The 72,089-nt window shown below is 39.1% G+C and overlaps 2 protein-coding genes across 2 annotated transcripts; both read right to left on the bottom strand.

Annotated features, from left to right (window-relative positions):
• Window positions 1-9,882: 9,882 nt before the first annotated feature.
• On the bottom strand, window positions 9,883-14,601 carry LOC145999983 (uncharacterized). The gene is made up of 2 exons (XM_083137282.1): window positions 14,478-14,601; window positions 9,883-10,317 (listed from the first exon to the last, which is right to left on the bottom strand). Exons 1-2 carry the CDS (start codon window positions 14,541-14,543, stop codon window positions 9,955-9,957), a joined length of 429 nt encoding a protein of 142 aa, XP_082993408.1. The 5' UTR covers window positions 14,544-14,601; the 3' UTR covers window positions 9,883-9,954.
• Window positions 14,602-18,617: 4,016 nt separating this feature from the next.
• LOC145999984 (uncharacterized) lies at window positions 18,618-21,758 on the bottom strand. Its single transcript, XM_083137283.1, has 2 exons — window positions 21,631-21,758; window positions 18,618-19,509 (listed from the first exon to the last, which is right to left on the bottom strand). Exons 1-2 carry the CDS (start codon window positions 21,727-21,729, stop codon window positions 18,694-18,696), a joined length of 915 nt encoding a protein of 304 aa, XP_082993409.1. The 5' UTR covers window positions 21,730-21,758; the 3' UTR covers window positions 18,618-18,693.
• Between the last annotated feature and the right edge of the window lie 50,331 nt (window positions 21,759-72,089).

Consider the following 72,089-nt stretch of genomic DNA (forward strand, 5'->3'; position numbering starts at 1 on the left):
AAATTACTGAATCTCTGACAACTTACGTATTATCTCCGCAGATCTTCATCTATCACCACAGGATATCTTAAAGTCTCACAGTGAGTGACTGATGTATGGGGATCGTTTCGACTTTACAATCTCCGCTCTCGACCCACTTCCGAGCTAGGAGAATGCTTCGGACTCCTCACGTTGCTCACATCATCGCCAGGGTTGCCAGTCCCATAGTACGCAGGGTTGGCAGTGTTGGAGAAAAACCAGTTCTGTTTTTTAAGTACTAATGAGAAAATCTGGGAAAATGTCTGTCACCAATCTCAAGTTGTGAATAGGTGAACTGACACAATGGATTAATAGAGAGAGAAAACAAAATTAGTCGCTTTAACGGAATACGGAAAAATATTTTCGCTTTTCATATGATGCGAACAGTCGCCGCGATTAAAGGGGCAGTCGCCCCCCACTTTTTGTCACTTCCCCCGGTACTTTAACCTCTTAATGTCTACCTTGTCTACCAAAAAAGTAACCCCCCCCAGTTTTGGCACCCAATCGTCGCTGCTGGATACGAATGATGTAAATAGTTATGAATACAATGGATGTAAGTTACGAAATTTGAAAAGTTAAAAAACAAATAAAGATTGAAACCACGTGTTAGGCAATAATCAAATCTACTGACTTATCTATCTAAACGACTTTCCAAATTCAACTATTCTAGCAAATGAAAATCGTATTAAAGAAGAAGGGGAAATCGGCCTTTATGTTACCGGTAAAGATAAAAACGTAAAGCTGTGTGTGCCTTGTGCATTTTGCCGTGCCACCGTAGTGTATTCCGAGATATCCCAGGAGTCCCGGTTTCGAACCCCGTCCTGGGCATGGGTGTTACTTGTGAGTGTTCCTTCATCAATTTCATCGTATGATCACTCATCCTCATCTTCGCGATTAGCCAAACGGGCCAGAAATGCGAAGTGAAATAAACCAAAAATGACAAATCCTTGCTAGCCATGGTGAAGATGCCCGGTTGGTTGGTTTGGTGTTTTAAGTTCACTTTATGCACAGTAAGGCTAATTGGGACTGGACCTACAGTTTAAAGTGGGATCCGAAGCCGAACCACTATGTGCCTCCGCCGGATATCGAACCCGGGACCCCTTGACGGCGACGACGCTACGACTGCGCCATCGGGGAGGCCCTGAAGGTGCCCGGGCCCGGTGACTTAATATATATTGTTATTAGTGTTAAAAAAAAGTTTTGTGACAAATTTCAGCTGGTTATGAATTAGTTCCTTTATTTTGAGAAAATTCGTCTAAGCCGCGCGTCAGGCTAAGTTTGCAGCAGGTTTTATGTATCAATCCGCGCGGGAACTGAGCACAGAATCTTCCGTGCCAGTCTTGCCTCAACCGCCGAGCTGCTTACATCGCAGACACTGAGAAAATCCACAGTATTGCCAACCGCACAACACATCAAAACCCGCATGCATGTCAAGCGGAATATATTTGTGTTTCTTTTTGTAACATTTTAGAAGTACTTTCGGCGCATAAATTATTTAAAAAAATGTGTCATTACTTAATATAAATGCGAAATATCTTCGAAACATGAGAGCATTTTTCCCAGGGCGGCAAACAAGTCACATTTCCCCCAAAAGAGTGTAGTTCCCTAATAACATTGCTTAAATTTGAATTTATTGTGTTAATGCAATAATTAACACATATTATTGTGGCTAAAATGAAATTATATGTGTGAAATACATAATTTTTGGTTGACTTTCATTTTCCAGGGAGGGAACGGCCCCCTTGCCCCCCCTTCCGGACGCCCATGAGCATGTGTGTATATTTCGAGCACGCAAAAATAAAAATAAACAAAGATATAAGTAAACAACGACAGGCCCTCTTGAATTTAATGACAAATTATTGTTTTTGGTTTATAAAAAAATACGTTTATGAAAACCTTTGTTACTGTAAGACACACGCACTTCAAGTTATACCAGCAAAAAAAAAAGTATGATTTGTTATGTGGATATATACAATCAGGTGCATTGTCTGCTGCTATTATTCTGGTTACAATTTATGAATCACTTCACTAAACCAGGATTCAAATCTTGGTCTGTCCATTTCTTGCTAATCATCCATCCCTTTCCTTGCACGGAACAGTAAATATATGCGCCTTCAACAAAGACGTCATTGCCGTCAGTGGGTGAAACAATAAGCCTCCCCCTTCCCCTCTCCCTTTCTCGTCGGTTTCTTCAGCCCTGGCGGTGGTTTTGCATGGTGATATATATATATAAAAAAAATCAATATAACGCCCACGCCCCTCCCAGAGTTAAAGCACGTCTGGTCCAAATAATAAACATGTTTCTTCTCACGGGGATATATTTTAATACCGGGGACATTCTTTTGTAGTCAACAACAAACAATCGTTTCCTCTTCCTAAACTCGAACCGCAAATCATTCAACACCCGGGATACAGTTCGTGCGCCCATTGACGGCAAATCACCTCACGCCCTGTTTTACTTTGATCTTGTTTCCTTAAGGAGGATTATGCATTTTAAACAACTTGCTTGATTTGAAGAGCTTTTCCCTTCGGATGAAGCCCACAATAACACTCGCTGAACAGGAGACCTTGCTTGATTCAGCCATTCTCGCCGCTGTATAGCACGATTATTAATCACAATAAACATAGGGTTAAAATAGTGGGATGTGCAACACTGGTATCACGGATTCCACGCGCTCTGCAACGTATTCAGTCTTGCTCGACTCGCACTTGGGCTTCAGGGATTCCTCAGCTCAATACAAACTCCAGTTGGCGAATCTGCGGATCCAAGTTCGTCTGCACAGTGATTGCAACCGATCAAGTCCTCACCTGCTAATGGATGTATTATTTTGTCTGTATTTTACAAATTAAATAACTGTTTTCTTGCAAGTATGCAGTTGTGTCGGAATAGAACCCGTCTCAGTGGAGCTATATTCTTGCGCGCACGTTTGGATCTACATATGCGAAAACCTGCTGCAAGGTTAACCTGACGCTTGGCTTAATGTGACTGCACTATTCAGTTGTTTCAGTGTATACACAGTAGAAATTTGCCGTTATTTTGAATTGATATGATATGATTTATTTTACTCCATGTTTCTGTCACTTTTGGCTAATTGTGAAGATGAGGATGAATGGTACACACAACAAAGTCCCATAGAGGATTGTACTGACCATTGGTCCATACACCTGAGCCTCGTTAGTCAGCAAAATGCAGTCCAGGGTGTACTACGTTGAAGTGAGGTTGACATGTGGGTATCTTCTTAAATAGTCACTCCTTACACACCGTTATTTTAAAGTAAGCATACTTTTATTATTTCTAACCTCCAAAAATTTAGTTACGCCTAGCGATAATTCCAGTTTATACGTAGAATCAGAGTCAGCTAATTTTGCTAAAGGAAGTTAGAATCACTGCCATATCTATATTCAATCACTGACGAAAGATTACTCAACATTATCAATGTGTTCCTTCTATAAATATAATTATCAGGAAATTTTCTGAAACACAATAAGTAAAACTCACTACTATCTACTTACCTACCTAAGACAGGCCACAGGACTTACACTTTAAAAGCACACGTAACGCTTCGTGTCGCTGCAACGTCTTCAGCAGTACATGCATTATACCTTAACCACACAATACAAGCTACTCTGTACTCCATCTGTACAAACACATGTCACGTCTGTTCGGCTTGTTACGAGTTATCTTATCTCAGAGAACAGGAAAGAATATGAACTGAAACAGAGTTATATGTTGCAAGCGATGGAAAGGCAGTCGCGATTTTGTTTGAGAGCTCCGACACGCAATCGACGTTCCCGACCATTTCGTGTCAAACCACAAGTATGGGGGACTTTAACATCTGATTGTGGCAACTCAGTTGAATATTTCTAGAGTGAAAAAAGGTAAAGTGCTCCCCTGTGCTTAGGCACCACGCCATTAAGGGCGTATAGGGGTGTGGGGGTAACGCCCCTCTAGAGTATATGAATAAAGTGGGAAAGCTAAGAATATAGTTCTTCCACTTTTCTAAGTTTTTCAGAGAAAGAACAGTTTAAGCTTGTTTAAAATTTATCGTTTCTCGCAGCTACAGCGGGATTGCGCACACTTTTCCGGTTTTATCAGTGGTATCTGATAAGCCGTTGACAAGCTGTCACAATGTACAGGATTGCGCACAAAACAATGAGGCGATGTTGTCAGATGTAAAATCTTCTCACGCCGTTCTCACTTCTGTTGTGTTTAACCTAACCTAACCTAACCTAACCTAACCTAACCTAATTGATCTCTCTCTTCTTGTCTAAATAAAATGACAGCTTTTTTTCAGTGACAACGTTGGATCAAAAGCTATGCGCAAAACAGGTCAGTGAGATTTGTGCGCTATTCTGGATCTAAAGTGTGCGCAATTCGGTTGCGGCGTTTCTCGCATGCACACAAACACAATAGTAGTTCTGTCATCTTACAAAAACATCCAGTTCTCGTTTCACAGTCTTGAGAAATATGTAACTCCACCTTTCATGGGAACCGGTTCAGTGAGAGAACACAATTAACACAGTGAAAGTAAATAGATGTTTACCTTAACATAGCAGAAATCAGAATTTTTTTTAAAAAAAAATCAACGTAAAGTAAGCATCAGTTAATCCGAAGCACGTTCTCAGGAAGCACAAAGTCGATTTCTGTATTCGAAAATAACAATTGTTTTCGTGATAACATTAAGCCTTACATTTACACATTGTCATCCACATCTTCACAAAACACTATTGTGAAAAGAGCAATTTTATATTTTTTGCATGTTTGTTATTTAACGTCGCTTTTCTGCCGATTTTGGCTAATAGCGACGATGAGGATGAGTGATCATATGATGAAATTGATAAAGGGACACTCACACAGATCGCCCATGCCAAAGTCGGAATTCGAATCCTTTAACATCGATGGTGAAATTGAAAGTCGAGTAATTGAACATCGAACCCTTAAAATCATCGGAATTCGTATTCAGGAGAGTTGAAATACACTTTTGTATGAGTAGGTAAGTAAAGGAGCAAGCTCACGTAAGAGCCTCAACATGTCTCAGAAAAACTCGAGAAGAGTGGACCAGCACTGTCATGCTGAAAACGGCCCTTTACAGGGGTACAATAAAGAAATATTTCGTCAGTTATTAAATATTTAGAACTTAACAAGAACGTAAATTTCAACAGTTCGTAATGTATTCGATATTCAGAAATCAATGTGTGTGTGTGTGGTCCTTGTATGTGAACGTTCTTAACAACTCTAAAAGTATTTGAAGATTTGTATTTTATTATTTGTATTAACACCAAAAGGAGTGTCCCTTTGCCACCATTTCTGGCGGAAACTCAGTTGTATATTTTTCTAGACAACAGAACTTTAAAAAATATAATTTTAGTGTACTGATCTCTAAAACTACAAAATAAACAGACTTCGGTGGTTCAGAACAAAACTGACGTGCCCATTTCGATGTATTTGTAACTGAAACATCTCAAAAAATAATAAAGCTTTTAGAATAAGATTTATCAACATGAAAGACGTACTAAAAGCATATGTTGCACGTTATCAACTTCAAGCTCAGAAAGACCATATCAGATTGCAGTTCGGTTCGAAGTTCAGATTTATTTGTAAGTTTCTGATGGCAGCACTGTAAGCGGAAGCTGATACATCATCTTGTTGCACTGCGCAGGCGCCAGAATTCTGGCTTTGCCACATTGGATGTAAGTGAGCACCACTGTAGTTACTTAGCTGTTTGATGTGTATAATGTTTTTTTATAGTGACAGACTTGCCCAACTATTCAAAAAAGGTCTTGCTCGTCGTCGCCTTGAAATTAAGGGTTCCCGGATTAAATATCCTGTGGAGGCACACTATACTGGTTGTGAGTCCAGATGCTAGATCCTCATTAGTAGGGAGCGGAAGTTGATGAAATGTCATCTTTTTTCCGACATCTCGGACACGATGCCCATTAAATATACACAATATTACACTTAGTCCAGAAGCCAAAAAGGTTATTTTAAAGTGCATTTTTTTTTTTTGCAATTTTTGCCAATTTTCAGGTTTTAGATCATTTTCCCCGATTTTCGGCATTTTTCGCAATATTCGGTGTATGTTTCGTCATATTTTGTCACTTCTTTCATTTTGGTAATATTCTTGAGTCTTTTCACCAAGGTGAACATAGACCTATATATATCTCGCAGGATTGCAATTTATATTTAGAATGTGCTTGTATGTGAGATATTTCATACAATTTCTGATGTTAAAAATTACTTTTCCGACGTACTTTTTCCTGGGGGAAACCCTGAACCCTTTCCCGGATGCGTCCCTGATTTTGGTTTCCCTATTTTTTTATACAATTTGTTAAATTTCTAAACAAAAATTGTCTTCCGTGGATCGTGATCATTTATTTTCTTTACAGTGCCACAGAAACGCACCACACTACATCACCAGGCAAAGATGCAGGAAATTAATGCATTTTACACCAATTCATTCAGTGTATACGGCTTTTTCATTAAATTGTTTTAAAATTATTCGGTTGTTTCCATTGGAAATCCTCGTTGCATATTTTAATTGAATGTGCATGTGGTATCATTTAGTGCCTTTTTTTAAAAGCAAGATTGCATTTTCTTTAATTTCCTTTTCATTTCAATTTTTAACCTGAAACTATCATATTTAATGGTCATTTTTTTCATTTTTTTACGTAATTTTTTTCCCATTTTTTTAGGACATTCTGTAGGTCATATACCAAAATTTTGTAAGTCATCAACTTCCGCTCCCTACTCCTTAGTGTGCACATGGTACAGTGGGATCCATGAGTATTACCGTGCAAATTGTCCATGACTATTTTCATTAACTTTTCTTCTACATCCTATGTGTTTTTAACCGATTGATATTTATGTGTGCTGGTGCAGAAGTTGTCAACAGCTTGTTTTGAGTTTTATTTTATTTCTTGAAGCTCTTATTGGGTCAAATAAAGTGCACGAACATGGTGATGGACAATTTGCACGGTAATACTCATGGATCCCACTGTACTACGTGGAAGAGAAGTTGACATTTGGGGGTCCTCAACACTGTGTCAATTAAGTTTTTTTCTTTGGGGGGGGTTACTCAGTGGCGTATTTGTGATTTTATTTTGGGGGGTAGGTTTTTTGGGTATGCAAATTTGTTAGTAAACTAATGAGGTTCTAAGTATTTAGAACATTGGTTCTAACCTAGGTGATTAAATGTTATGATAACATTTACACATAATCTAGAAACACTTACTATAGAAAACCTAAACTCATACACAAAAGGACATAGTGGTTCGGATCTCACTTGAAACTGTAGGTGCAGTCCCAATTAGCCTTTCTGTGCATAAAGTGAAGTGCATGACTTTCGTCTTGCTAACATTGATTTCCATCTTTCGTTCTTTGAATGCTCGGCCCCACTCTAGGACAGCATTTTGTAGGCTGTTGCTATCTAACCTGCGGACGGGAAAATGGACTCTGAAATTAATCACAGAATTCAGAAAGCAAATAATCTGTACTATAATATTAGTAACACCATTATAGGTAAAAAGGAGATTAGTAAAGAAACAAAAATGAAAATATATAAAACAGTCTATCTCCCCACGCTATTATATGGATCAGAAAGCTGGATAATGCAAACTAGATTGGAGAGCAGACTTACCGCTACTGAAATGAAATTCTTAAGAAAACCTGTAGGAAAGACAAGGAGAGATATGATACGAAACACAACAATAAGAAGAGAATGCCTGAATCAGGAACCACTGATTGAAATCATCGAGAAGAGGGAATTAGGCTGGCTGGGGCATCTTATTAGGATGGAGGAAGAGCGTAAACCGAAACAAATATTTGAGGCCCGACCAGAAGGAAAGAGAGGAACGGGACGACCCAGGTTGAACTGGAGCCAGTACATTTATGGACTGTGGCTGAAAGGACCCGACGCCTAAGTGGGCATAAGGGAAAAGAAGAAGAAGTGCATAAAGTGGACTTAAGACGAGGAGATACAGTTACGCACCATGTGTGCATTTGTTTGAATGTCGTCGGAATGGGCAATGCTCCTGAAGAATAACGTGGGGGTACAAGAGAGTATGAATTTCTCCACATGTGGCAGGTCGAAGCGTCTCTCAAAGTTGATTATTAAGCTAGATACGACTTGTAAAAAATATGGCGAAAAAGAATTTTCGTAATCCCATGTATTCCTTATGGGGAATCAGCTTCAACATCAAGTTACGGCTAATCAAATGGGAGTTTCGACTTTTCTGCTTGACAATCGCTTCTTCAAACTGCTCTCTTCCCGTTGATATCATTTGCTATTTCATCGGAAGTTTGATATTCCCAAGATAACAAATCAAAAAATACTCCCATATGACCAATGCATTTCTCCTTGCCTCCTGGCAGTGTTGCCAAACCTGGTGCGCATAAAATAGCTAAATTTCACCTTAAATGGAGTTGAAACTGACTTTTAAGGAGCTATATTTACGAAGTGCTTCCTAGAGTAACTCTAAATTGATTACAATTTATTCTTAGTTATCACCATCTAGATCCGGCGGCATCACCCATCTCATGGTCGTACGAAAACGAAAATAAAGGATTCCCTGATAACAATATTATGCCCATTTCACGTCAACACGGCGCTATAAAAAAAAGTAGCTGGGGATATAAGTGAGTCATGCCGCCCCAGTTCGCAGGAAAGCGAGTGCACGAAAGAGCCAGATCTGGGTCCAAGAGAGCTAAGTTGGCAACACTGACTCGGAGGTAAAAGCTGGTGGGAGACTGTCTCGCATGCCCTTAAAACAACAACAACAACAACAACAACATACACAAAAGGAGCTATCGAACTAATAACACAGAAAACTTGACAGAATTTCTATTGCCAAGTTCAAACTTAACGTCCATCTAACCTATATACCTACACATACGTATCTTGGGAACACATAGTTATGAAATGGTATACTATATGCTACTAATTCCATTTTCTTTAAGGGGGATAAGCACATCCCTGGCAGGGATAAAAATTATTTTCTTTTGCCAGCAATCATTTTTTTAACGGGGGGAAATCCCCGACATCCCCCCGTTAATTCGCTCACTTGTCTTCAGAAACGGTCAGCCTTTACAGCCAGTGTTGCCACATGAAGGGAAATTTCCCTCTTGCAGGGAAATTCGGACCGAAATTTTAGCCAAAAGGGAAAAGGGAATTTCGATGAAAAATACCACAATTGTAGGGAAATTTTGAGGTCATACAACATTTTTACAGTTTATGTTAATTTCGAATTTCATATTCACATTTTTATTATTTTCTGATCCTTCTTGTTTCTGCTTCCTTGAATATAAGCCTGTATCTATTTATACATGTATTTCTCTTAAGATTATTGTACGTTGCTTTTCTGAATCTTCGGATAATTGTAACGATTATAATTAACGATTTAATGGATTCCTGACCATGATTTAAACTTGGGACATCTGACCAGAAAGCGATGAAGCTTACATCTATGTGAAAAAATTGTGTAACATTTTTTTATTCATACGATCATGGACCAACGGAAATTTTACTACTACTACTACTACTTCTGCTGCTGCCGCTACTATTACTACCACTGCTAATAATAATGATAATTATTATTATTATATTTGTTTAGGTGAAAGGAAAAAATGGTCCAAAAAGGGAAATTTAGCCCCTTGGAAAGGGAAATTGTGCTCTCAGATTGTGGCAACACTGTTTGCAGCCCGCTTATCTTTCACCACCTGCGTAATGTGTGTTTGAACGTCTCTTTCTTTTATCCCTCTCTTTTACCCCCCCCCCCCTTTTCCTCCCATATTGGACGTGAACAAAAATAAACAACGTTTTAAACTTTTAATAAGATATTGTTGATTAAGAGTCTCCAAATAGCGGATTGAGACAAATTTATTAATACCATAAATCAATGACAACAGTATGGTAGGTTTTGGTTCCAACGTCACCGCCTTCAGCAGGTGCATCGACTTGGTCTCTTCATCCTGGGCTTGGATTTTGGCTTGGGCTTGGATCTGAGCTTGTGTGTCGCCTTCAGGCACTCAGGAACATTGGGGAGCATTTTACAGAGGCGGGCGAGAGGCATAGTGGTCTTGAAGCCACGTGCCGTCGAGTCGGAATCGTTGTCAAGTTGCCTCTGCCGCTTCCCACCTTCCCTTTTGCCCATTCGCTTTGTTTCCACGCTCTCCATGTCTTCTTCGGTGGATTCTCCTTGGGCATTGTCAGTGGACGGACTTCGGCGGTATCTGTCAAGGACTTTCTCCTCATCCATATCTTCAATCCCAGGAGCTGGGGCAGGTAGAGGATTTGCCTCAAGCTGAAAAGGGAATGCGTGTGTTTTATTTTAACGTTCAGCAATTACACTCCTCCCAAATAGTTTGGAATATTATTACCTTAAACAATAGGTGATAGACACGGCCTTGGAATGCAACAACATATGGCATCTGTATGGTGGACGTTCTCGTCTTGTCGCTGACCTTGTAATCAAGGGGTCCCGGGTTCGATACCCGGTGGAGGCTCATAGTGGTTCGGATCCCACTTTAAACTGTAGGTCCAGTCCCGATTAGCCTTACTGTGCATAAAGTGGACTTAAAACACCAACTCAATCAATCAATCAATCAATCGTCTTGTCGCTGACATATGCCACCATCCCTATCACCTATTGCGCTATTCCAATTTTTTTTCGAGAAGTGTAATTATCTGACCTCACAAAAGTATCACCCACCGAAATTGTACCGAAGAACCGGAACAAAAACGGTACGGTATCAAAATAAATGTTGTTGTCGAGTTGGTGTTTTAAGTCCACTTTATGCACAGTAAGGCTAATCGGGACTGGAACTACAGTTTAAAGTGGGATCCGAACCACAGTATCAAAATATATGTATGTACAAACATATTCAGTTAATATAAACATGACCGATTAGTTAATTAACTAAGCTCACATAAGTATCACTCACTGTCATATATCATAGCTGCCACAGTGCTTAGTATAATGTATTTTATCCTAAATATGCATCACTAAACTCAATGACTACACAGTTCTGTAGTATATTTGCAGTGGGGGAAATATGACTATTTTAAGGCAAAATTGCTAATAATTAAAAGATTTATTGAAATAAAAATATGTTTCATGTTGCAAAATGGAGATCAGTCCTTGCACTGTGCTGTGCTAATTTTTTCCCGAATTGCAACTTTTTATGTAAGTTGGTACTACTGCGTTAGACGAGCCGCAACACCATGATGCAATTCATAGTACGTGATCCACTGTTCTAGCTTTGTTGTTACTATATCCATATATCATTATCTCAAGTAATATTCAGCTCAGATCTTAACTTTCAGTAGTCAAAAATAACACCAGCTGTCATTTTTAGTACAATTTCGAGAAGTACTTCACTTTAAACAGGCCCTGAACGTATATTTTCGCCAGCTCAGATGTGAACGCAGTTACACAAGACAATCAAGACTCCGCCGATGTCGTCAACCTACCTACAATTTACTTTTTTTCATCGTACACATCTTACACTGTGACGCAATAACCTTAATTGTGTCCATATTCCCCTCGTGCCCATTTTCCCCATAGTTCCTCTATATCGTGTTGCAAATCACGTTTTGAAATTATAATAGCACACGTATTATTAATCAAACCAGAGTCTCCCGCGTGATAGACGCCCTATCGTCTGGCCCTATTTTTTGTGTGCGTGTGTGTGTGTGTGTGTGCAATGAAGTGGCGGCATACTGGTTTCATTACTTTCCGTTTGTAGGTAACTTTCTTTACTTGATTTTACATATATATATAATCTAACAGGTGAAGGTAATACAGGGAAATCATATATTTTATTTTCATAAACATTAATCACGTACTGTTACTCGCATTACATCGATTAATTAATTAAATAATAATGTAATAAAACAGAAAGTTCTTATAATTGAGTCATTTACTTTTTCCAAATTACGTTAAGTGATTTAATCTCATACTTGGAGCAAACTCCAATTATTTCAACACCGATTCTACCAGTCTAAAATAGTTAAACTTAATATGATATCAGGCTTGATTTTCTTTGATATGACCCCGGGTAGTGAGACGGGCGTGATAGGATGCCATATTTATTTTAATTATACGTTATCTTATTTTTGGCATTTCAAAACGAATTCGATGCAGGAAATATAACGCACGGCCCTTAGAATGTTGTGGAGATGCAAAGACAACAAAACATCGTTCTTCACATGGGCATTGCTCCTTGCCCCTTGACCCCTCCGTGGAATGCAGACGCTGCACTCTTCTACCTGCGTGTGCCAGATAAGCAGCTATGCACGCGGCGGCAACGACCATAAAAACAAGCGAGAAGGAACCAATATTCAAATACAAATCTCACTCCAAATTTTATTTTATGTCTCCTTCCTTACTGAATGAATGGCAATCAATGTGGGCTCAGGATGCGGCCTTTTGGGGGCACCCTGCTCTGGTATGCCAGAATGGGGTTCAGGACTTGTGAGTTGGGTTCTGTGAATTGATGATGAAAATAATTTGTATATCAGAACCGCTCTAGAAAGCCAGTCCACTGTGACTGCGAGATTATGCATGCCTGTCTCACTGTCCGGGGAACGTTATTAAAAATGTTATTAATACTGTCCTACCATGTAAACATAAGAGTCGAAATCAGAAACCGTACAAATGGAAAATGTTATATTCACGCTATTCACAAATGGTTTAAAAAAAGAAAAAAAGAAAATTTACATGTAATGTAATGTCACTCACGAGTTTCATGTCCTCTGTTCTGGATCCCAGAACAGATATCACATAATGTATTGTACACACCAATTATGTCATGTATATATTCCTATGTATAGTATTGCAATTTATTATTATACCTATTATAAAATGCAATCAAATTGTAATAAATAGAGAGAATAAAATCTGGGGCACCGTCAAATTCGGAGCAACTGACGTCCTGGTATATTTTTAGGCACCAGGACAATAAGAGCATACCCTCGAATGTATGCGGGAGGAGGCGGGCTTACTTCGGGGTTTCCCCCCCTTATTACATGTATTACTTGATTTTACACGCAGAAAAATCTAATGAGAATTTATCTGAGAATTTAACGTCCAGAACGGCACCACTAATATGCAAGGAAAAAAGGAATAAATTAAATACGTTTTTGTACTTAATGTAAAACCTTTTTTTAGGACTCTACCTCGAGTATACATCTCCATATGTCAAGGATGTAACCAGTGGCGAGGCGTAGTGTCGCTGGATCGGTAGGCACAGGCGTGTGAACGGGAGGGGAGGGGTCTGTGATCGGGTAATGGCTGTGATCTTTTTAGAAACAGCAATGTTTTGTGTGTTAAAATATGAAAAAATAGCCTCTCTAAACGAAAATGTACCATATTACACGCAATATGATCTTACAGCGCAGATCACCGAACGTTGCAGGAAGTCTATTCGCCCTAGTAGAAAGCACCGCGAGGCCGGCCTCATATTGTATATTACGGCAGGAGCGCCCCTGAAATTAGACTTCCCGCATGCGCTGCATTGGATGTTCTGGCCGGGATCAGCTGAGGTCCTCGCAAAGATGCTTCACTTCATTCGAAGACCGAGTTCCGATCAGGGAAAGAGATTTGCTGTAATTATCGTAAAACCTAAAATTTTAGTTTTCATAAATTAAGCGTCATATTGATTGAGTTGGTGTTTTAAGTCCATTTTATGCACAGTAAGACTAATCGGGACTGGATCTACAGTTTAAAGTGGGATCCAAATCACTATGTGCCTCAACCGGGTATCGAACCCGGTACCCGCAATAATCCGTAATAGACAAATATATTAGGACAGGCCTGGCCTCTTAAGGCGCTTCGTCTCTGGATGTAACTTGAATGTACCTTCCACTCTTTCGCTCGCGACTCTTTTCCTTCAGCCTCACTTTCCCTCAGATAAAAATATTATCGCTTTAAAGGACCAAAAATGCTTTTAGACGTTGCACTTTCATCCATTCTTTTCAGATTTTACAAATTTTACAATTTTTTTTGGTCTTTATTATTCTGATAAACTTATCATTTTAACGTATGGTTCCCAAACCATAAAATATGTTGCTTCTACACGTCAACGCTAAACCTCATAACAGATGTTGAGAGAGCTGCGTCGGATAATCGTCAAGCATCCCCCTTAAAGTCCTGACCTGTTTTTCCGTTGTCCATCCCTTATAAGGCAAAATAATTTACAAATCTTGTGCAGCTGGAAGCATGCGTGCGGTTTCAAGATTGTATTCTAAAAATCTAGAACTGTATCGTATAGATTTGATAAGAGTGAGGAACGTATGTTGTACAGTCGAAGTAAAATGTTGTTGCACTTCAAAATATACAGAGATAGAACGCAAGACGAAGGAACAAGGTAGTCCAATTGTGTGTTTCTTTAGCAGAACTTCAACATATTTTTTACACCGACTGTACAAGAATGTTCTTCTGAGTACGCGCATACTTCATACCTGAATCGGCCAACTTGATAAGAGGACGACAAGCATTACAAGAATGGACCCAACAATGATTCCCATTGTTGAAGTCTCTATCTATTCTTCAACAATTTCACATGTGACCACTTTCAGGTGTGACTAGCCAGTCACTATTATCAACTACGTTCTCGCTGAAATAACCTTTTTAATGTTATTTTTATTGTTTTTGGTTATTTTTAAAACTGAAGTATCTTCAATCTTCAAACACTTCACCGGGCATATTCTATTGTAGTTCAACTTTTTTACGGCAGATGTCGTCACGACTGGATCAAGCGTCTGCTGCACCATTCTTTCGGAGTCAACATAAAGGCATTTTATGGCATTGAATCAAAAATTGTAGGAATAGTAATATGTCCACCACTGTAACTACATGCATGATACATAATGTTTATGTACCGTAGTTTTATTCGAATTCGAATTTCTCGATGTAAGTAAACACATCTCTCAATAATATTTGCTAACATGTTCGGGGGTGAACTGCGCTTTTCTGGTTTACTGATTTTAACTTCGTGGTGATTATACAGTCTGTCTGCGTTGGTCGCGACCGCATGCGCTAACTGGACGAGTCCAATGGCAATATTCGAGGGGTGGTTGAAAGTAGCTTGCTCGGGGGAAGCAGGTTTATCGTCTATTGCTGAGAGAACATGGATGTTTCAAACGTTGTGACGTCGGCATGGTAAAAGGGGAGCAATAATAAACAACCGAACGCATAGAAACGAAATGCTGTTTTGAAATCGACGGCGTAGTGTTGAGCATGCTTCTACCTCCCTCCCATCCACCCACACCCTCTTTTTCGCATTTGCATTTTTCCATTGTGCTCATACACTGTGTGTAAGGGGTGATCCTTTGTGAAGATACCCAAATACTAACCTCTCTTTCACGTAGTACAGCATGGACTGCACTTTGCAGAGTCTTTGGGCTTGTGCTTGCGTCGCCCATGTATATTTGCGACAGAGGCGTCTCGTGAACGCATGCGGTGAATGCTGCGCATGCGTCAATTGTGGGAAAAAAGACAGCTTGCTCTGCGACGACATTCATGAACATTTCTACATTCCAATTTCTTCATATAGGAGAAGTATTTGTTTTACACGAGAGCACTCATCTAAGTTTATATTACATTTCTTGGATCTGAAGTGAAAGAAAGTAATAATTCTTTTCCCACAATTGACGCATGCGTCACTTCAGATCTAAGAAATGTAATATAAGCTTAGTTCAGCACTCTCGTGTAAAATAAATACTTTCCCTATATGAAGACATTAGAATGTAGAAACGCTCGTGAATGTCGTCGCAGAGCGAGCTGTCCTTTTTCCCACAATTGACGCATGCGTTCACGAGACGCCTCTGGTTTGCGATTGTCCTTGGATCCATCTCATCAACATTTATCCCCATGGTTGCGATTAGCCAAAGTGGCAGAAAACCTAAATGAACTAAATCAATCATCCACCCCCCCCCCCCCCCAACACCCTGCCTACACCTTCAAAATTTCCTCAACACCTGTCCTAAAATTTTTCACAAACACCAAATTTAATGTCATTTTGTTTCCAAAATTACCCTCACGCACCTCTGCAGAAAAATTTAGGATAACCCCGTACGTATTCAATAGTGCTCACGTCTTTTCAAAACACCTCGGCCAATAGTGTTGCCATAGCGCCATACTTCCGAGGATGATGCGCAGTAGCCTGCTGCGCAGAACAAAGTCACAATGCGAGTAAGGAACGTTGTGTGACACATCAGATACCAGACTCTCAAGCAATCTTCCAATGAGATGATGCAGAAATAAAATGACTGTACATGCTTTTAATCAGTCCTTCCCATGTTTCCCGTCTTTATTTTTCTTCAGTTTCTCTCTTTAAATGCCAGTATAATTCCCTTTTGCTATACTTATGCTACTATTTCTACTTTCTGAGGAGAGGGAACCATATTTGCTTGAATACCTACACTGAGAAAAGTTGTAGGATTTTGGGCTATTGTTCAGTTTCAATTTGGTTCTTCCTGTAGAACTGTTATGTTCCTCAACAATGCGCTGAGGCAAGTTTTTCACAGCATAGGTTTTACGTATTTTTATCGAGGAAGGAAAAGAATGCTGCGTGGAAAATAAAACAGAATTCTTCCAATCCGTTTACTTTTTTAGTGTCTTTTGCAGAACAATCTATCTCACAGGCGGAAGGTTATTGCAAGATAAGATATCTTGAACTTGAATAGACAAATTTGAGTTTAAATTCTTGTTCAATTAACAAATTTTCGTTTATTAGTATATCCCGTAACTTCTGTGACTTGTTTTTGAAGATGTATTTCTAGCAATGATGTGCGTCTACGCGTAAACAACGATAGACTACATTCTACACGTAGACTATTTTATACATGTAGATGACGTAATCTATGTAAACAACATGGCGAAAGGTGATAACTTAGCAAAGGGCGCCGTGGAATTGAAAGAAAATTATACTTTGTATCAGTTGCTAATGTGTGAGGAGAACTTTTCATACACTTTCTTCCAAATTCGAACAATTTCTCACCTAGGAAGAAACCTAATATATGAAATATTCTAGTGTTTTATGGGGGAAAAGACCACTCTTGCCTCACGACTGCCATCTGTTGTTGTTTTTTGCATACTATTTATCTTCTTGCATAGTTGGTAATAGAAGACAAGAGAAATTTTGTTGTAACTAGGATTCTTTCCATTTCGTTAGGTACCAATACAGTTGAAAATGTCACTTTCCTTTCATGAAACCCTTGAAAATTAATCTTAATGCACTTTAGATTATCTGCGTAGTGTATGTAAACTACAACCCAATGTAATCTACGCGTAGATTACGTGTAGACAACGTATGTAGACGTAAACTTATAGTCTACGGCACAACACTGATTTCTAGTCTGAATATGTGAAATTGCAAATGTAAACTCCGTACCTTAAATATTTGGAATATATACACCGTTTAATTGAATTAATTTAGAATTTTTGGATACATTGGAATCACACAGAACCTTTATATTGTTAATGTATGTATTTATGTTTGTTAATGGTGAGAGTCGTAATACGTTGAAATAGAGAAAACCTGCGTGTATCCTTGATTTTTGGAAAGTTCTCCTTGAAAATCTGGAATTTTATCATGGCCCTAGAATGGCCATCCTGTTCTTGCATTCATCTATCATCATTCTGGAGGACGTCCAGATTCCCTATGTAAGCTCGCCCTCATTCACATGATCTGTTGTTTATGCATATTTTGCTAGCTTATATGGAGTGGTCTAGTTTAATGTTTGATAGTATCCTTCTTACTGCTGGATGATATCCTAAGTTGGAATTTTGAACAAATTCTGCTTATCTTTTCTGATGACCTAGGGAATTATGGTGTGGATATTGTGTCTTTTGAGTCAGTTTTTGTATATCGCAGTTTGTCTGTTAAGCTGTAACCAACTCTCTTAGTTATGGTTGGCGGATAGACATTGAGTGTCATTGTAACTACGTATGATGTGTTCCTTTCTTTATCTGAGTGTTGTCGGATTTGAGCAGATTCTTATTCCAGTGGACTTTGGCGTTCTTTGTACCCTTAGGATGCTTTCATTTGTAGTGTAGGTTTTCTACCTGTGTGTGTTGGCTTTCGATACATAGCTGTTAATATTTGATTTTTGTATCTATCCATTAGGACATACTAGTAATGGCAAGAGTTTTTTCTTTGTTTTTGCGTAGTAAACCTAATTGATGGGTGAATACTATTCAGATTTTGGAGGTAATCTGGAAGTGTGTGTAGTCTCCATGTGGTCCTGCTCTGTTAATATCAACATTTTTTGACCGAGATGTTTAAAGTAGGCAGAAGGGGTCATAAATATACATTCCAATCTGAGATATGGTGTAATGGAATAATACTCTTTTAATGTGTGGTATGTGGGAAAATGTAATTTAAGTCCAATACGTCGGAAAATGTTACTTAGTTCACAACTTCTGTCTCGCAAGACGAATGCCATCCCGCACCAAACCAGACAACATATGAGGACTGATCAAAAAGTAAGGTTACCTGCTTTTATATATAGAATCGTACAGCGAGAGCATGCGCAACAACAACATAAGGAATAAAGGACAGGGTTTACAGAACTTTAAATTAATTTATTGTGTTGAGATATGTTGCTGTACAGGCATTGCATTCCCTTGTTGGCTCTAGAAGTGATTGGCATCTGTTTTGATCACGGCAACCGATCAGTTTTTCTTATGCTTGGGTGCACTCTTGCGTTTGCTTCTCGCGTTCGATTTCTCCTTTCCTTTGGGTTTCGCTTTGGGTTCCGATTTCAACGACCTCTTCTGAGGCCGCTTCTTCAGCGATTGTGAATGCGACTTCGGCGTCAGTTGCGATATCGGACCTGGTTGTGTGTTCTTGCACTCCGGAAGGATGGGAAGCCAACTGCAGTAGAATTTCACTTCCCTCACTTTACGTTTGTGTTGCGCTTGGTTGGCTGCCTTCTTCATATTTCGGTTTGCTTCTTCGCCTCCTTTCCCTTTATGCATTTTTCGGTTTCCTTCTTCGCCTCCTCTCCCCTTGTGCATTTTTCTGTTAGCTGCTTCGCCTCCTTTCCCCTTCATTTTTCGGTTTCCTCCTAAGCCTGATCTCCCCTTCAGATTTCGGTTTGCTTCTTCGCCTCCTTTGCCTTTGCGCATTCTTCGGTTTCCATCTTCGCCTCCTTTACCCTTGTGCATTCTTCGGTTTCCATCTTCGCCTCCTTTGCCCTTGTGCATCTTTCGGTTTGCTGCTTCGCCTCCGTGCTCTTTCTTCATATTTCTTCTTGCCTCTTCTCCCCCATCCTCCTTCTTCAACTTTCTTCTCGCTCCATCTCTAGCTTTCCCCTTGTGCTTCCGTTTGGGTCCTTCTCCCGCGTTCGTATTCAGGCTCCTTTTTCCGTCCCCCATCGTCCCCATCGTTACGCTTAGTTCGTGAGTCACCAAAGGCTCTTTTTTATGTTTTCCAACTGCTGTGTCTTGCTTTGAACGCTCGGCAGCTCCTATCGACCTTCCTTCAGCCTGGAAAAGACAATAACCTTTTTAAAAATATATCCGCCCTTTTCTGGCTAATAGTGGCGATGACATTGATAAAGTGACATGCAAAGGAACAGCCATGCCAAGGCCGGGACTCAAACCCGTGAGTTTCAGCCACTAACATATCACTTGTGCTCCTGCATTCTAACTTAAGGTTTCTTGAAAGCCTGTATCGGAAAATTATCGAAATAGTTTCCCAATTTCCTATTATGTCCAGACAAATATCTGAATCAATCCTCATGAAACAAGTTATGTTGGTGCCAGTCACTGTAACAGAGTGATTACCTATATACGTTTTCGAGAACGATTTATTTTCCGGGAACCCATAAACACGTGTTCATGCCCAGGCACTGGTAAAACTGTGGATTCGAATGAGACATGGGAGTACCTACAATTTCCCTGCCCCCCCCCCTTTCCAAATAGATAATAGCTAGATAGTTTAACAAACTAACCTAACATCTTAGTAGTTTTATTCTTACAATCTTGATACTCGCCAGTAGTGCATTCTTAAACTGATGACACACACACACACACACCACGTGTATGTGGACACCCGTGTGGAGGATTGGGGTCACTTGCAATAAGGAAAAATTGCCTACTTGTCCTTCATTCATTTTTATTTGTAGCTAATTCTTTTTCTTTATTTCTTTCCTTGTTTCTTTCTAACTTTTGATCTTATTTTCTCAGTTCTAGTATATCTTTGTTCATGTTTATTTATTCTCTTCTTGATGATTCCTTATTCTGTGTTTTCCCTTCCCTTTCTCCCTCTTTATCTTTTGTTACTCCTATTCTTTCTCTCACTCTTTCTGCCTGTATTTCTTGTTTGTCTTTCTTGATTTCTCTCTTCCTCTCTTTCGCTCCTCTATATATTTCTTTCGCTCTCGCTTCTATAATTTCTCTCTCACTCGCTCGCCTTTTCTTCTTTTGTCTATCTGCAACATCTTTACTTCTCTTCCCCTTCTCTCTCTCCTGCTCTCTTTGTGTCTGTTTTACTTCTTCAATTCTCTTTCTGTATCTGCCTTTCACTTACGCTATTCTTCTACATCCTTTCCCTCTCCGTCTGGCTCTCTCATTGTCTATCACTTTTTTCATTCTCTCTTTTCTGTCACTTCTTTCTCGCAATGACATGCAAATACGATGCCAATAAATCTAACTTAACGACACGACTTTTCGATTTTAACCCCATTGGAAAATTTTCTCCTGCTGCCTATGTAGGTATAGGCTATATACATTATCAGTTTAAGAATGGAACTAAGATCCTGAAAATGAAACTACACATTTCCAGTAAGTATTTAGAGACTCGGGCAGTTCCCTAAACCATCAGCTAGAGGGGCAGGTTAGAATTGGTTTAGATACCTTCTGTCGCAAAACGACAAAAAAAAAATAGTATATTACAGGCAGAGTGTGTGGCAAATCAACACAAAGTCGACATTTCCAGACAAAACGTGTGATAACCTTATCTACTGCAAAAACATGTAATATAAAATGCAAATTAATGAATAGATGATGATACATACATGGGACAGTGATTAAACCCAATGCCTTCAGCCTGTTGGTATCTCTGCTTCCATGATAATGTTTTCGAAGCATTTATCACTTTTACAGTATGGTATCGGAGTGCATTAACGACTTCAGGAAAAGTAAGTTCTCTTAGAACTTACAATTAATGCTATTTTTTATGTATACGTCTTCTACATATAAATAAATATACATATGTTCTACAAGTTTCCCTTCTATCTTCTCAGATATTCGTGGTATGAGAAAAAAATTATTGTGCTCTCATCTATAACCGCGAGACTGAGAGCTTATCAGATTATTCTGCACGTGATACCTAACCTAACAAAACCTTATTCTGAACCTAACCTAAGGTATCTATATCAAAACCAAATCTATCCTGCTCCTAAACTCTACATAAAATTAAACCCAGAAATGTCAGTTTTCATTAGTTCTGCATTAGCTGATATAATGTAGAACCCAATCTGCTAAATCTTTGTTTCAAAAATAATTTGATAGAACACAGAGCTACAACATGAAAAAAGAATGCTTTTAAAATGCTGAATAACACCTAATTCAACAGATACACAAACATTATGACATATACATTACCTCATTTGAAATTGTTGATAAAAGGACTACCAACAATGAAAAACTCGAAACAACAATTATTCTCATTGTCTTTCTCAACTCTCTTCTGTTGGCGCTCATACTGGTCCGAACATCTTTTCTGACTTTAGTTCCTTACGTAGATGTTTTTCCCGTTTATCATTTCGCTATTTTTTTTTATCGGTTTCGTTATTTTAGCAAGTGCTGTATCTTCTTTCTTTACGAATCTCGACCAGACACACTCCATTGTAGTTCGACTTTTTACAGGGACGTTTCTTACAAAAATGTCTTTTGTCTGCTTTAATATTCTCTGCGAGACAGGATAAACCAAATTTACGGTCGCAGTTCAATATTCTGCTGAGTGTAACTCCAATACCGTGACAGCGCCACTACAATGGATTTTTACTATGTTTACATACAGACGTTGGCGTTATTTGATCTTGCTGGTACACCGTTTTGGGTAACTTACTCGAAAAATAAAAGGATTGCTTCACAGATACGCGTTGCATCACTCAATTGATTGGATGATACCAAAAGTTCAATATGTGAGTCAGCGCTTGGGCTATTAGGATTTGAAGGTGCAAAATTATGGCCGGGAAAGGGAAATAAAAGGTTCTGAAAATGTTTTCAAAAAGGTGCAAAATAAGTGCTGATAAAATGCCTTTATTTATGTCTGTTACATTAACACTACGCTCAACATTTCTGTGTTTTCGAAATTTCTGACGGTTTGAGCTGAGGAGATCCTTGTATGTGAAGAATCTACATTATCTTGGAAACAATTGGGGCTACAATGATTATATTATACCATTTTATAGCTCTCGTTCTGCTCTACCAAATGATCCTATAGGATTTTATATAGCTGCTCAAGAAGAGTGAAAATCATTTATTTTTCTGTCCAATTTTTAAACATAACCAGGCCCGTAGCCAGGCAGGGGCCAGAGGGGCTGAGCCCTCCCTGGCACCGCCTTCAGCCCCCTTGATATTAGGCAAAACTATTTTCTGTAATTTGTTTGCAGTGAAGAGTAAAAATGTAGACAGCAGATATTATTTTGCTCAACTTTCGTGAAGGATAAATTCACAGAACATGAACAACAGCTAATACATTTGTTCATCTTATTTATGTGAAGAGTTATAAGTAGCGGCAAGTATTTAGAAGATTGTCTTCTCTAAACTCTAGAAGGTTCTTTCACAGGCCAGCTTCTTTATTTGTACGTTCGCTGTCCCTGTTCCAACCTCTCGTTTAGACAGAAATCTGTGACTTTGATGTCATCCTGCAAATTCCCTCCGCATCTGCGTCAAAGGTCAACAGCTCCCAGGGACGTAGCTAGGTTGATCAGTTTGGGGGGGGGGGGCAAACGTAAGATTTTTTCTATCAAACTATTATAAATTAACAAACTATTTATACACCATATAGGCCTATACTGTATACATACATTATATATGTATGTGTATATTGTTGTAATCCCGTTTTACCTGGGATCTGAGGTCACAGGGAAGTTTCATTTAGACATTTAGGTAGAGCTTAATAATATCTGTTGGCTGAACCTGCTCCGTTAGGAGGGTAGAGATATGGAAAGTTTTTGTAAAGGTTATTCACGCTTGTTCATACCTGGTAGGTGTGTGTGATGTCTTGTCCTGATGCTTCTCGCAGACCGAACCGTGAAAGTTGCCAAGGTTCTATCCAGCGACCCTCAGCTCACCAGACCGAGCGATCCTTGCGACTTGTAGCATGCTAGGCAGCGGTAACTCCGTGTTCCATCGTCGTAGTTCAGCAGTGTAATGTGTTGTAAAGTATTAGACTAATTATCCATGTAGCGTCGATGAGTGTCAAGTTCTAATAGAGCGCTAGCTCCGGGTAGGAGCTTGCTTTTATAATCTCAGGCGTCGAAAGGTTGTTAAACCTTTCGAACACGATGGATCTTGTTTAGATCCACGCGTTTGCCTTTCAGTTCCTTGTTTAACAGAAGTTACAAGTTAGCGCATTCTTGGGATCATTCGCTGGTCGGACAAGTTCAGGAAATAAACAAGTGTGAATATTAACATGACGATGTTTTCTCGGTTTAATAATCTCCATATCTCTACATTCCCCTTGTTGAAATAATCGAACCAATCTGTGATGGTCGACTACCTTCCTCCGGAGTAGGTTATATTTAAAAATTATTATTTATTAACATATCAAACTCGTAGAAAACCAATACAGCAAGTCAATCACCCGAAGATTCACATCACCATAAAAAAAAATTGAAATCACCAGAATAGTCATATCATCAAAAATATCGCAGCACCAAACACCGTTGAGAAAAAAATATAAAAACACGTAGAGAAAAAAAATGAAAACTGTAGGTCATAGCCTCTTATAAACTCAAAAAGTACGAGCACAATAACTAAGTCTTGAGGCATGGATAAAAATAATTACATAAGTGTGACACTGAACCAGTTTTGAATGAATGATGACAACACTATAATAAAAAAAAACACATGTCAGCACAGTGTGAAGAAACGCCGGAAACCGCACGCGGTTGTATTTACTGTTTGCTGAGTTCAAAGTACACTCGGCATAACACACGATGCTGGGTGGAGCCTTGAGTTAAGTTACCATGGCAACGCTGTAGACTTCATGTCGCCATAGGCTGGACGTTCTTTGCAGCGGACGATAATAAAAAAAACACAAAAGAAAGAGACGTATCTCTAATCCAGTATGGGTAGCACCCATGGGCACAAACTTTGGCACTGTAAAGGACATGCGTGTGTACTAATAGCGTGTGCCTTACGGTAGTTGAAGTAGCTGAGCACCGGAACACTTCTAGCTGATGAAAAATAACATATGCATCATATGACGTCAGGAAACAAGGGCACGATGCACTCAGTGGGAGGGGCCTTGGCGATGTAGGTCGCCGTGACGTCAGGGAAGTTGAGTCTGGAAGTCAAGTTTGCGATGGCGCTTCGGGGCAAGAAACGTCCTGAGTAAGGCGTTCCAGTCCTGGGTCGCGGCCTGGGAGATGGAAAAATCAGCCATGCGGTCCAGACGGGAACGGGTCCTTTGGTGCTGGAATTCCACAAGATCGTCGTCGGTCTCTGCGATGAGCCTAGGTCTCTCGCTCGATGGTACAAGCCGGTGGTCGTCATGATGAATACGTCCGGTACCATCCGTGGCGATGAGAATGAAACAAGCGCAAGAAGGGAAAAATTAGGAAAAAGCAAAAGGTAGTGGAGCAGAGTTACAATAAATGATGACAGGTTATAAAATCAATTGAAAAAGGACTTTCAGATAAAACTGGTGAATTATTTTGGGGGGGAGGGGAGGTAATATCTAATCGTAGAGACGGCGAAGGGGCGTTATTACTGATATGACGTAGAGTTTTTAAGGGGGCCTGTTTATGATTAACAGGTTTACTTGAAGAAAAGTTCGCCGGAGCAACGGGGGGGGAGTAGGTGGAATAATTCCATGTTGTAAGGAAAGTTCGCCGGGGGGGAATGGGGGGGAATAGGTGGAATAATCGGCCTAGCCGGAATAGGGGCCGGGGGCGACGGTGGCTTGACCTGAGGTGCCGGAAGTCGGCGTCCTTTCGAAAGAATGGTGGTACATTGAGTGGAAGTATTTATTTGTTTCTTACCAGAGGTGAAAGGGGTCGGTGGAAGAGGGGGTGGTGTGGGAATGACTGTTATCTCCGGGGCATGTGAAAGTGATTGTAAGGCAATTGGGGCACTGATGGAAGGTTTCTCTAATCGTGGTTGGGGTGTGGTGACAGGTGATTTGGGGGAACGACAGCAAGATATAATTAATAATGCCAATAAAATAAGTATGCCGAGAAGAGCTATTACGATGGATGCGATAATAGCATAATGAGCTGGAGACATCTTGTTGTAGGGGTCTGAAATGAGAAAAGAAAGGGGAATTCAGCGATAATAGAACGAACTAAGTGATTACGAGACATTTCCTTCTGTAATATGTGTAAATGTCGTTTATAAAAGCAATTGCAAGAATTTTACGTGTATTGTGGACAAAGGTTTAAGCGCCTTCGATTCGCTGCTAATAAAAAAAAATTGAAAAAGAAGTGAAAAAGAGTAAGTAATATGTTTGTGTAAAAGTTCATTGAAAAATAGAGTAGGTTGTAATTTCATGGGATATGAGCTATACCATGTTGTATGCTATCAATATTTGAACTATAAAATTAAAGGAGAGAGTGGGAACATTTGCCTATATTTATTATATGCTTTGCTAACATATTTAGTGCATTGCAGCCTTCAAAGAAGCAGTTCGCGTTACACCTAAGCGTAAATAAAAAAAATTGCTATGGCCAAAAAGCCAAAAGTTCAAGCAAGTTCTACGCAGTTCATTTGTTCTTTAAATCATTGATCTTGTTCTATCTTAGTTCATTCGTTCTTTATTTCTGTGTACGTTTTTCTTCATTTGAGCGTATATGTACCAGCAAATGGGGAAAAAAATATTTGCTAGTTATTATCATAAACACACTAAGTACTTATTAGTCAAATCAGCTAAGTGATATGTTCTGACTAGTACTATGCGTTTAATCGCAAATTATAAAATAACATTAAAATAGCTGTAAAAATTAATTATTAGGCAAGAAATGTATTATAAATGTTCCGACGATTGAGATAGCATTCTATAATCCTGGTCTTGTTAAAAATAAAAAGGAGTTCGTTCTAACGCAGAAATGCAGTGCGAGCACGGGAAGTGGAAAGAGGGGGGGGGAGACGATGAGCGTGAGAAAATGCTGGATCATGGGATGTTAGCATGTGCAATGTACGCAACGAGGAGGCTGAAGAGAGTGATAACGGAGTGGCGTGTTAATGAATGTTAGTGGGGTTTTTATGGCACTAGTCGTAGCGGGCTTTGAGTCTAGAAATAGTAATAGTGTCAGTCTTTTGTTTATTCCTGCCGTCGATGAAAGTGACTTCATAGGAGTTCTCATTAACTTTGCGAAGAATAGTCCCTTTATACTTATAAGAGGACGCAAAGGCTTTTGACACGCCTGGAGTTGGAGTGGCATCTAGAATCCATACATGTTGTCCTGGTGAGTACTGTATTTGTCTAGAAGTGCGCTCTGTGTACTTTTTCTGTTGTTCGTAACGCTTGTGTAAGTTGTCATGTGCTGTCTTACGTATGGAAGTCAGGAGTTCAAGTCTCTGTGCGTTCGTCTGGGAAACATTGTCGGGGTTCGAAGGAAGGACAGCGTCAGCTAAGATCCTTGGGTTGTAGCCAAATAAAGTAAAATACGGGCTCTGGAGGGATCCAGAATGGATTGTAACGTTGTGGCTGAACGCTGCGCTAGCTAAATAGTCACACCACGAAGCTTTCTTTTCTAACACAAAAACTCTCATAGCTTTCTTTAAGTAACTAAATGAACTTTCAACTAATCCATTCGTGAAATGGGCACAAGTATCTACATATTTTAGTTGTACGCCTGTGATATTAGCTAACTCTCGTAAGAGTAAACTTGAATTGGGTGTTGAACGATCTAAATAGATCGTTTCCGGTATGCCATGGACTAAAAAGACTTTCTCAACTAAAGCTGTTGCTATGTTTTGTGCATCATGATTAGCCAAAGGAGCTGTAATTACGTATCTTGTACAACTATCGACTACTGATAGAAAATATTTGTATTTGTGCGTTTTTGAAGAGACTAAAGGACCACATACGTCAATATGAATTCGTTGGAAAGGAATTTGGGCTGGTTGAAATGTTTGCAGCGTATGCGGTTTAGAACCTTGTGGTTTCTTTGAGATCTGACAAGGGATGCAATGTCTAACCTTATCGTACACAAATTTCTTCATATTAGGGAAAAAGTAGCGCATAAGCATTAAATTATATGTCTTATGTGCACCTTGGTGACTTCCGTTTATTTTGTGTGCATGAATAAGATCGAAAACTTGATTTCTTAATGCATGGGGAATACAAAGTCTATCCCTATAACCAGTTTTGATTTTATTAGTCCTGTATAAGACTCCATTTTTGAGTACATAAGAATACGAAAGTTTCTCTAGCTTTGGATTACTAGGTTTGTCTTTGTTTTCTAATAAGTCAATAATGTCTCTGAAATAGGGGTCTTTACGTTGTTCTGAACTAATATCAAAATCTGCTGCTTGTGCATGAAATACTTGATGAAAGAATAAGTCATCAACATCATCATCACCTTTCTTGTCTGGATTAGTCTTTTCTATAGGGTTGTCTTTGGGAATGACAGGTGACTGAGTGTTTACTGTATCATTGGGAAGGACTACTGGATGCTGGGTCATAAGGGAAGCAGATGGGGTAAAAAGTACAGGCTTATGGGTATTAGGTGTCGTAGTGGTAATGTTCAAATTGATATAAGTCTTGGATCGTGGACTTAACTGAACTGTTTGAAAGGGTAGCTTTTCCCTCATACACATTTACATTCTCAATTTGGGTAAATATGTCATGTGACAGCTGGTGAGTCTTGTACTTTGATCTTAAAATACTATAATTTGGAGTACGTCCTAAATGATAAAGAGTCATTGTGTTGTCTTTTAACGACATTTCGCACCTTTGCGTTCGTAAAAAGTCATTTCCTAAAAGGGGAGGGACATTTGTTGAATCTACTATTCTAAACGGGTGCGAATATTTACGCTTTCCAATTATGATAGGAAGAACTACAATTTCAGACACACTCAGTTTCGATCCGGACACACCTTGGATTGTGGATTGTACCTTGTATGTTTTTCTTTCAGTAGGAAGTAGGTGGGAAGGATAAATTGATATTTGGGAACCCACGTCAATAAGTAAATCTACTTGTTTCCCTTGTATGCTACTATTGATAAAATATAGGCCATTTCTTTCAATGATAGGAACTTTGTCTAATCTGGTATTATCTTCGATTTCGTTCCTGCAAGTCGAAGGCGATTTTAGTTTAAACCACTGTCTCGTTGTGGCTTGTAAAAGCAGTTATCGCTCTCGTGATTATAACGACCACAGAACTTACAGGCTGTTGTATTTGCATCGTCGCGATTACCCTGATCTCGACGTTGGAACCTCTTGTTACTATTACCTCTGAACTGGCCTCGTGAGTTTGACCGAAAGTTACCTCTATGATTAGCTCTATAATTACCCCTGTAAGAAGAGGAGTTATTATTCCCCTTGTTGGAACCTCTGTTCATGTTATGTGCGTTTTGATTAGCCGTTTTCGCCAATTCCAACACATTTGAGCAAAAATTAAATAGAGAGGCCGTATTCGACATCTGTTCATGCGAATATAGGGCAATATTCGACATTTGTGACGAAAGTTTATTTATCTCATCACCAGAGGCGGCATTTTGAGCGTGTTCCACTGTGGCAATATTCTGCTGAGTGTAACTCCAATACCGTGACAGCGCCACTACAATGGATTTTTACTATGTTTACATACAGACGTTGGCGTTATTTGATCTTGCTGGTACACCGTTTTGGGTAACTTACTCGAAAAATAAAAGGATTGCTTCACAGATACGCGTTGCATCACTCAATTGATTGGATGATACCAAAAGTTCAATATGTGAGTCAGCGCTTGGGCTATTAGGATTTGAAGGTGCAAAATTATGGCCGGGAAAGGGAAATAAAAGGTTCTGAAAATGTTTTCAAAAAGGTGCAAAATAAGTGCTGATAAAATGCCTTTATTTATGTCTGTTACATTAACATTACGCTCAACATTTCTGTGTTTTCGAAATTTCTGACGGTTTGAGCTGAGGAGATCCTTGTATGTGAAGAATCTACATTATCTTTGGAACTATAGGGGCTGCAATGATTATATTACACCATTTTATAGCTCTCGTTCTGCTCTACCAAATGAGACTATAGGATTTTATATAGCTGCTCAAGAAGAGTGAAAATCATTCATTTTCCTGTACAATTTTTAAACATAACCAGGCCCGTAGCCAGGCAGGGGCCAGAGGGGCTGAGCCCTCCCTGGCACCGCCTTCAGCCCCCTTGATATTAGGCAAAACTATTTTCTGTAATTTGTTTGCAGTGAAGAGTAAAAATGTAGACAGCAGATATTATTTTGCTCAACTTTCGTGAAGGATAAATTCACAGAACATGAACAACAGCTAATACATTTGTTCCATCGCCATTCCTTCGGCTCATCATTCATTCTCATCGTCGCATTTAACCCAAGAGGTAGAAAAGCGGCGTAATATAGAAATATATAAATGATTGATTTAGTTTATTTTACTTCGCATTTCTGACACTTTTTGGCTAATCGTGAAGATGAAGATGACAATGAGTGATGTGAAATTGATGAGAGGACCATCATAAAGAACACACACGCCCAGACCGGGACTCAAACCCAGGACCCCTGGCATCGTAATGCACCTTGTTAACCACTGCACAACAAATAGAAACAGAAAATGCTTGATAAGTTATTTGCTTCTCCATAACTCATGATTATATTATAAGTATTATTCGTTGTATGACTAGAAAGTTTAGCCAGAAAGTTCTAGCCACCCGTAGCTAAATCTTCCTGTTTGTGTCGTCTTTTCGGCACCCATGGTGCCAGTGCAGGGCCGAATGAAGAGAAAGTGCGGGTTTTGGGGGGGATCCTGGATCTGGTGTGCAGCAGGGAGGAAAAGTGCATTTTCAATCGGTCTCAGACTTACCTGACCGGGGCGGACCACAAAATCATTAACTGCATCCCCTCCCAATACATCTGTTTGGTTTAACAAGCAAGAAACAGGGAAATAAGAAAGAAATGCCTTGCTTGGGTTCGTGCTACTGAAAATTGAAGAAGTGTTTCAAACTACAAGCAAAATTTACTGAAGAATTATCTTGCAATATTTGTCATCCAAGTAAAATTTCCAGCAAATATGTACAGAACAGTTTCCCGGGGGCACGTGGACGATTACCGGGGCCAGTGCACCCGCGTGCCCCCCCCCCCTCCCCCCCGCTAACGACGTCCCTGACAGCTCCCATGTTTTGGAAACGAAGGGGAGTTTCATGGCACTATGATTGAATATTGAGCATTTTTCTTGTGTAATATAAATATCTGTATCATCACAAGTAGTATGGGGTGTGTAGTGAGGGATGATGTCAGTAGTAGTCAACGCTTAAAAAGAAAACGATGTTTTAAAAGATATAGAAAAATGTAGTATTTGTATGATATTTCTAAAATTCATATAATTTAATGACCCCCACACACATAATCTACCTTCATTTAATATTGTTAAACTTTTGAAAATTGGACTTGGTATACAAAGCCCCCTGATAACCCGTGAGCCCCCCCCCCCCCCTTTGCAGATCAATTTTAGCTACGGGCCTGAACATAACATGAAAGAAAATTAAGGAAAAAGACGCTGAAATATCAAATAAGGGCATAAATAGGGTATAAATGTGCTAATCTCACGAAAAGGTGCAACAAAGTGTGTTAATTTTACTTGATTTCGTGTCCTAAAATACATATCTCAAACGATCGGTGTGAAAACAGCTATAATTTTGGAAAAGTGCTTCACCTTAAAATCCGTTCCCTATTTATGAGAGTAGATCTCGATAATGTCGTGGTTAAAATTTATCTTCCGGTGGTAACTCCTTCAGCAAGTTCTTTTTTATTATTATTATCTTGTTACGGAAATTTAATGTAACAAGATAGTGATGTTTAATTATTCCATATCTATCAACCTTTCATGCAATCCACTAATGGATGCACAATTGGGAAATAATTTTCCTTTATGCAAAGAAATTACCTGTATATAGGAGAATCAAAAATTAGCTTTAATATATTTTTATCAGAATTAACGGAAAAAAGATTATTGATAAAAGTCCTGTGCCTTAATGAATTCTGTACGTTGGCAAAAAGTTGAGCGCTTGTCACATTATTTAAATGTTGCTTACAGTAAACATTTCGTTAGTCTAGAAGACCCCGATAAATAAACAAACTTCCACGCACGAGACAAGACGAGAGGTATATAATTTGACTGCAAAGTCCATCCCATCCTAACCTAAAGTTAACTGTTTCCCATCATGTTTTTCTGAGGTAAACGCCTCCATCCGCACTTTTAATTGTCATCTCAATAGTACTAATAACGTAAATAAGTGTAATACATACTTGTATAATGATGAACTTGCTCCTCCATTTTCGGGGTTAAGTCACTTTACAATTTCTTGCACCATCTAGCGGTTGAAATACGAATTTCCAGCGCTGAGGGCAAACCGTTAACTACCAAAAAAAAAAAGTAGTCACAAGCATTTTTTTCTTTCTGTAGCTTGTATCATCTATAAATTAATTGCGAAATTGATTTGAGTATATTTCCTCTGATTATGCCAGTGGCGGTCCCTCCATGGAACAGAGGGAACAGGCTGTTCCCTTCTACTTATCGCCCTTTTTAGCTATTTAAATTATCTATAATAACGTAATAAGAACACTTCTTTCTTCCGAAATCAACACGACGAAGAAAAACTTTCACCCTGACTGGAAGTTTGTTTACTTCACCTACCCTCGTCGTCCAACCCTCTGCTCTGACGCCGAGTATTTCCGATCACTCGCGAAGGTAAACGATCCTCATGGAGCCACCGCGGAAGCTGAACTCTCAAGCTGTTCCCTACGAGAGGCATAGCGAATCGTTTTCCTTCGAGTTTTTTGCTATGTGCTAAAGCTTAATTGCGTCGTAGTGATAGTTTGGAGTGTAGTAAGTCTATAGTTTCCTAATCTCATTGCAAAATTGCGTCTGCCAGTCATAACGAACTGGGAAAATCTTCTAGGGTCTAAGCATCTGCTAAATGCCTTGGCTAAACGCTGCGAAATAGCTTCCGAGGCAAAAGCTCGCATCCACCTGTTCCACCAGCAAGACAAGCGCAGCGCAGGACAAGAAAGCGAATGTTGCGAATGTTGTATGATCGACCGGCTGAAGACGAAAGCTTTTAGTACATTGAACTTTACAGAAAAGACAGCAGACATACACCTATCCTAACCTAATTAGAAACTAAAACGTAATCGTACACAAGGCATTTTCAAACAAGTTACTACAACTCTGTAAAATGATAAACTGGATACTCTTCCAGTGGCAAATTTTTATTGTCCTTGTTTGTTCCCGAGAGGGAGTTTGGAACAGTTCGGATTTTGTCACAATTTCTACAAATCTAGCGGACGTCATTAAAAAACTCGACCATCTGATTGCCATTATTGCATTAAGGACGTTTGAATTACAATGCTCAACTCTAGAAAAAAAAAGTGTCAACTTAATCTACAAATGGAGAGATGAAACCGGTTTCGACAAAACATTTTTTTTCTGATCAATCATAAATTCCTTTTATTAATTTTTCCTTTGTTGCGCATCAACATTTTTGTTTTTAATGTTTTGTTTACATTATATCATATTTGCTTTAACATTGGTATTTTCATAATTTTAACGTGCTTCATGTATGTCACTTCTGAAAATTTTTAACATATGTTTCGTATGTTTATTTGGTTCATTTCAACAAGGGTTGAATTTTGCTTGGTTTACTGTATTATATTACGACAGGTATGGGAGGGGAGGGGGCAAGTGCAGGTCACCTGTTCCCCTGCCTGATTTAGCACCGCACGCCATTATGCCTATAGCATATTATATATACTATAATAAAATAATAATATATTACACAACTGTTACCATTGCACTCTTTATGTCCATGAGGGAATGAGTTGCTTCTTCAAAAACAATCATGTAAACATGGATGTGTAACCTTACTTCAAACAAGTAGTTGTTGCACTGATAGTTCAATTGTCGCTACAAGGCTACATAAGTGTATAAATGTCGGTGCTTTAAAATATTATGTACACGTTGGGGTTACCTATGGCACTCCTAGGCACTAATTATCGAAAGAGTTAGAAACAGTGTGTATTGGTAATTAATTTTACTTCCTTAGTAGGATTAAACATCTTGTAGAATAGTAATATACTGAGAAATTTATCTTCATGGCTTCTATACCCCCTTTTTTGCGTTTAGATAACTGCCGTTGGTAAGCCCTCCTCCCCAGAAATAAAATTCGGTTTTGTCCTAATTACGAACACCTTAATCGTCCTAATTTCGAACACATAAATCCGGGAAATAATCTGGAAGGCGTAGAGCGGAAGAAGATTTATGTTTTATTGGACGAAAGGATGGCATGGAGCACTAACATATATGAGGAAGATTGGTGATATTCCTAATTTTATAAGAACAGTGTTATAAGTTTTGAAATTTGAATTTGAAGTTTAGGTAAAAGTTACTAATTTTATTATTAATTGACGAAATTAATGCATTATGAATTGACAAAGCTCTTTCCAGTTAAGAATTGTGCAGTATGTAGTTCTATAAAAATAAGCCATACTCTTATTATTAAATTACATATATTTCAACGACGACTTAAATCATGTCGAATTTTATGTGTTCCAATTGTGACCAATAAGGCACTGACCAGTCTCAACATGGATCTGAGTTACTTTTAAAACTGCGTTAAAGAGACTCAATTTGCTGACCAAGGCAGTAATTTAACTTTATTATAAAACATAAACTAAACGTAAAGTTTCAACCATATAGCAAGGTCTTCTTCAGACTCTGCACCACGTATAAATGTAACAAGATACAAAAACAGGACGATTTATATACACAAACATTACTCCTCTCCAGACTATTAGAAAGACCACAGAAAAGATATGGGCATTAAAACTTAAGAGAGAGAGAAATGCGATATTTAAACACACGAGAGAAACAGGACATGACATAGAGTGGGATGAGGCTAAGCAGATAGGAAGGGAGAAGAGAATGCTAGTGAGAAAATGGAAGGAGGCCAAGGAAATAGAGAAGAAAGGTGAAGAAGACACAATGAACTGGAATGGGGGACTGAAGTTAAACAAAGAATGGAAGAAGGTGTTAGAAAGAGTGGAAAGGACAAGAGAGAAAGAGAAGACAAGAAGGAAGAAGAATGAAGGAAAAAGATTCCAACCACATTCTATATGGAAGTTAATATGTTTAGCCTTTAGTGAAAGTACAGTTGACAAGGAAAAGCCACCTGCTAGAATGTTCCAGAACCACTTTCTAATAGTCTGGAGGGGAGTAATGTTTGTGTATATAAATCGTCCTGCTTTTTTATCTTGTTACATTTGTACTTAGTGCAGAGTCTGAAGAGGACCTTGCTATAATGTTGAAACGTTACGTTTAGTTTATGTTTTATAATAAAATTAAATTACTGCCTTGGTCAGCATATTGAATTTTTATATCATGGAAACAAGGCTTAATGGTGTTATAGTTAAAAAGACACAGGAAGTGTGAGAAGTTGTACGCCCAAAGGAAGAAAAAAATATGTTCGCAATTAGGATACAGCCCTTCGAGGTCATTCCTGTTCAGGTAGCAAGTGTTCGCAATTAGGACGACACCATAAAATTCTGGCTACGGGCTTGGTGCTAGCCACTGCCATCCACCAAATATCCTATTCCCATCGCCAGTAGATCCAATAATGAACAGATGGAGCGAACGTACACTTTCCGCTAATTATTTCCAGAGTTATTTGTTTTTACATTTTACCGTCTACTAGGAACGGTAGTAAAAGCATTAAAAAATGAAATGCCAATTGATATCAAATCACTAAAATTAGATTGTGTTCTTCTTTCTTTTAGGTTCTCATTCTTATAGAAGATTCAGTTAAATGTGTTTTGGAGATGAAGGTAAGTTTGCAGAAACTAATTTCATTAGTATATTATATTGTCATATGTAGATTTGCTGGTGGAATGATTTACAATACTTCTTTTTCATCCGTTTTTTGGAAAGTGAATTTCTAGTGTATTTCCCACATGCAAATGGGCTATTGCAGAGATTTTCATGGTCAAATCTGACTCGAATACGTATACTGGTGTCGTACATGAATGATATTTCCATCGATTGTCCATACTCGTCATATCTAAAAAGCTTGAGTACAATTTTTTTTAAGCTTAGGGCGTCATTGACGCTTCAATTTAATGATAAAGGGTTCCCTAAAATGGAACACGGGACCTCTGACGTTAACTCAAGAAGGTTGGTTGGTTTGGTATTTTAAGTCCACTTTATGCACAGTAAGGCTAATCGGGCATGGACCTACATTTTGAAGTGGGATCTGAACCACTGTGCCATGTGCCTGGAACTAAAAAAAATTGAATTGGCTCCTATTAGATAATAAATATCTTATATAGTGATTTTCAAATTGTCTCCCCCTCCCAAACTTTTGTTCAATTCGACCACTGCTGGAGAAGTAGCATATTTTTATAATATTTTTAACATTAAATCTGCCTACCTATGACACGTAAAATTACTATCTGAGTTACATGTTGCACAGAATAAATGTTTCACTTCTTAAACATTTTGAATGCTGGAAATATGTTATTACATGTCTAATTTGTTTTTTGTTTTGCTGTAACAGCAATTGAGTTACTTTTACACTGAAAAGCAATGACGTACTTTTGAGTGAATTAACTTAATTCTTTTACTTTTAAACATTAACTTTCCAAATTTTATTATACACGATGTTTTTATTTGTTGTATTTTGAAATATAAATTAGAAGTAAAAGCTAAGATAAGTCTTGAAGCTTTCTTGGCGACGGATGAGGAACAGATACGTTCGGGCTATCGACCATGTGAGTTCTGGTAAAGTTTCTTAGCTTTTTAGAGCTAATGTCACTCTCAGAACTTCTATCCTGAAGATGAGAGTAACGTTAAAGCTCTCGAAAGCTTGGCAACCTTTCCATAACACGCATGGTGATAGTCCGAGGGAATATGTTAAACAATTAGGCGTTTTCGTTGATCATAGTATATAGGTTATGGCCAGTGATGTGCGTCTACGCGTAAACAACGATAGTCTACATTCTACACGTAGACTACTTTATACACGTAGATTACGTAATCTATGTAAACAACATGGCGAAAGGTGATAACTTAGCAAAGGGCGCCGTGGAATTAAAAGAAAATTATTCTGCGTATCAGTTGCTGATGTGTGAGGAGAACTATTCATACTCTTTCTTCCAAATTTGAACAATTTCTCACCTAGGAAGAAACCTAATATAGGAAATATTCTAGTGTTTTATGGGAAAAATACCACTCTTGCCTCACGACTGCCATCTGTTGTTGTTTTTTGCATACTATTTATCTTCTTCCATAGTTGATAATAGAAGAGAAGAGAAATTTTGTTGTAAATAGGATTCTTTTCATTTCGTTAGGAACCAGTATAGTTGAAAATTTCACTTTCCTTTCATGAAACTCTCGAAAATTAATTTTAATGCACTTTAGATTGTCTACGTAGTGTATGTAAACTACAACCCAATGTAATCTACGCGTAGATTTAGTGTTGCCCACGAGACGAGACTTTGGCCTGTCTCGTCTCGTGGAAGTCTCGTGGAAATGCTGTCTCGTCTCGAAAATATTCGTTTGTCTCATGACACATTGTTCAATTTCGTCTCGTCTCGAATTTTTAAAAGCCTGTCCCGTCTCGTCCCGTGGACAACACTACGTAGATTACGTGTAGACAACGCATGTAGACGTAAAGTTATAGTCTACGGCACATCACTGGTTATGGCCCACCCTGGGTGCCATTTCTACTTCCTGTAATACAAATCTACAGTGACGTAGCATCATATCGCGAGACCCTGAGCGAGATTAGAATGCGAGGCCCCCATCCGTTTTTAAATTTGAAATCTCAATGTAAATCGATACAAAATCTTCAGGGATACATCAGCAAATTATCATAATTAAATAATAATAAATTACTGAAGAAGAGGGATTTAATAATTTCACTCACCCTAAAAATGTCTTTCTTTGTTTTCCGGGAGCTGATATATGAATCTATAGGAAGGATGTAAGAACTGCTTATATTATCCATTGCCTTCTTGAGTTGCGAACAACCCAAGCATTTAAATGCCTCGCACTTGCTTCGTGGCAGTTGGAGGTGCTTCATTGTGAACATATTGAAATCGTGAGTGCAAGGTCGGGAGAAATAAGAAAATACAAGACAAATTGCTTTTTACTCGAGAAAGAATAAATGGGTAAAAATGTCAACGCAAGATATCGTGAATTTTTGCGTAAATGTTTCACATGAGAAATATGACGATATTTTTTTACTTTTTCCGGGACCCCTTAGGCTTATTTTAACGTTATCTAGAATTTGAAGCTAGATAAGTAAAAACAGAATACTTTAATTTTATTGCCTACAAAAATTATCCATCTTTTTTTCCCTCACTTCTGTTTTAGACGTTTTTTGTATCAACCCCTTGAGACGCGAGGCCCATTCAGGCGGGAGGATCCGGGCGGTCGCCCACTTCGCTCACCCCTTGCTACGCCACTGCAAATCTATGTACGTACACCACATGGAAACCCCCTTTAGTCGATATTTATCCAAGAGGAAGAAAAGCAATTCAAAATAAACAAACTCTGAAATACGTTCCTTTAATAAATCAATGCATCCTACATGAAATTATTCCTTTTTACTTCAAACTATAACATGTGCGTTAAAACTAACATTATGTTAATCAGGGTTCCCATACGTTCTCTTTTTCCCAGACATGTCCTATTTTTTAGATAATAAAAAGGGTTTGCTGTGGATTTTCTTTTCAGAGTTAAAATGTCCTTTTTCTACAAATCCTTATCAATTAATAGACAATTGTTAAATATAAGCACAGCAAGTCACAACATGCTCGCTAGATTGCACGCTAGTTCAAGTGCGAATACGATCAATCCTAAAATCGATACTCGAACACTGTCGATAGTGACAGAATAAGTTGAAATCAGAAATATTCCCAAACCATAGAACTTTTTGCGTCGCACACAATGCCCTGTTCTGTGCTACACGCCTTAGTTCACGTGAGTTGTCAGTGGAGATCGCATGCGTTGTGCAGCACAGCTCACCGCTCACGAGAAGATCCCCAAACGAGGGTGACGGGGAGCGGGTGTGAAAGGAAGGACCGGTCCATTTGCAGATTTTAGGGTAGCAGAAAGCCTTCTGCTGCGGCTTTTCGAAGTGCGTGGGAGTTGATTTGCGTCAATCACGCAGAGAGTGTCCGCAGCAACAGTTTGCTGCTTTTCTTTCAGTGGCCAGAATACTTTTGTATTGCTTATTCTGTGCATTATTTAGACTGTATTTCAAAGAATTTTAAAAGAATATACGGCAACGACTTTAGGGCTATCAGATGACAAACTTTAAAAAAAGAAGGCATTTTTAGATTGCAAAATGTTGTTAACTTTAAACAAAGACACACGTTTTGTGCTTACTGGTGTTTTGGTGGGCTTATAGATCACACACCCCTGTAAAATAATTTTACACAGTTTCCGTATAACTAATAATAGGCTCATTGTAGGCAAATGTCTGAATATTCTAATATTTATCCACTATGCTCCTAATATTATACGGTTGGGTTGTGAAGCTTTATCTCTTACTTTAAAAGAATAACATAAATTGACATCTGCCTCGGAGTTTTTTTTCTTCCAGGCCTAAAGTCAGGAAACCGTTTTTGTAAGACGTCACTAAAAACACATTTGCATTTTGGCATGGTTCAGATCGCTGATCGACAGGACTTCACTTTTCCACTGCCATGTAACAACTAAGAGTACGGCAGTTAAAAAATACTATTTATTTCTGAATTCTGTCATGAAACCACACACGTGCTACCAAATACAGGAGGGCTTACCGAAAATCTCTGGAACCGCCTAACCTGATGTCAGGTGAAGATGCTCTAGCTGTTGTGGTCGAGGCCAAATTATCGAGACATCAATATAACGTCATAAGAACAAGTGCTCAAGAGAAATTTCCCTCGTACAAAATTGTTCAAGCTGCAAAGAAGCTACCAAAAACAGCGATGGAGAATGTAATTGCATGCAAGCAAGCTTCAGATGTCTCTTGCCAAGGTATTTCCTGTACGAAGTCCATTCTTGTTTTCAGTGTTTCCAGAGAAGACAATGGTGAAGACGTCGATGACCAACGTGACAAAGATGAAAGCAACGAACTCTTTGAATCAGATATGTCATTGTGGTTTGTTACCTACAGGTGTGCATTACGATAGTGACAATCTGATTTAGTTTGTGAACAGGAGACGTGTGAAAGCAATAGTCCGCCTGATGAGACGGCAAATATTACAGAATGTTGTCATACCTTACATATCAAATACATTTGCCAAATCCCATTCCGTTACAAGTCAATTACATTCTCTTGTGAAATATTGAAATTATCCGCCGTGCTTCCAATATGGCGCCGTTACGTACCGTGTCAATGATCTGCAGAAAACTTAACATGTTGTAATTGATGTTACTAAGCCAAGCGTCAGGTTAACCTTGCAGCAGGTTTTATGTATCAATCCGCGCGGGAACTGAGCACAGAATCTTCCGTGCCAGTCTTGCCTCAACCGCCGAGCTGCTTACATCGCAGACACTGAGAAAATCCACAGTATTGCCAACCGCACAACACATCAAAACCCGCATGCATGTCAAGCGGAATATATTTGTGTTTCTTTTTGTCTCTTGAAACATAACATTTTAGAAGTACTTTCGGCGCATAAATTATTTAAAAAAAATGTGTCATTACTTAATATAAATGCGAAATATCTTCGAAACATGAGAGTATTTTTCCCAGGGGGGCAAACAAGTCACATTTCCCCCAAAAGAGTGTAGTTCCCTAATAACATTGCTTAAATTTGAATTTATTGTGTTAATGCAATAATTAACACATATTATTGTGGCTAAAATGAAATTATATGTGTGAAATACATAATTTTTGGTTGACTTTCATTTTCCAGGGAGGGAACGGCCCCCTTGCCCCCCCTTCCGGACGCCCATGAGCATGTGTGTATATTTCGAGCACGCAAAAATAAAAATAAACAAATATATAAGTAAACAACGACAGGCCCTCTTGAATTTAATGACAAATTATTGTTTTTGGTTTATAAAAAAATACGTTTATGAAAACCTTTGTTACTGTAAGACACACGCACTTCAAGTTATACCAGAAAAAAAAAAAGTATGATTTGTTATTGTGGATATATACAATCAGGTGCATTGTCTGCTGCTATTATTCTGGTTACAATTTATGACTCACTTCACTAAACCAGGATTCAAATCTTGGTCTGTCCATTTCTTGCTAATCATCCATCCCTTTCCTTGCACGGAACAGTAAATATATGCGCCTTCAACAAAGACGTCTTTGCCGTCAGTGGGTGAAACAATAAGCCTCCCCCTTCCCCTCTCCCTTTCTCGTCGGTTTCTTCAGCCCTGGCGGTGGTTTTGCAGGGTGGTATATAAAAAAAAATCAATATAACGCCCACGCTTCTCCCAGAGTGAAAACACGTCTGGTCCAAATAATAAACATGTTTCTTCTCACGGAGATATATTTTAATACCCGGGACATTCTTTTGTCGTCAAACAACAAACAATCGTTTCCTCTTCCTAAACTCAAACCGCAAATCATTCAACACCCGGGATACAGTTCGTGCGCCCATTGACGGCAAATCACCTCACGCCCTGTTTTACTTTGATCTTGTTTCCGTAAGGAGGATTATGCATTTTAAACAACTTGCTTGATTTGAAGAGCTTTTCCCTTCGGATGAAGCCCACAATAACACTCGCTGAACAGGAGACCTTGCTTGATTCAGCCATTCTCGCCGCTGTATAGCACGATTATTAATCACAATAAACATAGGGTTAAAATAGTGGGATAGAGTGACCAGATATTTGTTGACCAAAAAGAGTATAATCTATAGATTGAAGGTGCGCATGCACAACACATAAGAAGAAAACGAAAATAAGAGTGGCTATTTGTTATTGCTTCTATTATAGCTCCTACAAAATAGGCCTACACTCTACAGATTCGAATTACTTATGGGTCTAATGTAATTAGCTAATTACAAATACTTCCTCACCAATGGGCACCATTGTTCATACTTCTGGGATGATTTTGCATTCTTGAGTATGTATAAATCGTCCTTAATTGTGGTGATGTCCACATTAAATTTCACTTTCATTACTTGTTCGAGTGTTGACACCAGTAGTATACATTTTTCCTCTCGCCAATAAGTTTTAATAACACTGAAGTTTTTTTCACAATCAACATTCGTACCAGGCAGAGTAGAGTAAACAAGGAATTTTATAAGTGGCACAATCACTTTTAAATTTGACCCAGCCTATACTAAATCTTTGTACACTGACCTCGACTTATCCATCATTGCTTCTATTCTCCCCCCCCCCCCAATCTTCAAGATGTTTTTCAAGGGCTTTTGAAATTACACAGTAAGTGTCAAAAATATAATTATCATTAAATTCCAATGAATTTGAAATATGTTTTGCTTGTTAATGGATATATGAAAATGACTCTTGAAATTGTTCATAGGAAATTCTTGAGTCAAGGAGTAAATACCTCAGTTTCTTGACATCTTCAAAAAAACGAAGTGACCATGTTTCTAAGTATTTTACCACTTCACAATATGGTAAAACCTATTTAAAACAGAGTATGCATATTCCTCCTTCATGCTCCGTTCTTATACAAGTTTCATAAGTAAACTTTTTGCTGAGAATGGGGAAAAGTTCTGTTCTATTCTGTAGGAGTTGAAAATATCAAACAGAAACTTCAATTACTGTTATATACTGCTGGACAAAAAAAACCGGACACTTGAATTTTTTGTGATAACGCATACATTCTGATTCGAAGGCTAACTAAATTATTGGAAATATATTCAACAGAAAACAAACTTTGAGGATGTTCTACATACATTAATAAGTTAAATTAGAACAAAAACGAAAGTTACAGAAAACTACCAAACTGAGAGCGTAATTTATAAGTAATTGCAATTCAGATGTCAAATATTAAAGTGTCCGGTTTTCTTTGTCCAGCAGTATATCACACCTTTCAAATTTTAAAATAATATCATTAAACAGGAGTAGCTGTGCATGCAGAAAATATAGCCATAGTTCACTTGTATCATCTTGAAAAACACTGACTGTAGCAAATGGGGCATTTTCCTCAATAAAAAAATAGGCCTTTATCGCTTCATACTGACGTATAATTAAAGTAAAGAAAGGAATCTTATCTTTGAGTGGTATAAAAGACCCTCATAATGGCACCCAATAAATTCAGAGAATCTTTTCAAATTTTCTGTTCTCGCAGTAAAAATACTAAACTGATTGTATATTTTGAAAACCAAGTTCTCAACAGCTATGGGTATTATTTTCGCACAAGGTACAGAAATTGCATTACGTAGAATATGAGCCCCACAACCAATAGGCAAAATATGTTTTTCTAATCTGCACTCTAACTCTCTGTGCACATTTTTATTTCCTGATGTCTTGTTTATGCTACCAAAATTTAATGGTGCATTATCTGCTACAAATCCAACAACCTTAGTTTCCAAACCATATTGACTTACTGTATCCACTTGAAGAAACTATTCAACTTACGTGTCTCAGAAACTGATGAATATTCTGTGTGTGACTTCGATTTTCTATGTTGTTCAATATCATATTTACCTTTGTTTTTATGGAAAATAGTATATTTGGGGATTTTTACAAATTGAAAAGAGTATAGAGTATATGAACCTCTAAAAGAGTATAATACTCTTAAAAAGAGTATGTCTGGTCACCCTATAGTGGGATGTGCAACACTGGTATCACGGATTCTACGCGCTCTGCAACGTATTCAGTCTTGCTCGACTCGCACTTGGGCTTCAAGGATTCCTCAGCTCAATACAAACTCCAGTTGGCGTATCTGTGGATCCAAGTTCGTCTGCACAGTGATTGCAACCGATCAAGTCCACACCTGCTAATGGATGTATTATTTTGTCTGTATTTTACAAATTAAATAACTGTTTTCTTGCAAGTATGCAGTTGTGTCGGAATAGAACCCGTCTCAGTGGAACTATATTCTTGCGCGCACGTTTGGATCTACATATGCGAAAACCTGCTGCAAGGTTAACCTGACGCTTGGCTTAGTGTTATAAGAAAGATATGTATCAAACAGCAAGCTATTGTCAATTGGTTCTTTATTTACTGAAAACTTGAATTTATCCGCCATTTTTAAATATGGCGGACTTAGCGGCAGGGTGATCACCGGGAACTTTTGATATGTTATTATTAATGTTATAAGGAAGCTATGCACCAAATGTCAGCTTGTTATGAATTATAGTTATCTTATTTCGTGAAAACTTTCATTGTCCGCCATTTTTCAATATGGCGGACTTAGCGCACGGGTGATCGCTGGTGACTTTTGATATGTTATTACTAATGTTATAAGGAAGCTATGCACGAAATTTCAGCTTGATATGAATTATAGTTCTCTTATTTTGTGAAAACTTCCATTGTCCGCCATTTTTTAATATGGCCGACTTAGCTTACGGGTGATCGTCGGGGACTTTTGGTATGTTGTTGTTGTTAATGTTACTAAGATGATATAAGCCAAATTTCAGCTTGTTATGAATTATGGTTCCTTTAATTCGTGAAAATTTCATTGTCCACCATTTTTCAATATGGCGGACTTAGAGTACGGCTGATCGTCGGGGACTTTTGGTATGTTGTTATTAATGCTATAGATACGCTATATACGAAATTTCAGTTTGTTATGAATTAGTTCCTTTATTTTTCTGATTTTGACTGCATTATTTGTCCTCTGCCGTAGAATGTTCCTGCCTCACATTTCACCATTAATGTTTAAGTCAATTAAACGTTTGCAATATATTGTGTATCCAGTATCTTGATAAATTATTCCTTCAAATATTAAATGCGAAAGCGTACACTTGTCTGCCATCTAGTGGCTATTTGCGGAATTACCGTTCTGGAAACTTGAAAGGCAAACATCATTTGTACGTGCTACCCTCTGACGGTGAATTTTTAAAGTAGAAGAGCATTGAAACAGAAATCTCGACTCGAACCGCTTTGTTGGAATTTATTCTCGCCGTTTATCCATTGATTTTAACTGGTTCTTTATATTATGACACGCAAAAATACTAAAACGTCACCAATAAATTATATTTTATGCATTTCAAATGTAAGTAATAATACAAAATTATAATAGAGTAAAAGGCAAAGTTAGTTTCAAATCCTAATCATACCTCCCCGATGGCGTAGTGGTGGCGTCGCTGCTTTGTAATCAAGGGGTCCCGGGTTCGATACCTGGCGGAGGCACATAGTGGTTCGGATCCCATTGTAAACTGTAGGTCCAGTCCCAATTAGCCTTACTGTGCATAAAGTGGACTTTAAACACTTAATCAAAAAATAAATCTTAATCAAGGGGTCCCGGGTTCGATACCTGTCGGAGGCACATACTGGTTCGCATCCCATTTTAAACTGTAGGTCCAATCCCGATTAGACTATCTGTGCATCGAGTGAACTTAAACCAAAAACAAACAAAAAATCCGCTTAAATTTCACTTTTATGGTGAAATTGCTGAAGGGACAATCACAAACACAGACAGGACACAAGTCCCACAGAATATTATCACAAACATGGGGATATAATAAATACCCTTTGTCTGTGATATTATGCGTGCTTCGAATCCAGCCAACAGAACCTCTTTCTCGTCTCCAAGACCAGTGGCCGAATTGGAAATAAATTACTGCAGGCATGCTAGTATGCACAGGTCTCTCTTTTGATGCAATCCCCCTTTCCTGGGTGATTTCTTTATATTGATTCTCATTCTCTCTCTTTTATCACCACTAAGAGAGAGAGAGAAATGAGCGAGTACATAGTTGGCCATTGCGTAGTGCGAATATTAAAAATTTATTGCCGGTATGCTTTTTTGGCATCGTAATTTACTACTGGTATGCCTACCGGCCCAATTCGAGCACTGTCCAAGACTGCAGTTACCGGGATGTTCTACGCAGAAACATGGACGTCCGCAGGATTTTTTCCAGGGAGGGGCAAGGAAGGTATTTTTTTCCAGGGGGGGCAAACAAGGCACATTTTCCCCAAAAATAGTGTTTTTCAGTAAAAAAAACTGCTTAGATTTGAATTTATGGTGTTCATGCAATAATTAACACATATAATTGTGGCTAAAATGAAATTATATGTGTAAAATGCATAATTTTTGGTTGACTTTCATTATCCAGGGGGGGCACGGCCCTCCTTGCCCCCCCTTTCCGGACACCCATGCGCAGAAATTAGGTTCAAATTTGGGTGCCTTGCGAATGGGTCACCCCTTACGCTCCAGCCAGGGAAGACAAAACTATCTGGAAAGGTCTATTCCAAACGCGAGAGGGGAAGCAGGTAGAAGCACCAGCCAAACTACACTGTGATATTTCGTTTATATAGATTTGCTTACTTTTATTTTCATTCTGAACCCTTCCATAATTTGAAACATATCTCTACTTACTTCATTGATGTTTCCACATCAAACGATTTTCCCAAAATTGTCATTACTGCTAGAGACCTCCAGGCAGTGACTGATGTGCGTCTACACGTAAACAACGATAGTCTACATTCTACACGTACACAAGTTTATACACGTAGTCGACGTAATCGATGTAAACAACATGGCGAAGTGAGAACTCAGGAAAGGGCGCCGTGGAATTAAAACAAAATTATACTCCGTATCAGTTGCTGATGTGTGAGGAGAACTTTTCATGCTCTTCCTTCCAAATTCGAACAATTTCTCACCTAGGAAGAAACCTAATATAGGAAATATTCTAGTATTTTATGGGAAAAAGACCACTCTTGCCTCACGACTGCCATCTGTTGTTGTTTTTTACATACTATTTATCTTCTTCCATAGTTGATGATGGAAGAGAAGAGAAATTTTGTTGTAAATACGATTCTTTTCAGTTCGTTAGGAACCAATATAGTTGAAAATGTCACTTTCCTTTCATGAAAGCGTTGAAAATAAATTTTAATGCAATTTAGATTGTCTGCGTAGTCTATGTAAACTACAACCCAATGTAATCTACGCGTAGATTACGTGTAGACAACGCATGTAGACGTAAGCTTATAGTCTGCGGCACATTACTGCCTCCAGGTACCAGATCGAGAACGTAAGCCTTTTTAGATGGGTCAACTTTAAGCCAAAAATTTCGTAGACAGGGGGATACTAACATGGCGGCGAGAATACCTTCATATTTCTACTTGTAACAACTATTGTGGATTGTGAGTCATTGCACCAGTCAAGATTGTAATTTTTAAGTTTTCTAAGAAGTATATAACTCTACATACTACACTCCACAGGTGAGTACAAATAATTTCTTCACTAAAATGAAATCTTAACAAGCTCTAATGTGATCTCCGCCATATATCTAGCCCCAGGACAATGTACGGCTTCAAACAAGAGCTCATAGTTTTCAGTCTGTAATTAGAGGTCTGTGGTTTCATCCGTCACCCCTATTTTGACACTGAACAAGTCCAGTTGGCGCATGCGCACTTCTCTCCATGGTTTGGGCTAAGGCAGCCGGACTGTATGTATTTCGTGAGACCATTAATTGTCCTTTAGTGGCTGCAACAACCAATTATATAAAATGAACATAGGATTGTATACAGCTTTCATGGCCCACACATTTTTGAAGTAGAACTGAATGTAATTTGCAAATTTCTGAATTCTTCTGAGAATATACACCGTGTCTAGTTATGCAACTTTGTTAAACATTTTACACAATCTCCGAAATGATAAATGAGAAGAAGTGTACACATATTTTTTGAAATAAGATTGTCACGGGCTGCTAATTTAATAATAACTAATTAACTCAATTGACTCAACTGAACTGAGCTTAGCAACGCAACAACGAAGAATCTCTTGCCTCACCTGCTGGGCGAATTAAACATTACATGAAATATAATACGGTCAGGATAAGTGCCTAACAGTCGGAGTTACCCAGAATAAACCTAGGAGGATTTGATTTTAAATACCTGAAATGACGTTACATAATACTACGGTGTTTCTGAATATACACATATATTAAAGCACAGATAAATACACATTACATCTTGCCCTCTTTCACTCGATCTCACATTCATTCTCTCATTCTATGGCATATTGCGACAATATGACAAATACAAAGGTTAGATTATTTACTACTTTGACCATACTCTTGCTATGTCTTGGCTACATTGCCTTTTACAATTTATCGTTTAGGATTTTAAGGATAAAGTGAATAATTGTTCCTCGTGCGAACCCCTTCTATCTTTTCTGAAGGTATAAATATATTCAATAAACTATTGTTTGCTGTTAACATAAACTCTCATCTTTAACATTTGATTACTCCGCCGGAAAACAGATGTCTAGGGTTGCCATAGCACTGATTTAAGTTATGCAATGATTTGATTCACGCAGATTCGCGGTAGATAGTCGTCATCCTTCTCACACACGCACATGGTTGGATCTTACCTTAGCTGCATTCCCTCTGACCTGGGTTGGGTGAAAGTGGTCCTACAGTTTTGGAAGACATCTGCACTCCAGGGTTGCACCTCGCGGTTATCCTGGTTGACGAAAGTGGATCAGTCGGCGGCTCCATCTGGCCTCATCGGATCCTGGCTTCACTCGTTCACTGTCGACTCCATACGACAACTTGCGCAATAATAGGTCAGTTCTTCACGGTCACTCGTAAGTACAGATACGTGACTTGGGCGATGAGACGAACATACGCGATGAGCCATTCGCGGTTTCACATGGATATCAAATGTTATTAACTTTCACTACTTTGGACGTTGTTTCGGACGATTGACACAGGTGGACGTGTCTGGCGTTATTCTCACATAACCACACGTATGTGCACGGATGCGTTGACGGCAAGGGGAGGACGACCCCCTGGTTCTATATTCTGCTCTACTCCATGGCTCTGAAACACTCACTCGAGGAAAACAAATCCAGACCTCGAGTCTGCTTGCAACTCGCAGCTCGATCGCGCGAAGCTCACACTCTGGTGGCGATTCTAGGCAAAACTGTGGCAAACTGTGTCAAATCATCCCTTTTATTCCAGATTTGAACGTAGTGACGCTGTACCCTCTATGATCAGGTGCTTGTTTATTGTTTCTGGTGCTTTGACCGTTGTCCTCCTATCCTGGCCAATGCTCACTCAGGTCCTTAACCCCTGGCAGCAGCCCCTCGCGCAGAGATTAGGCTAACTCTTCCTCTTTTGTATTCAGTCACGAAAAGCCAGAACAACTCGGTAGGGTAGCTTCTCCCTTTCAATTCAGTTATGAATCTTTAATAATTCATAACTCCCGTAGTTCTGTTCTGATTAGGCTCAAATCTTGAAATCAGTACTTTCATGATGTGGTCTTCCGCTGGTTAAAATCTCATCCAATTCGGTCCATTGGTTCAGAAGTTGCATTTTTCTTGATATTCCCATAAGAATGCATGTAAATCCGAATTCGGGCGGAAAACGGTGGTTGAGCAAGCTAGTGCTGGCTAAGACAGTTCGCTAGACACCTGTATTCGCGACGGATATTAATATTACCAATTGCAATTAATTCCTACTAACGGGCAATTAGATTAATTACTTGTCACTCAATATTTGACCGTTATAACATATTTACGACAGACACTACCCCAAGTCTCGTCGTGCCTTGATGTTTGATACCCTACCGCAAAACAGTTTTCCACGGAACGACTTGTAAATAATTTATTAACATGGAGGTTGAAACTGAAGAAGCTTCGTGTGAAAGTAGCCACTTGCAACAACACTTGCAGAAGTGACACATAGGGGGATAAATAACAGCAGTTCTTTTGTATGGGATTGATTTTTGGATCTTACAAGTATGGCGGGGATATTTATTTTATTGAACACCAGATGGAGCGAATCGAAGGTAATTCTCAAACAGGCTTTTATTGGAAGAAGTTTTTCATTCTGTGTTGCGAATTGAAAAACAAATTTTTGAAAGTTTTTGTCTCCTTTTGTTTAGTATAATAAATTATGAGCATTTTTTTTTTCACCGTATATGTCTTTCTGGTAACACTATAGTATAAGAGTGAAGGATTTCTTCAAATTTACAGGAGAAAGTACTTACGGAAATCATTTTCTGTAGCGTTGTGGAAGTTCGTGAATGTAGTTTTGATCCATTTTAATGCGAATACATGTTGTTTTCTGCGAAAATCTCTGTCCGACACGCTGTTTCTGCTGCCGCCATTTGCTTTCTGCACGAGAGCACAATGTTCCTTGTGTTAGATGACGTAACCCCGTAGTCAGTGTTTCAAACTCGTCGTGTATATATATATATTTTTTATTTCTTTTTAACTGTGCTTGCCTAACGTAACTTAACTTAACCTAACCTAACCTTACAGAAAATGGTATATGGGACTAACGTGAATGTTTTTTGGGGCAAACGTCAATCTTTTTGGGGGCTAACGTGAATGGTTTGTGGGGCTAACGTCAATGGTTTGCGAGGTATTAGCATAATTACAAATCCGGGCACGAAAGTAGGTATTTTCCGGTGAACAAGGTTGCAACACTGCATAAATCGACAAAACACTCGCACAACGCGCGATGAACCAGTACACTGTCGCCATAATGTGTGTTACAGAATTGAAATAACAAGTAACAGTAAGTACTCGTAAATGTAAGAAATAGACATTATCATAGTTAGAAATGCATTATTTCACCTTAGGAAATGTTCCGCATTCCAAAATAGTACTTTAGCAATGTAAGAAAGTGCGAAATATATGATTTATAGGTGTCACCCTCATACTATAGTAGTACCGTATTACAAAACAATTTCGTTGCCGATTGACTGTTTGTAGCTTAGTTTACTATTTCTTTCAATCAGTGCAATAGTCTGGGTGCGGTAACTTGACTGAATTTGTGTTCAGGTTTTAATTTGCTTTATGTAATTAATTATTTATAGGAATAGTGTCCCATAGTAAGTGTTCCATCACTTATGTATTTCTATCACATAATGCCTATATACAGTGTACATTCCTATACAAATATATACCAATAAACCTTGAGACGTTGTAAGAAATTTGGCCCGATCCATTTTTAATTCCGTTACTTTTACAAATTTATGCAATTAATTCCACCGACTAGAATCTTCCGATTTGAAAAGGCTTCTGTTCAAAATTCAGTGCAGAAGTTGGCAAACTGGAATATCACTAGTTTTTCTTTTATTCTGGAGAGCCTTCTGTTTGAAATTCAAAAATGTATTATGCACTTGTACAGTCCAAAAGTTTCAGGTCGACATTTTATGCTAGGCAACCCAACAGTGGCGCAACCACAAGGGGGCAGGGGGCAATGCCAACCCAACCTTGGACGGAAATCGATTCTAGGGAGGGCAAGGGGGCAAACATTGACGGCCAAGGGCGCTTGCAGGGGGCACAGAGGGGCAATCGCTGCCCTTGATTTCAAATTTTATGCATATAAAGATTCATTTCGTAAATTCGTAAGCTCAGCTTGATAACTGTCACACAGTACTCCTCTGCTAGTTGAAAGTTAGCATATAAATCTAATAGCCTTCCAACATATGATACAGAATGAAAATAACAATGGAGAATTTGACTTCTATTATATTTGCCGTTGACTGTATATTCATGTCAATCGTTCATTCATGTCGCACCCATTGGCAGATACGGCAAGAAGATCACATCTCTGGAAGACAGAGGCCGTGTCCGAAAGATGCAATAAGATCACATTTCTGGAAGACAAAGACCGTGTCCGAAAGATGCAAGAAGACCACATCTCTGGAAGACAAAGGCGTGTCCGAAAGATGCAAGAAGATCACATCTCTGGAAGACAAAGGCCGTGTCCGAAGGATGCAAGAAGATCACATCTCTGGAAGACAAAGGCCGTGTCCGAAAGATGCAAGAAGATCACATCTCTGGAAGACAAAGGCCGTGTCCGAAAGATGCAAGAAGATCACATCTCTTGAAGACAAAGGCCGTGTCCGAAAGATGCAAGAAGATCACGTCTCTGGAAGACAAAGGCCGTGTCCGAAGGATGCAGGACCCTACTTGAAGCGAGCATCCTCCGAGTATGGTCTTGCAGTGTACTTGAAGTCTTGGACTGGAAGTAAAAGTCTTTCGAATTGCACTTCGACTGCAGCGCCAAATGCGATTAGTAGATAAAACTGAGGACTCGTTGTTGCTTTCCCCCCGTTTGAAACACTCGTGTTTCACCATAGAAATCACATAGCATTTTCAAATGTTCGTACACATACATTTCTACACATCAGAGGAACTTCATTCAACCAACTACTTGCTGGCGTAAACCAGTATTGCTGGCTTTCTACCGCATTGATTTCCAACAAATGAACAACGAGTGCGGAAATCACGTGACCAAGTCTGTAACGATCCGTACTCCGAGCTATGGTCTCGATTGCTTGCGTACTTGGCGCTTTCGGACCGCGATAGGTGACGTCACTTCCGTGAAGACCATACTTCAAGTCTGTACTTCGGACACAGCCAAAAGCCAGACCAGAACAAGTCTCCAAGTCTAGTCTCGTCTCTATTGACAATTTTTGATTTGCGAGAGTGACGAGAGATGGCGCTGACAACTGCTTTTTCCCGAGCTACATTCATCATACGTGTACGGGAAATTTCGGACATAATCGTGAACCCTTTTAATGAGACAGCAGTGGCTTCCGTACCGAACAAGACATACGCCCACGTCACATTCAGGGTAACGTGGAAAAGGTTGGCGCCCAGCACGAGTCCGAAGTCAAACACTGATTTTTTATGACATGGGCAAACAAGCGCATGCAAGTGACGGTGGGAGTGTATTACCTCGGTGCGTTTAGCCGTGAAGAGGCTTGTGATTAGCAGGGATTATTGAGTTGGCGCAGTGTTTTGTGTGTGTTTGCTCGGCCGACCATCGCAAGGCTCTTGTACCTCGTTTTATAGGTTCGGGTTTGTCCACCAAAAGAGCCCGGACAACCAAGGCAAACACTTGTGGTGTCGGTCGATGTCCAGCCTCGGTGCTGTTTGCACTTCGGACCGTTTGATGGCCAAAAGCGAAACCCACCGAAACTTCCAAGCAAAGTTTGCCAGGCGGCCATTTTGGCTAGCCTGTAATCTTCCGCAATGCACTATTTTTTTCCCTCCCCTCCCTGCCGAAGCGGATGACCATGATTGTTTGGCGTGGGCTTTATCTGGATGTACACACGCGAGATGGGACAGCGGTTAAGTCCACTCCGCGACATATAAAGCACGCAGCACATACGTTGTGCATATAGAGACAACATCGGAAGACCGCCCCGCTTGGATTAATGCCGAAGGAAAACATTTGGGTTTCTTGTCTCGAAAATCTAGATGGCGTTATTGTAGAGGAGTGTTTTCCGCCGTGGTTCTTCTGGACAAATACTACTTCATTAGAGGCTTTTATGGGGGAATAAAAGAAACATAACGAGAAAATGGGGAAGCTGAGAATAAACGGTGTGCAAACATATACAGAATGAGTTAATTTGGCGATTTTTACACGGATCTTACGGAAACCTTTTTGTGAGATTTTTGTTAAGTAAAAATACATCTACCATGCGACTGCAGCAAAAAAGACCACCACATAACATACACTGCTTCAGCACCCCTCACCAGCGAGCCCACCGCATCAGGAGAAGAAAACAATTGAATACAGGCCCGTACCCAGGGGAGGAGCCATGGGAACCATGAGCCCCCTTGAACCATGAAATATTTAAATGTGAACCTATAAGAAGCCACGAAAATAACCGAAGATTTTTTTCAAATTTGTAAACATATCAATTTTGCCCATGAATGTGTGTGTAGAGAGGCAGGCTACCAGCAATATCGGCGATTAGGGGCTTGTGGGGCAATTGCCCATTTTTTCCCACTTTTGCCCCTGCACTATGGCCTCTTAATGCTAAGCCTTGTCTACCTTGACCCGGTGGAGGCACATTATGGTTCGAATCCCACTTTCAACTGTAGGCCCAGTCCCGATCAACGGCGCCGACTTTCCAAAATTTCTGTGGGTGCATATCAATGGCGGTTAGTTCTGCAATTATCAACTATTGTATACTTTAAACAACTTACATGCACAATGATTGCAAGAGGCAATGATATTATCAACACGTTACTAAAAGAAAATACCACATTCATATAAATTAAAATGAAAAAATATTCATAAATGCAAATAATTTTAATTGTATTGCAGAAAGAACTATGCAAGAATTTTGTTGTGAACAGAAACTACAAAATGACTAACTTTATGTACCAAATAATAATAATCATGACATGTTAACTATCAATATAAAACACATTCCTTCTTACGTCATTTGCACTTATGAATTTGTTTGCAATTTTGGAAATGTCAATATTTTTAGTCATTTCTTTATGGACATGCAAAATTGCCAAATAATTCAATCTTTTTTGGGTTATTGTTGACCACAAAAAAGTTTTCAATCATCTAAGTGCTGAAAATGACCGCTCAGAGGTACAAGAAGTAACACGTATAGTTAAAATCACCCGTACAAACTTCACAAATTCTGTGAGCATTTCACGCACGGGACCACTGTTTTCTCTACTTAAAATATTTGTAATGTCTGACAAGTTGGCCACTTTTTCTTTGTTCGTTCTGCAAACATCTAGAAAAAATGTCCCTGTGCAATGTTAGCTTGTCTTTATCAAAGTCTGTCCCATAGAACTGCAGAATTCGATCAGCACCAATTTGACCGACAGCAAAAGCTTCAAGTTGTGAAATAAGTTCCAAAAGCTTTGTTTGAAATATACGATTTAGCGAATCCACAGCCACATCAATTATTTCAAAAAAATATTTGTCTGTACATTTCCTCCGGCGTTTGATACGTATGAGGATCACTACCTTCGTCGTAGCGTTTTGGCATCTTCCTTTTTCTAGGCAAAACTGGTTCATCAATGTTCAATTCCTCCGCTTTCCTCATGGTTTCATTCCACAACTCAAAAAAATATTACTTTGTGAAGCTAAACTTGCACACAAAGTTTCCACCAAAGTTTTGATTTCTCAGTACGGCAATGATTTCTTCTGAAAAGAGGAATGAAATTGTTCAATCCTGCCGAAAACTGAAATTAACATTTTCAGGAAAATAAGAAATCTGAATTGATGTAGGTTTGAAAAATATCCACTAGCCTTCCCACCGACTTCACTTTTTTCTTCTGACAGATCTTTCAAAAATTTCAAGAGAACGTCATAATTACTTTCCAACGATTGTAGTGATTTTACCCTCACACACCACCTTGTCGCAATGGTCGCAAAGTCAGTCTGGGAATGTTTTTTACAACACCATCTTCGTTGTCTTCTTGTAGCGATTGAAACACTACTAGGCTCTTTGGCGAATGTCTTACAAATGATATTAATTCACGAAGAATCACCAGAAAGTCTCGCACATGCACAAATACATCTGAAACAATTATGTTTTAGAGGTTAGAAATTTTAACTTTCCTCTCAATGTTTTAATTGTTTATTATGATAATGGCAAGTGAGAAATATTTTTTTTATTTTGATTTTATCAAACTAAAAATCTTGTGGGTGCGCCGCACCCACAAGATTATTTATGTGGGTGCTCGAGCCCCGGAGCACCCACGTAGTCGGCGCGCATGGTCCCGATTAGCCTATCTGTGCATAATTGTGGACCCAAAACAAAAACTCAAACTTTTCTGCCAAGAGAAAGTAGGTTGTCCTTGCCCCCCCACCCTTCAGTTTTGGCATCCAAAACGTACAGCCCTCCACTCATTTTTTAAAAAAATGTTGTACGAGAAAAGGAAGAATGTTTCCTGCAATATATTTTTAGATGCTCTAAGACATTAGCATTGTTATGCTGTTTTTTTTCTTCCATAAAATGTTTATACGTCTCTTGAAAAGGATTGTTTTTTTTTGTTTTTTTTTGAGTGGCGAACTTTGGGTGACCCTACCTTATACATAGCTATATATAAACATGTTCGGGTCTGTCCCCTCCCTCAAAAATATCCTGGCTACGGGCCTGATTGAATATGATCAACATTTCAGCAGCCATCATAATTTATACAACACAGAGGGAAAAAAAAGCTTTCTTTGGGGAAAAGAAAAGTTTCTGTAAAGCAAATATTTTTGTTAAATAGACGACATACAAATGATTGCTCACCAGAACCAAATTCTGGTGAGCTAACCACTCTGCCGTCCGAGCACAGCACCCTAAAACACCAGGGATCCCAGGTTCGAATCCCGGCCTGGATGTTCTTCGTGAATGTCCTTCATCATATCCTCATCGTCGCGATTAGTCGAAGGTGGCAGAAAGGCAAACTAAACAACAAATATGAATCCAAATCATTAGTAATCGTACGCGTTCGTTTGGTTATCAAATAATTTTGGTCAAAATCACCAGATTTAGTAAATGCTACTAAATGTTGTGTTTATATTTACCAAAAAGCTTAACCAAACGTGATTTCTGAATTCAAACAGGTTCGTTTCTTTCTGTGCAGTTGATGAGGTAATCACATAAATTGAGTGCGTTTTCTGTTAACTTCTGCGCTTCACAGCACGTACAACTCTTTCACATCACTCAGTCTTACAGGCAGAATACATAAGAAACAAAATAACGCGAAATAGGTATTTTTTTAAACAAGATATAAATATCCGGAAGCATAATAATATCTTCACAAGAACAACATTTAAGAGGACGTAACTTTCATTAAGAGAGAAATTATACCCAGAGCAAAAATCATCCAAATGACAACAAATATCGATATGATTTCAATATATATCGATATTTCTGTCGTGCTTGACAACAACACTCCCCCAAAGTGATGGAGTTTGAGTACCAACTCTTTGAACAGAGTCTTTTTAATTGTTCCTATTTCACCAAGTCATTGAGGGGAACAAAAAATATTACAGTTCCTGTTCCTTGTACCCTTTCACTCCTCGAGTCTGCTCTCAACTCACGATCTCATGGCACTTAGACGACCGTTCTTGCGTTACGAATCGTTTCCTGTGGTAAGCGTTGTCACCCAAGGGAACCATTTTTCCGAATCCTTAAAGCATATTCCTCGCGAGTTCTTTTCTTTCAGATTTGCGTTGTGGGATCCGTCTTTGTCGCCAACTGAGATGTTTATACCGAAAGACAGAAATATTAAGGTGAATTGTTTTACGTCAATACTATTGTGTTCCGATGCTTGTGAACTTTCCGCTGGAAATAATTTGCTATGGCATCGGCAGAAATTCAGTGCGCATGCGCCGTAACCTTCTGCGCATGCACGGTAAACTTCGCGCATGCGTCGTAAATTTCCGCGCATGCTCCGTAAGTTCTTACGCAGACGCTTCAACTTCGAAACGCCTTGAGCAGAAGCTGTACTTTGGATGCAGCCACAAATGATACGAAAATGAATCAAGGTCCTCACATTTATGGAAGAATCATAATTCGTCGCTTCCTTTTCAAAAACCGATGAAAGAGTAAATTGCTATTGTAAAACTCACGTGCTGCGGTTGTCGCCAGATGTCAGGGAGGAGCTGATGTAGCCTGATCTTGTGCTTGTGGCGCAAAATTCAAACCAAAACATAGGCAACACTCTTTCAGGACATTACGCCGCTCCTATCTTGTAATCTAAAACCCATCCCACATTCAGTAATAGGTATATTCGAGAGGACTATAGCCAAAACATTTTAGAGCCCTAAAATAATAAGATTTTTAATCCTAAATCTGAAGTACAGACGTCCTATATTATCACAATGTAAACATCATTACAGTTTTTATATTTCATATTGTTACCTAAGAACAATAAGCACAACGTGTTGAAAATGAAAACCAAGAATTATGGGACGCTAATAAAACTTTCTAAAATACTGTTCGTTTCCATTTCCAGGTGCCACTGGAGCGGCGTTCATTATATTTAATTACAAAACCGGGTGTGTTCAATTTCTGTTATTTTACCTATCAAAGTGAGAATTTTTAATCATATCCAATAACATTCTCTATCATAATTCTGTTTTGTTTAATTTTCATTTAATTTTGACGCTGTAGTGAATTTACATTGATTTATATTTTCACTTCATGACTTCACTTTATAATTAAACGAATAGTGCCTATTCACAATTTTTGATTGAAATATTTGAACACGATATTTAGGTTGTACTTTGCTTAGAATAGGGTTTCAATAATTGTGGATACTTTTAAGTATACCCTGTTCCAGCTAACTGTGGAGCAAGTCCGCGTCAGAGAAGCGAGAGAAATCGAGTGGCCAGAACCAAGCAGTACACGCTGCTGGGAAGGAATCCTTTTCCCCACTCCACGCAATTCCGTTCCTCTCACGTGTTCATTGGTGGAGCCGTCTCGCGTCACTAATTGCGCAGAGACTTGATTTCGTTTGCCTGCTCCACAGTTAGCTGGGACGGAGTATATGTCAAAACAATCCACGAAGTCACAAAAATCAGATTAGTCGCTTAATTGGAAGCGCCAGTGTGCAATACACCGTAAAAAAAAAACATTTTTTTTTTTTATCTGGAGCGGGACCTAGGCCGAGTGCCCAAGTTGCGCCCCTCCAAAGGGCCGGTTCTGTATATAGTAATTCTCCGAATAGTTCGTAACAATGGTTCTTTATTAACATGCAAAGTTAAATTGATTATCCATTGCATATTGTGTTAACTATACTTATCCTAACACCAGTGGCGTCTCGTCCCTTGGGGTTTCCGGGCCTTAGCCCCTAAAGAAAAACGGACGTATTCACGTAATTATCAATCACCATAACGCATAACTATCACACAGTCTTTTAAAAGGCGATTTTTACCCACGTAAATTCATCGTCTGTTGCAATGGATACGACAGCGCTCCTAGCGGCATTGATGTCAATTATCGTTTTTCGGGGCACGTCGCAAAGGAAGGCGTGGCCTACACCCACCTACGCTACAGTGAAGGTCACGTGCTAGCAGAGAGAGGAGGGGAGAGTGCAATGGATTTGAGTGCTGATTCGGGGCTACTTCCATTGCGTCGCGTTCGATCTCGCGTGTTGTTCTGTAGTGTTTTGGTGGCTTTCATTCGCTATGTTTGAGTGAGTTTGGCAGGGTTGATGTTCGAACACAAATTGATGAAGGACATAGGCTGTCAATTACAAGACACAATGAATTTGTCCGGAAAAATAGGCATATATTAAATAGAATTATCGATTGCTTAAAATTCTGTGGTCGACATGAACTTGCTCTACGAGGACATAATGAAAGAGAACAATCTTTAAACAGAGGCATCTTCCCAGATTTATTATCCCTTCATAGAAGAGGGAAAACTAAAGAGGGAACTTCGTGTTCTTTATTGTAGTGAAGAGTTGAAAAACATAAACTCTATCAGTAGATTGCATTCATATTTTATTTAAAATTATTTAGAGGATACCTTTTCAGAAACAGTAAAAATGACAAACATAGTTTTTAGAACTCCAGTGGCAACAGCTGAATCTGAACGATGTTTCAGCACATTGAAGCGTATTAAAACCTGCTTAAGAAATGCAATGGGACAAGACAGACCAAATGCCTTGGCACTTGCTTACAATAGAGATAGAATACATTTCAAACATGGAGGGCTTCAACGAAAAAGTAATAACAAAATTTGCTGAGCAGAAGAACAGGAGTCAACGTTCGTAGAAAGGTATGTTTCACAACAATACCTGTTTCTTTTGTAATCATGTGAATTGTCATTATATTTTAAATTCTTTAAAAAAAAATAACTCCAGTTTTGTAGTTTAGAAGAAGATAAATACCACTGCCACTGCCTAACACTATGTTTCGAAAGGGTACCGCTTCTCTCATCTTCAGATAACCTACAACAGTTAGCGCACCGGTTTTATTTTGAATCAAAGGCCTGTCGTCACCGCAATCTTTGGGCGTATATTTGCAGAAGACTTAATATTAAAATTTCAAAATATATTGTGTAATTTTGAAGGTGAGTGGGTGTCAAGTACCAAATATTATAACAGCAATATTATTAATGGACAACCTTAGACATTACTGAAATGTACACATGTAAATTGAACATTTACGTGCTATTTGTAGGCTATATATTTTTTCTTTTGCTTTTATTATAAAGAAATAGACAAAACGTAAACTGTTTCATGCTTTTTATTTACCCCAGGCAATGTTTTTTATGTAGAAATACCAAATATTTAAGTGTTGTGTGGAAATATTAGATAGAAGAGTAAATAAGGTTTCAGCGTCATCTATTTGTGTTGAGATGAACTAACTAAAAGGTCGTTCTCAAGAATGACACTAGATTGCACTGCTGTCTTTTCATGCAGTCAAAAGTTAATTTTAGCTTACACTTACCCTTTTAGTAGCGATATAAGTGCAGCAGAAATTAGATTTTAATGCTAAAAGAATATTCCCGGCAATTAAAAGTATTATCGGTTCCAGAATCTGGGGATCGAGCGAACGAAAGCATTCTCTGCGCAAGTAGTCGCTCGAGAGGCCTCGACCAATGAAAACGTGCGAGGGAACATGATTGCGTGTGCGGCTACCAGCCTTTGCAGCAGCGTGTAGTGCCCGCTCACTTTCTCCCCTTCCTTAACGTTATGCGCGGCCTTGCTCCAGAGATTCCTGGGATAGACTGTATGCAATATTGTGGCAAGAAGTTAGCATAGACAGAACATAGGCTCGCTAACAGTATCGTCAGATTCTGTAAATGGAGAAGAAATTCGCTTTCACGTTCGATACAACTCGTCTCGCCATGCTGCTTAAAGCAAATGTTCCTCCGTTGGAGAATCATGGGGAAGAGAGGGGGAAGAAAAAAAGAGGAGAAAGAGCATAAAAATCAAAAAAGGTAAGATGAATATTATAAACTCATCACCCGGTTCGTAAATTTGATTGAGTAAACAGGCTTTCTACACTCCGCCGATTCCAAAGCAAACGTTCCTTTTATTACGATATTTTCCCCGTACAAACAGTTTTGTCGATGCCGTAGTAGCATTTGGCTATCAGAGGGAAAATTTTCCCCAATTTTAAAAGGTTCCCGAAAACGTTTACATAAGGGATCCTGTAGGAATTTCTCACATTAGCATTCACGTTGGGAGAGGGGGGTTGGGGGAGGGGATTGGAAAGAGAGATGGGGGTGAGTGGGTTCAGTCGTGGCTCCGGATTTCGCTGTTGGAAAATCGAGACACGAGAGTAAAGGAGATGATAAAGAGATGAGAGGAGTAAAGACAGTGTTTCAAACTCCTCGTGGGAAAGAATCGCTACTATAGGGCAACTTTTTGTCTTCACAACTTGGCGAAGTGAAACCTTCACAAAACTGGGTTTCCTTGTGACTTTCTTAGTCACGAATGGAGTGAGAAATCTTAGAAGATACGTGATTACTGTAATCACTCTCTTTATTCACGTTCTTAACTTTGAGAATAAAACATGATTTCCTCGTTGATTTTCTTCATATGTGTGAAACATTTTTGTGCATATGGAGTTATCTGGATACCCATAAATATTCCGTAATATGTTTATCATTACTTTACCTACTGCTGCAACACTGTTTATGTTGTATATATCAGTACAACTGATAATAAATTATGTGAAAATGTAAGAATTCATAAACAACGCACATCTTCTAAAACACAAAAATACAGCTAAATTTGAAATTAGAAGCATTAAGTTATTAAATGTAGTTTGCTACATGTTGTTGAATTTTTTTACTGAGAAATAGGGAATTGGATACACATACACAGGCACACATATGTATATGCACATCTAAGGTACAGCTTAGGCTATTTTGCGTCGCTCTTCTGCCATTTTTGGCTAATCACAACGATGACTATGAAAGATGATACAATGATTTGATTTGATTTTCTTTATTTTACTTCGCTTTTTGTGCCACTTTTGGCTAATTTGCGAAGATGGGGATGAGTGATGATATGATGAAATTGATGAATAGACAAAAACATCCATGCCCTGGCTAGGATTCGAATCCTGGACTCCTGGCGTTGTAGCGCGATGTGCTAACCACTCCGCCACGGGGCCGTCGATGATACAATGAGAATGATGAAATGACAATCACAAACCAACATGGACAGGACAGAGCCTTATGCTGGCTGTAAGTACAGGCGTTAGAGCCCGGAAAGGGAGGAGAGAGAGAGAGAGAGAGAGAGCGTTCTTCTCTCTTGTTTATACATCTGCATAATCACACGTGCGTGTATGTAACTTGAGGAACACAGTTTCCTTCATGATCCTAATAAAATGTGGTTAAATGGGAAAGGAACTTTATGTGCTAAAAAACTCAGAAATATTTATTTATTTTTGTCATAAATGTTGAAAATATGTGATAAAAACAGGAAAATATGTGACAAAAATAAACACAATTTGGTAACAAAAACAAAATATTACATGCATTTTAAACACCTGAAATCAGTTTCTAAATGCTTACCGCTTAGCGAGCTATTTTTTGGAAGAGTTGCAGTGGATCACCATTTTTTTCACAAATTCTCCATTGTAAATCTGTGACGATTATCTCTAAAAAGCATCTTATATTGTGAGAAAGATCGCTCCACGTCACAAGAAACAATTCTTGCATATTTGAAGCACGAAATGCCACTAACGCTGAAGTTTTCCAAAGCTTCCTCTACTTCACCTTCCAATACACGTACAATTTGGTACAAAGTTTGAAAACCTTGGTTTTTCCCAAAAATTTATGTACATTTAGACATTAGCACTTGTGCGTTAGATCCAGTGGGGGAAATTCCCCCCCCCCCCCCAATAGGATCGTAGGCGAGGCGCCAGAAGTCTGCCAGCGAGCGTGTTCAAAGACAAAATAAACCTAACACTCTCGATATGAAAGAGGTGCGGAGAATAAACATTTTTCCTTCGTGGATTTCGAGGTAGCTGAAGTCAATGAGCGATTTTATGTATTTACAATGAAAATTCGCAAAATATGTATTTACATACGGAAAACTGGAAAATATGTGTTTTTATGTAAAATAAAATTTGCTGTGTTGACATATACGGCTATGATCAGAATTTTGGCAAAGACGAGGGTCTCTGTCTTATAGCAGAAAAAAAACAACATTTATTTACCTAATGTTCCGTTCCCTTGTGATTATATACCGCGCTGCGAAAGGTTCTTCTGAACATTGAGATTTGCTTGCAGTCCGGGCTGGCAACCACCTGGAAAGATGGCAACTTTGTTTAACAAATATTTTGATACGGGAATTAATTGGAATTTTTCCGTGTCCGAAATGGAACATGCCAGTGAATGAAAATCAGCATTTACCAAATAAATCTAATGATATTGGCCAGAGGAAACTAAAAGATTCCAATAGATCTAGTCGTTGTCAATTAATTTAAAGCAAATATTATATGTTGTCAACTAGATAAGACATAATGGACGCCAGGAGTCCTGGGTTCGAATCATGGCTTGGGCATGGATGTTTGTGAGTGGGATCAACATGTCTGCCAGATACGACGGCTTGCCAGATGTAATAATTTTATGTATAAGGCAATATGTATGCAGTAGTCGCCTACGGTACATATTGAGGATATTCTTATTATTTATGGAAGGTAAAATATGTTCACGCCTCGGGATGCAAAATATGAAGCGCATGCACGCATTTTGGCTTTTTTGAATTTTTGCTTGTAAAGTTTTATTTATTCTACCAGAGTACACTACGTTACAATAGTCGAGGAATGGATATATAAGTGTTTCAACTAATCGCTGCTTGATTTCTGAAGATAATAGTTTGTTAAGTTTAAACAAGAATCTAAGTGTTCCAAATGATTTCTTGATTTGGCGGCTAATATGCTAATAACATATTGTGCGCGCTGCTGCGGAGTTGCCATTGTGCTTTATGCGATTGTGGCGCTACATAGTGAGAGAACGGCGAACTTCGAGGTCATGCAATAAAATTCTTTGAGTTTCTCTTTCGTCTAGTACCACTCGCATTCCATTGTGTTTCTAACCTTTTCGCAATGATTAATTGAAATGTGGGAGGTTTGAACGGAACACCCTGTATATTAATTAACGTATTAAGTTGAAAGAAATAGAAAACTATTTACGAGTAAGATTGGTGTGATCGAGGCCTCGACTTTTACGGAAAACAAGTTTATTGGGCTTACTCCGGTTGAGAATCACTGTTCTCTGCCAAGATGCGCTAAGCAAGGAATAACCAGATTCAGTTCCTAACTTTATGAGTTGGCAACCAGCGGATAAAGGGAGAGAAATGGAGGAAAACTGGGAGAGGGGGTGGCTCGGATTGGAAGGCAACGTTCAACTGTTACAAACAAAGTCAATATTTGTAGCTATCGTTGCCGCTACTCAACAGACGAGCAAGCTTGGTTTTAAGACGGGGAAGAAAATATTCTGGCTTCATATCAGAGGCTGGGCGGGGGGGGGGGGAGCCCGGGGAGGAGAAGGAAGTTAATAATACTGAGAAGTGGTACTTCCGAACTCAGTTGTGCAATGCACCCTCTGAATTTCCTGATTCTCCTTACTTTTATTTTTTCAGTTGATCAATTTGATGTGATACAACAGAAGTAAGGCGGTTGTATACCTACTGGTGGCTAAAATTTCATTTGTCACCATCTTTGACTTATCAATTTGAAAGGAGGTTTTTGCGAGGCGCGTTTGAAATCAAAATGAACAATGTCAGGTTTGCCTAGAGGAAGGTGAGTCAAAATAATTCGGGAAGGGATGGATTTTTAAATAATTCAACGTTCAGAATGATTTAAAATATGTTGTTTTTTTTAAATTTATCTATCATTCCAATTTATATTGACGCAACAACGGGTGAGGGAGATTGATTTTTTATATACAGGGTGATTGGAAAAGCTCCTAACATTTTAGCAATGATTTTTATATACAGGGTGATTGGAAAAGCTCTTGACATTTTCTCAACGCCATAGTTCTTTAACGAACTGCAATATAGTAATCATACTATACATGAATAGAAATGAAAGCATTCAGTTTCATTTTAAAACCACAGACAATGTACGAATTTGTACAGCCTTAATGGAAAGTTCCTTTGCAGAATGATGTCTTACAGAACTCAATCGAACAAAACCTGCGTCGTTAATTTTTACTGAAATCAAAAGTAGACTAAATGAAACTATCAGAGTTTTCCTTCCTATTCATGTATAAACGTTACTACATTACAGTTCGTTAAAGAGCTGTGACGTTGTGAAAGTGTCAAGATCTTTTCGAATCACCCTGTATTGATTGATTGATTGAGTTGGTGTTTTAAGTCCGGCACAGTAAAGCTAATCGGGACTGGACCTACAGTTTAAAGTGGGATCCGAACCACTATGTGCCTCCATCGGGTATCGAACCCGGGACCCCTTAATTACAAGGCGACGACGCCATTGGGGTGGCAGAATAACGAGGATTCTCTGTCCGAGGTTAAATCGCGAAGGATAAGATTGATTAATGAAATGATAAAAGGGCTCGCACAAATATCCATGCCTTGCCCGAGATAAAACCCCAGAAAGACGCTCCTTGTTATGAAAAAACTCCTGAGTTCGAATCCGAAGATATGAATAATTTTGCACGTCCTTCATCGTTTCATTAATGAATCCTGTTTTCCTGCTGGCCTCGTCGGGTAGGAGGGGTTCTAAGGTTGCCGCTTGTTGCAAACAGGGTGGCAGTGTTAGGCCTAATTGGTTGTTTGACCGCAAGTTTCTTCGTAGATTCCTTTTCCGGAATGTCTGGAGTAACAGAAGGCGAACGCGTTCTGGGCGCACGTTGCGGCTGTGTGCCTCGTCCAATGAACGCGCGGAGGGGAGGGGTCGCGCGAGATCGGGCGACTAGACAGGTCCAGTAGTTCTGTAGTAAACATGACAGCTCGGAAGCCTACTAAGGGAATTCTGCATTTTGCACCCTTCCCCACCTAGTTTGGCCCCGCCCACAAGCTTTCGCCTCTGCGCGTCGCTACTCCAGACATTCCGGAAAAGAAATATAGGTAATCACGGCAACAGAGGGTCACTGCCAGAAAGGCGGGTCCCGCGACGGGAGTTTGTTTGGCTCGAATTTAAATATGACGTTTTCTTGCCAGAAGACAGTTTTCGACGATCATTAACAGTGTGTGTGTTTGTTTCCTGTGCCATCTACTGTTGTTTCTGCTGCTGTTACAGTCTCAGTGTAATGTTCGTTCAGTAGTGTAACCTTAAGAAAGTAAATAAATAAGCCGGCCCTCGTGGCGGAGTGGTTAGCACATCGCGCTACGAAGCCAGGGGTCCCGGGTTCGAATCACGGCCTGGGCATGGATGTTTGTGAGTGTCCATTCATCAATTTCATTATATCATCACTCATCCCCATCTTCGCAATTTAGCCTGGCACAAAATGCGAAGTAAAATAAAGCAAATGAATCAGTCAATCAACTAAATAAATAATCATATGAAGAAGCAAACGCATATACGTACATAAAAGAGAAAGATTGCAAGAGGAAGAAAATATATCTTCTCCCTTTCCCTTTATGTATTCACTTCTTCCGGTCTCTCTCTCTATCTTTGCACTTCCTGTCCCCTTTTTTGTGCCGCTGCTCTCTCTCAGACAGAGAAGAGGGAGAGAGAGAGAGAGAAAGAGAAAATAAGAGGGAAGAAATAGAGGGAGAAGAAGAGGGAAGAGAGAGAGAGATAAGGGGGAAAATATATCCTTTTCTCTATCTCCTGCCTAAGGAGAGAGAGGGAGGGAGAGAGAAAGATCTCTCTCTCTCTCCTCTCTCTTTTTTCATCCTTCCTCTCTCCTTTTCTTCCTTCCCATTCGTCCCACCCTGCCATCTTTCATTCTCTTTCTCTCTCTCTTTGCTCTCCTCTTTATTAATTTTAATGAATCTTTCTGTGCTCAAAAGTTCTATATAATATCAACAATAATCTTGCTATTTATTTCATATATACTGTACACACACATACACACACACATTACATATATACACACATAACTGGAAACAGTACTATTGAGAAATGTATAAACTGCGATTCCGGTCTATTACATTTTTTTTATCCATCGCTGGAGAAACCTATGAGAGTTCCAGTCCTTCACTTGCTAGCACAAGAAGATTAGAAATCATGGCATATGCGATGCTAATGGTTTCGCAGGGGACCGTTAGATATAACAGAGGAAGATATGAGGTTCCTGAGGGGTCGATTGTGCAAACAACCGGGCAAAGGACGGTTGATACAAGATGTGAGCGCTTGTCCATCGTGATTCATCGTTAGGAAAACACACTCGAGCTGTCCTCGATAGATTTCCCCGGCCTGAACGGGAGATGGCGCCACGTGACCACTCTTCAAATCAGTCACGGCTTGCCGGTTGCTACATCTCGCAATATGTCCTCGGATTGGATCCAATGACAGACAATTTCAAGGATTGAAAAGATCGTTCGTGTCTTGCTGTAATTTTCTTCTTGTTCTGATGGAGCTATCACTCCAAGAGCACCTGCCACTAAAAGGAATTCTGGACTTTTCCTTTAAAATAGGGCAATAGGTATCGCAAACCTAACCCTGGTTCAAGTCACAGGGTGGGTGTTGTTGGCCAGCATAAGACTCGCTGGGCTCACCTAACCTGTGGCCAACCCCAGAGAAAGCAGCTGCACTGTAGCGCTGATCGCATCACCTGTGGCCGAAATCTAGAATGTACCCCTTATGTTAGGGACCTTGATTTTTCGCAAATGCGATAACACTAGAAAATGTTAATTGTTGCAAAAAAAAAAAAAGAGTGTTTATGCACGTGCAGTAGCAGTGATATGTTATAAATACATTCGAAATTGAACAAAAAAGGCCGCAAAAATCAACCTTTCTTGTGCTTTAGGCCTAAAAAATAAGAGAGAGAGAGAGAGAGTGAGAGAGAAACTATGTTGCGTGTTATACATGGAATAATTCTGACAGCTACATGAAACCAGGTGTAAATGGATTTTTCAAACGTTTTACATCACCGAGCAAAGCGGCGGGAGATGAAGCGGCAAACTACCGTCATACGGGAGCCGTAACATAGGCAATTGTCGCAAGAGAAACATTTTGCGGTGAAATTCGTATTAACGTATTATTCACGTATTAACCGCAGTTCACTTTATGCTCAGATAGGCTAATAGAGAATTGATCTTCAGTGTAAAGTGCGATCGAACCATCGTGAAATGTGCCTCCACCGGGAATCAAATTCGGGACCCATTGATTAAAAGTCGACAGTGTTACCACTACGTATATGAATTTTCCCAAAGGATAGAAACATGCATATATGTAAACATCGCTCCCTTGTTAGAACATTAAAAATATACCTAAATACATACAGAACCGAAAACGTGTCAATTGACACACATTAACGTGCATAAACTGCAAATGATGCTTTTTTGGTGTGTCAAAATACACTGAAATGCATAAAAGAGAACTTTTATCAGCTGATGTTCCGTGTGATGCACTAAAAATGCATCAATTGGGAAGATCAGACAAGATCAAACAACAAAATTTCAATTTTAATGCATCAATTGACATAGCTAAATGTGTAATTTTATAATCTTTGAAATGATCTTGTCAGATCTTTCCATTTAATGCATTTTAGTGCATCACACGGAACATCAGCTGAAAAATTTGCCCTTTCATGCATTTGTGTGCGTATTTTGACCCACCAAAAAGTGCATCATTTGTCTAATTCGAACATACGTTGCATCATAACTATATGAAGCTGCTATTCCGTTTTCCACTGTTAACATGATTTCGCGTGCACACCTGAGGCTCAGAGTTTGACAATCGGGAAGTCTTTGATCGAACTCACGGCCCGGAACGTCGACAACTCAATTTGCGTCAGAAATATAATAGCATTCTGACAGGCGTTAGGGGGGAAGGTATCACACAGACACTTGAGGTCAACAATGGCATATGTTATTTGTCCGTGCAGGTGAGTGAATGGGGGAGACGACGAAGGAGGGACACGCCCGTGCTGCCACCAAGCGACAGTTACTCAAATTAATTGCCCCGTGTCTTCGGATTAATGGGATTACGGTGCAAAAATGTTGAAAGGGCCTCACCGGGTATTCTGTATCGCCCTGAGCGGGAATGGTTTAAAAATTAAATAATATGTCTCATGAGTTTTGTCAATGAAACTAACTATTGGACGCAGAAAGCTTCTGTTTATTGCATTTTGTAACGTGGTAACCATCTTGAAGTTTTCCTCTCTAGGTACAGATTGATATAGAGCTAAATAATTTTACCTTGCCTCTCCCATAGAGTTCAGAGTTTCTTTTCTTTTCTTTTGAAATATTACAAATCTACAAATCATGCGATTTCGTCAATATTATTTAAATTAGTTATGAGAACTTCCGAACTCATTTTCAACGGTACTATACAGCAGTAGTGCCAAGATAAAATAAACATTGTTCAGAGTGTAAGATTGACTCAGCCAAACACTATGCTATAGTGTTTCTACAGTGTGTTTCAAAAGTCGAGGAACCCTAAATTTGGTTGCTTATAACATGAAAATTATGAAATATATTCACATCAGGTTTTCTGAATTTTGAAGCTTCGTCTACTTTGGTTCAGTTTACTCCGTATAGGAATTTTCACAGATTAATTATTGGTTCAGGTGAATTTTTCGGGGAGGTCCTTTAAGAAATTCTTGTCTTTTTCTTCCTCTACTCTTTCTTTCCTTCTCTCGCTGGTTCCCTTTTTTCTTCCTCTACTTTTCTTTCCTTCCCCATTTGTTTCTCTCACTGGTTCTCTCTTTTTCTTGCTCTACTTTATCTTTCCTTCTTCCTTTGTTTCTCTCGTTGGTTTCTCTTTTCCTCCTTTACTTTTGTTTCCTTCTTCCTTTGTTTCTCTCGCTGGTTCTTTTTATTCCTCTACTTTTCTTTCCATCCTCATTTGTTTCTCTCACTGGTTCTCTCTCTTTCTTGCTCTACTTTATCTTTCCTTCTTCCTTTGTTTCTCTCGTTGGTTCTCTCTTTTCCTACTTTACTTTTCTTTCCATCTTCCTTTGTTTCTCTCGCTGCTTCTCTTATTTCTTCCTCTACTGTTCTTTCCTTATTTGTTTCTCTCGCTGGTTCTCTCTTTTTCTTCATCTACTTTTTATTTCATTCTTCCTTTGTTTCTCTCGCTGGTTCTCTCTTTTCCTACTTTACTTTTCTTTCCTTCTTCCTTTGTTTCTCTCGCTGGTTCTATCTTTTCCTACTTTACTTTTCTTTCCTTCTTCCTTTGTTTCTCTCGCTGGTCCTCTTTTTTTCTTTTTCTACTTTTATTTCCTTCCTTATTTGTTTCTCTCGCTGATTCTCTCATTTTCTTCCTCTACTTTTTATTTCATTCTTCCTTTGTTTCTCTCGCTGGTTCTCTCTTTTCTACTCTACTTTTCTTTCCTTCTTCCTTTGTTTCTCTCGCTGGTTCTTTTTTCTTCCTCTACTATTTCTTTCCTTCTTCCTTTGTTTCTCTCGCTAATTCTTTCTTCCTTTTTCTGTCTCTATTCTACCTCTGTTTCTTACTCTCTTCTTCATTTTCACTCTTTCTTTCTTCCCTTGTTTCTCTCTATTTCACCTTTTTTATATTTCTTCATCTGTTTCTCTTTCATTCTTCCTCTGCTTCTATTTCCTTCTTAATTTCTCTTTCTTCGCTACTACCATTTATTTTTTCCTTTGTTTTCTTCTCTTTCTACCTGTTTCTCTATTTGTATTTGTCTTCCTTTTTCCGGCTTCACTCTCTCTTTATCCACTTCTGTCTTCCCTTGTTTCTTTCTCTTATCTTTATTCCCCTTCGTTTCTTTCTTTCTACCCCTGTTCCTCTCTCTATTCTCCTACTTCTGTTTTTTCTCTCCTCTCTATGCGAGTGTTTCTACAGGGCGTCCAAAAAGTCGCACAACCGAAACTTTGAACGTCTGCGTATTTACTTCGTCTATGTGGACATTTTTTAAACATTAAACAAGATAATCATGTTTTGCATGAACGTTCAGTATGCGGAAAAGTTACTAAGGTGTACAAAAGTTTTTGTACAAATTAAGAACAAACAAGGACAAAAGACAACTGTGGAGCCACTTGCAAAAGTTGTCGATGGTCTCTGTGGGTATTTATGGAATTGATACAAGAACGATAATTTTGGGGGGCCTTTTATGCATTACAGACGATTTGTTGGGTTAATTATGGCACATTCATAAAAAAGTATGTGCTTGTCGTACACAAGGATGTGTAGGTTAGGTTTTTTTCCCATTGCCTTCCGTATTACCTCTGCCACCCTAGTGGCATTAGCCTTCCGTCACCCCATTCTCCTGCAGCATTCGACCTATCGATCTCAAAATCGCCAGCCGCTCGACTGTCAGGGACGCAAATGATGGGCGTCATCACTGCAGCCATCATTATCTTGAATAAAGAGCGGAAACATAGAAAAAAGCTGGCGTGGTTTCGAGGTCTTCAATTATTAAAGCGACTAAGGGAGATTAAACTGTCATCTTTTTGTCCGAGCACGTGAATCCCATCACCGGAGCGAGGGAATAACCGAATCAGTGCTGCCAACCTAGCAGGTAATCGACTTGCACCGTAATCTTCACATGGATATGATGTTTTGTCGTGGCTGTGGCATTACCACGATAGGGATTAAGCGCGTAAGGAAAGAACCTCGGAACGCAACACAGGATTAAGCGGGAATGAAATAAGAGCGAGACGGATTAAGCGCGAAACCAATTTCTAGTACAGGAATAATAAGTGCGAATCCAAAATTCAATACTGGACTTAACGCGAAAAGAATAGCCGCGAAAGAAATGTACAACGCCAGAATAAGCGCGAAAGACATTATTACAACGCCAGATTAAGCGCGAAAGAAATTTACAACGCCGGAATAAGCGCGAAAGAAATTTACAACGCCACAATAAGCGCGAAAGAAATTTACAACGCCGGAATAAGCGCGAAAGAAATTTACAACGCTAGATTAAGCGCGAGAAAAATTTACAACGCCAAATTAAGCTCAAGAAAAATTTACAACGCCAGATTAAGCGCGAAATAAATTTACAACGCCAGAATAAGCGCGAGAGAAATTATTACAACGCCAGAATAAGCGCGAAAGAAATTTACAACGCCAGAATAAGCGCGAAAGAAATTTACAACGCCGGAATAAGCGCGAAAGAAATTTACAACGCCAGAATAAGCGCGAAAGAAATTTACAACGCCGGAATAAGCGCGAAAGAAATTTACAACGTCAGAATAACCGCGAAAGAAATTTACAACACCAGAATAACCGCGAAAGAAATTTACAACGCCGGAATAAGCGCGAGAGAAATTTACAACGCCGGAATAAGCGCGAAAGATATTTACAACGCCAGAATAAAAGCGAAAGAAATAACCGCGAATTAGATTAAGCGCGAAATCGAAATTGGACACCGGAATAAGCACGAAATGAATAATAACCACGTCCGAGTTTAAACGCGAAACCTACGTATATGTAGTACTGGAATAAGTGCAAACGGATTAAGCGCGAAATCAAAATACAGTACCGGGTTAAGCGCGACCAATTAGTAGCGAAAGGAATAACCACGAAAAAGTTCAATACTGAAAATTTATCGCGATTGTCCCCGCTACCCCTTTTGGCTGTAGTCGGGACTCGGGACAGAAGGCGCGGATAAGGGTTACCGTATTTGTTCTTGATGTGTGACACGTGTTTTAATAGAAGGTGCTAAGTCTGGGTGTCCCACCCGGAATTTCTTAATATTTCCGAGACCCTCCATTTGTACATCGTTTTCCAAGAGGGAATATTCCTTCTGGGAATATACGCGCATGTACTACAAAAATG

Source organism: Lepisma saccharinum, chromosome 16, assembly GCF_977018435.1.
Source record: "Lepisma saccharinum chromosome 16, izLepSacc3.1, whole genome shotgun sequence".
NCBI lineage: Eukaryota > Metazoa > Arthropoda > Insecta > Zygentoma > Lepismatidae > Lepisma > Lepisma saccharinum.

Bases quoted from the DNA above. Each gene is read 5' to 3' on its own strand.
- LOC145999984 (XM_083137283.1), bottom strand. From the start codon at position 21,729: ATGAGCGCCAACAGAAGAGAGTTGAGAAAGACAATGAGAATAATTGTT. The intron at 19,510-21,630 runs GTAATGTATATG...TGTCTTTTCCAG, and splicing joins TATCAACAATTTCAAATGAG to GCTGAAGGAAGGTCGATAGG.
- LOC145999983 (XM_083137282.1), bottom strand. From the start codon at position 14,543: ATGGGAATCATTGTTGGGTCCATTCTTGTAATGCTTGTCGTCCTCTTA. The intron at 10,318-14,477 runs GTATGAAGTATG...TTCCCTTTTCAG, and splicing joins TATCAAGTTGGCCGATTCAG to CTTGAGGCAAATCCTCTACC.